This window comes from Tinamus guttatus, unplaced genomic scaffold (assembly GCF_059628265.1).
Source record: "Tinamus guttatus ecotype Peru unplaced genomic scaffold, ASM5962826v1 Tinamus_guttatus_pri_ptg000035l, whole genome shotgun sequence".
In the NCBI taxonomy this organism is placed as follows: Eukaryota; Metazoa; Chordata; class Aves; order Tinamiformes; family Tinamidae; genus Tinamus; species Tinamus guttatus.
Window position 1 is genome coordinate 6,858,942 of NW_028288569.1, and position 63,539 is coordinate 6,922,480.

Genomic DNA, 63,539 nt, shown 5'->3' on the forward strand with positions numbered 1-63,539 from the left:
CCTCCACACTGCCAATGGCAGCACCAATCACTCATCTCAGAGAAAACAGGAGGAAACCGCGCTGCACAAGAAACTTCTCCTACATCTGCCAGTCACCTGGGGTCTTAAGCACTGAAACATGGGATACTTTCATAGAAGCCCTTCTAACATGGCTGGAGATGGTCACAGGGATATGGTTATGTGTGTGTTTTTTTTTTTTTTTTAACCGTAATGAAGTTGTGGACTTTGCAAGTTAATCTGAGGAATCACCACACCAATTAAGTAGGGTACAAAAACAAGGCTGGCAGCTAATTCCAGTCACAGCAAAGGCAACATCTGCCAGCATCATCCCAGTCTTATTGAGTACTTAGCATTTTATACAGCAACGTATATCAAATACATACTTTTAAATGAGCTCTATAAAGAGCTGAATGGGGCGAGCGTGTCCTGCTGGCAATGGCAGGTGCCGGGTACATCCAGGAGTTGGTCCCAGCTGTGCTCTGCGCCCCAGCTCATTGCTCACTGGCATCACAAGACAAGCACAGGAGTCAGGCAGAATTACCCAGATCCTTCCCTTTTTTTTTTTCCCAGCACTGCCATATCTATTATTACTAGTTGTCTGTACAGTCCCACGCTCACAGGAACTGGCATATGAGACCAAACATATCCTCTCCTGAGACAGCCACCAGTGCTGGTGTAGTCTGGCCCTGCTGCCAAGGCTCCCTTTAAGCTTCGCAGTCCATAAATGGATCTAAATAGCCCTTCGCTCCTGTGTTATGTCACCACCAGGCAGTTCAGTCCTTACTCATTTTTCCACAGAACAGGTCCCCTTCCCGGATCAGCTCAAGCTCCTTGGCAAACATCCCATAAAGCACTCTCAGTCTCTGAAGAGGAAAACTGTCCAGCCCATTAGGTCTCTGCCTTCATTTCATTTTTCTGTGCTGGCTTCTGTGGGCCCATATATAAGCTGGCCCATGGCCCCTAGGAGAGCTTGTTTCATCAGTGTCATCTGAGTCTCTTTCCATTTCCCAGAGGGGCTGGTCTCCTGAAGGCAGGGGCAACTCTAGTTGTTCAAGAACAGCAGGCTTTCAGCAAGGGAAAACTCTTCTGAAGCTCTGTAACTCCACAAAATGGACTTTTGCTAAATGCTGTACTGACTCCAGCCTCTAGCAATCTGCTGGGTCACAACACTTGTAATGGGCACTTTTTGCTTTTTCCATATGGCAAACATCAATTTGCTAGGAAGCAAATTCCCATATCTCAGCATCTTCTGATGCAAAGATGTTTTCCCAGCCATTTGAAGGTACTGCATACTTCAGAGAAGGCCTGTTTGAAGACAAGACAGTGTTACGGTATATTCTGGTGTTACTTTCCAGCCCCAGAAAGGAAATATTATAAATTATAAAGGCTGGCATGGTTGAAATGATGTGGCTTTCACACGCTTCTGGGAGAACATCACAGTCATGTTGGGGAAATCCACGTTTCTCCATTTCCAGCAGCGACAGCAGGTTTCTCAGGTCTGAAGGGGTCAGCTACTTCTCTGAGCCTCCCAAGGACAGAAATGTGGCAGGAAAGGCTAAGAGATAAGCTAAAACCTGCACTGTGAGCTGGCACCAGCAGGACACAAGCCAGGGAGCAGGGCTGAGCCGGAGCCCAGTCCTGACCAGGCAGGTAGAGTCAGAGGAACAAGGCAGTTGGAAGCAGGGATCGCTCCAGGGTTTCAACAGTTATTGCACCACAGAGCATCAAACCAGCTCAAGCGCCATCCCAGAGTGGCAGGCAACGTCGCTGCAAACCTGCAGCAGGAGAGGGAAGAGCCTCCAGCAGCAGGGAAGCATGGCCTGCAGCCCGGCCACGAGCAAAGGGGCTGCTTCCCCCTGCACAGGCACCCAGCTCTTTACCTGCGTTGGTGAACCGCAGCGGCGCGTTTCCTAACACCCCGCGTTTTCCAAGGAAACCAGAACCACAGCTACACAAGGCGTTTTCTTTCCATATTCTGCTATGGAAAGAAAAAGGCAGAAATGTGAAAAACAACAACAAAAAAGCAAACAACATACACAAGTAAAAATAGCACACTTTATCTTCAGAGAGAGAAGTCTAAGTTTAAAAATCAGCATTTTTGATTCAGCTAATAAGCCAGCAGTTTCCTTCAGTGTAATCCAAAACATTTTTCAGGCAGTGTATGTCACCCAGAATAGCAGTCTCATCCTGCGAGTTAACTACACAGATGTGAATACATTTGTATGTGTACATGTATATAAACACTCGCCTTACTCAAGTTAGGCAGATAGCTAGGATTTATATAGTGGTGTAATAATATTTCTGGCTCTCAGTTTCTTTGCCATTCCAGCTGTAGTATAGAAACTATTTAACTGTGCATGCTTTCACTTGAACAACTGATGGAAACATCTACCATAGGAGACAGACAGCATCTAATCATAATTCATTCAAATGCATATGTTTTGGGTTTTTTTCCCCCTGCAGGATCCCATATGCTGTCCAGCTGCAAGAGCAGACAGTAGACATCAGTTTTGTAAGTGGATATGTAACAAGCCAACAGTCCACAAACTCCCAAGGCTAACCAAGAACTCTTCCGCATAGGCAGAAATTAGCTAAACTTGTACCAAGGAGAGGATTATTAAAAAGCACAGGTTTAATTCAACTCCCCGGAGTGAGCCAGGTGCTCACCACTGATTTGCTTTAAAGCAGGAGAGCGAGGTCAAACCGCCCCCTCTCCACATCCGTGCGACCGTCCAGCAGCGCCGATTTTAACAGGGTGGAAAGAACCTGTCAGGAGACACCATGTGAGTCACTGGAAACGCGAGTCCGCCCCGCGAGCCGCGGCCTGCGCGCACGCAACGCCGGCGGCCCGTGATTCACCCCATCGGCGCAGGATTGCGGCTCCCGCCCCGGTTACCCCAAGGCACAACCACCACACACGGTCGACGGCAGAGCCGACGTTACAACACCGTGGGACGGCCCGCCGCTTCGCTGCCGCCACGGCTATTGCTGCTGAGGCATCGCCCCGAAGCCTCGAGCGGAGCTACACACAGCAGCAGCGCCAAGGCTTTCTTGGAAGAGGAAGCGGGGTTGACTAAGCAGAAACCCTGCGCTGGGGCTCCGGGTGAGACCCAGAGGGAGATATTCCCGAATCCTTAGAAAGCTGTGCTACATAAGCTGCGTGGCCATTCCAAGTATGACAGATTTCTTGTCCGTGTAAGGAGGTGGAGGCAGGGAAATGCCTGGTCTAGCAACAGGAACTTCGACCACCTACTAGAGGAAGGGTGAACCACCTCTTCTACCCTTTATAACCCAAATGTTTGAAGGCTCAACTTATTGCTGAATCGCAGCAAGCGCTTCAGGAAACTCCTGAGATGTCACTCGCAAGGCTGAAGCGGTGCCGGCAGGGAGTTTGTGAGCCCTTCGGTGGGAAGAAGTCAGCTGCCCAATGTGTGGTTTTACAACCAAGAGTGACTGTGATGAGGAGTCACCTTTTCACCATGGGCTGCATCTTTGCAGGGTGACTCAGAGTTTACTAGAGGCCTCTGGTGACCGAGGTACCTCCTGGAAATGAGCCAGGCACACACCACATCCTCAGCCAAGGTGTTTATCCCATCCCTGTGCTGACTACCTGTAGTCAGGTGTTGAACTTCGGACAGCAGGAGAGGGGTCCAAGTCACCTTCTCCACTGTCCCCTTGGGAAAAAAGCTCTTCCAGGAAGAGACAAGGGAACTGGGATCCACCAGACTATTTCAGATAAAAAGTGAGAATTTCTCCACTTATTATTTTACTATTCCAACAGCACTTCCAGCCTCAGGAGAAGTCTCCTGGATCTGGGAGATCCCAGGCCCCAAACACCTGGCATCAGCTTGGTACCCACCACTGAGTTGCAAGACCAAGCTCCCCAGCAGCGCTTGCATCTAACCACCTGGTTGTCCCAGCAATAGGTACATCTCGAGTAAGCAGCCACACATTTTAAACTGCTTCTGGCTTGAAGCACCTCCTTCCACAGATTCCAGATCCTTCTTAACCTCACAATATGAAATACAAAAGCTACTGCTACAAGTGTGCCATTAAAATGTATTAACCCCCAATTTGCACTTTGCACAATGCTAGGAAATTATAACAGTAGATCACCACGATTTCTTAATGAGATGGTTGGTCAGGCCTCAAATGAGAGATGTGGGAGGTTTGGTAACATGCTCTCCCATTTTCTTCACCACGTGTGTGTGCAGCATTGCGTATTTATATTTAAATAAAAAATCCTAGTTAAAATAACTGCACCTTACAGTTTCTGAAAGGGGAAAAGGCTTGGATGTTGGACATTGCATTAGCCCAAGAACAGAGGAAAAAAGCAACACTCCAAAGGACATCACTCTTCCAAGGTCCCTGGTTCAAGTCAAGCTGAACTCTGGGTTGGCAGGTTCAACACTTTCCATGCCAGCAAAAAGCCTGATGAAACCAGTCAGTCTCCACTTCTATAATGGGGTGAGAAGAGGGAAGAAGAACACAAAGCTGCATGTGAAGTGAGATCTGCCTTCAGAAGCTGAGAAGTACTTGCTTTGTTTCATCTACCACCTCGCCCTTCTTCTCTCAGGTGCTTCTTTGGAGGCCATGCAGACCACGTTACATTGCACATATCCATGGCCACAATGGGGACACGCAAAAATGAACATAGCCTTTGCTCAACTAACACAGGCAAGGAAAAGTGAGAGGAAACATCCCTGCCTGTGTGGGAACAAGGCCTTGGGTTGGACATTTCAGGCAGCAGAGCTCCAGCATGGGGAAACCCCATGAACCACCATGTCTTGCACCTTCCCAAGGGCTTCTTGGGAGATTTGCAAGTCTAATCTACATCTCAGCTGATTTGAGCACAGCAGCTGGCAGAGCTGAAGGTGCTGTCACCTCCCAGCCCATGCTACATCTCTCCAAGCACCCACCCCAACTCAGAGCCACCTCTCATGCTCAGACACCTCCACGCCTGACCTGCCACCAAACTAGCACATTTTGAAGAAAGACGATACCTTAAGCACTCATGTGACAGGGAGCTCGCTCAAAAGTTCATATAACAAGTGTCATTTTGGAATACCATCCCTGGGTCAAGTCTCACCAGGTATGCACCAGCACCTTGACAGAGACAAAAAGATGTTTCTGTGTTGCTGTGACCAAAGGTTTAACTCTCCAGTTTCAAGCAGCTGCCAAAGGCCCTCTATCAGCAGAGACTTGCATCAGTATTTCTTCCCCCGCCACAAAATAAACTAGCTAGCAGCACCAACTCCAAGAATTTGGGCAGGCTACCAAGAGTACATAAGTCATTTTCTCCGGAAAACATGCATCCATGTCATTCACAGTGATGTTTCACGGTTTGCTCAATCCTCCAGATTGTCAGTGACAATTTTGCTTCTCAGTCACGCAGGAAGTTGTTGCACTTGAAATGAGAACCACAGTCACTGGCCTACCATTCATTTAATTAAAATAAGCCCATGTATTTCACATTGCACATACAGTTTAGTGTACATGTGCCAAACAGATATAGAGTGCTTTAGAGTATATATTGATGTCAGTTTTTTCTTCAGTCGACGTTTATCTTTTAGGTCAACACATTCCTATGTTTGCCATAACAGAAGCAAGAATCAACACACTTCTTTTTGTGATATTGTTAGTTAACTCTTTCGGGGATTGACCAACCGATATTTACAAGAAGAATGGAAAGCTGAATAAAACTATGCAATCACCTTGCATGGCTTTCCTCTTGGTCAAATCCCCCAAAATGCTATTGCACCACATACTGCAATTGTAATCTGGAAGCACTATACTGTTATTTGCCAGGGCTGGCACTGAGTATGCAATAACATTGCTGGTAATATTAAGCAGCAGTAATAGCCCACCTGAATAGCCGGGAGACAAATATTCAGTTATTAAAAATGATGGTACAGAATTACCTAATTAAGCCCAGTAGCTGGCTGTTTACAGTGGGCTTGTGCCAGCAGTTTTACAGCTTTTATTGCTATTGTTTGAGCGCATTGAAAAAGTAGCCAGTTTTCAGATAAGTGGCAAAAAAAAAGTTTTAATTAATGTGAGGTGTGTGGGCTCCATGGCCATCTCTGGCTTTGGCAGTGCTCCGATAGGCAGGAGAGCGAGTCCTCGTCTGCTTGGTTTAACGTGAGAAGTGAGTAACCCACTGACTCTCCTTACCCACACCGTGATGAAGACTGATGCTTCCCGTGACATGTGCCACCAGAGCAGGCCACCAGCAGCACCGTCGCCACGGCCCTCCTCTGCCGCTGCCACGCATGTCTATGCTTAAAATGGGCTGGAGATTCAGCTAGCTTCTAGAAGTCAGGCCTGGAGCTTAAAGTATGAAACACGCATTTTCCTCATCACAAGCGCCCTGCCCCAAAAATACACACACACACTCATAGTCTAGGCTTGTAGGTAGACTCTCTTCATAAATGTATACATCTATATGTGTCTATGTATTTATTTATTTTTTTTAGGCCACCAGTCTTCCCTACAAGCCCAGAATTGCTAAAAAAAAAAAAAAAAAAAAAAAAAAGACTTCTCATTGGCCTTACTCCAAAGAGCTGGCAAGACCAGCACGTGTTACGTTCCAGAAATAACAGGGAAACTCAAAGACGGCACACTGTAGGTAAAGAGGCAAAGGAGCAAACATAGTGAAGAGGAGAGAAGAGAAAAAAAATGGAAAAAGTTTTCCATTCCACTGGCAAAAGACCCTGTCTTGGTAGCGTGGTGACAGGAGCAATGCCCTGTGGAGAGCATAACCTGGTGTTCCTGGGCATCTCCCCGAGGCCTCTTGTCCTCATGCCCCCAGGCAGGGAGGTCTGGGGCTCAAAGCATTCAAGTGTCTGCCCAAGCCCAGGCAGAGCTCCAACAGGGATACTGGGACTTCTTTCCAGACAGCACCCATCCTGCGCCTCCCTAAACTTATCCCCATCCTAATTATAGCTCCTGGAAACAGCCTCCCAAAAGGAGGCAGAAGGTCAGTTTACTCCCTCAGAGCGTACAAAAACAGATAAAACCCAAGAAAAATTGGCAATTAGCGCATGAAAGGCAGACACGGTTCTCCTCAGTTTCCACTAACTGGAGGGCAGAAGGCAGACGATTAATAGCGTGGCTGCTGTGTTAAGTCATGGTGGGGGTTACAGCTCAAACCCACTTTAAAGGAAGTGGGCCAATCGCTCTACAGGGCGTGGGAATTGCTCGACTGCACCATCCCCTCCTGCTTCATACAATTGCATGAAGACTGATGTTGTGGAGAGGTTTTTAATGAAGGCCTTATATAGCTCTAGGTCAGGACATTTGCATTTGTGAAGATTACATTGAAAGTAAAAGAAACGAGAGAGTAGGAACAAACAGCAGTGTTTTCATCTCTTAAGGGAAAAAAAAAATCTCTCTGTGGGAATATAGTACAAGACACTGGGAAACAACAGCTTCTATTTCCAGCTCTGCTGTCAACTTACTGGAGTCTGACCTTAAGCAAATCACTTTTCTGTGGAACCTCACTTATCTGTCTTGGGTATGTGAGGCTCATTAGTACCCTTACTAATGAGCTTCACATAATCATATGCAAAGCATAGCATTTTAGTAGATTTTGGAAGACTAAGATTCATAAAAGCCTTTGAAATTCAAGATGGTATAGATATGTAAAGATTGCTCACTTGCACACACACACACACACATATGCAATCCAGGTGATGTAGATAAATTCTTTTGAAAAAGCTTCAGTTCCCAAGCACACACTGTATAGTGTAAAATCCAACTTTTGAAGTTTTATTGCTCCTTTGAGATAATATTGTTAACGCACACATACAAAAAAAACTAAGGAAACACAAACAACAGCAAGTTACTGGAATGGTTGGTCTCAATAGTGCAATAAAAGCCTAAACAAAGTTGAACTTTGGATTACGTGCTTAGCTGAGTTATTGGACAGGCTAACTTGTTTATTTCTTTGACCTGATTTATACACTAGCTGTGTACCTGCAGAGCTCCTTCTGCGAAGGTGCTACTTCTATGGCTTTCACTCTGTTGTGTCACAGCAGTGCAGACACAGTCACCTGCTACGAGTGCACAATTACAAGGCTATGCCTTTTATTAAACTAATTGGTAGAGTTGAAAAAAAAAATGGTTTTCATGCCTACAACCTGAGAGCAAAGAATGACTGTGTTCCCAGAAGCTTATCTTTTTTTTTTTTTTTTTTTAGACCAACTGTTATAGCTGGAAAAAACATTATTACCTGGTCCAGCCAACGCCCTTTGAACAACACAACCCTGGCTTATTCCCCCTCATCACTGAAAATGACAGTCAATTTCTAACACTAGTGTACATCCACAGAGTCCAGCAGCACTCCTTTAACCTGACTATAGATTATAACTAACTAAAGCAACCCACACTACTTCTAAAACGTGGAAGGAGCAGATAGGCATTTTTCAAAGTAAATTCAACTTCTTAAGTGGAAAAATGAAAACAAAAAGATCAAGTAACCTTTTTGAAAACATGCCCTAGAATGTCCTACAAACCCTTGCACACAGTGGCACTTGCTCCCTCTCCCTGCCAAAGTCCCCACTCGGGCACACTGCTGAGACACTCCTGCACAACCAGAAGAAGGAGTCCCAGGAATAAAATAACTTATCCCCACTTACAAAAGTCATTTTGACAATGGACATCAAGCTTGTGAGTTATCACTCTTCAGTGGCCTGTTCCCTTCTCCCTCACCACCACTCTAGGTAAAGACCAGCCCCTTTTGGGGCTAAGGCATGGGTCTGTGTTTTTTGAGCAAACGTGGGTATGACACATTTCACCCCTCCTCACAACTGCCAAATGGAAGCCACCAAAAAACAGCAGTTTCAGGCAAAACCCCTTCCTACAAGCACATCCCTGGCATTGCAGAGCAAGGAGCATCACTGCGGGGTGGGGGGTGGATTACAGATGCAGGGAGTTTGCACTCACTTGTCTGGGGCACTGTAAATATTTGCTTTGTTGACATTTGGGGGGCTAAAGAGGAACGATATTTTTGCACAACAGGTAAGGAAAAGGTTTCCTAGCTGAGTCCTTGCCAAGGTGAGGTCGCAGAAAGACCACCTTTTTACATCCAATGAAACCAAATCCTTACCTTCAATCAGTTTTGTACTATTTGTTCCTCCATTAAACATAATTGTGTTACTTTGCATTTATCCTAGGGTAAGGAAAAAGAAAATAGATTTGCAGATCAATTTAAGAAAAAAATAGGAAGGTCAGGAGGTGTTAATTACAGCCCTGTCTCATTAACCGGCTGCACTAGCTGTAACCCTTCAGAAACACCAGGAAAGACCTCCACACCTTTGCAAACTCAGTCCCAAGACTCAATATCCCTGTGCCTTGTGAGGAGCCATGTAGCTCTCCAGATCTCACCATGCTAGGAGCAGATCTCAAGCCACCTCCCAGATCCGGCCAGCCGCAGCGCTCCTCGAGGCAGCGTCGCTTTGCCCTGCGGTACCACCAGCCCAGCCGTGTGATTCAGGAGGAAGCAACCTCTCTTTCACGAGCACACTTCTCCCTGTCGCCTTCATCCCCACTGTGGCCACTTGTCCGCACTGTGGCAAGGTGTCTTGCCTCCTGCACTGGCAAGAGCCACCTGTGCAACCAGACCTCTAAATTGATGAGGGTCCACATTAAAAAAAAAACTCTTAAATTAAAAGAACAGGGGAAGAGTTACCGTGGCCATGCAACACTCAGCACAGCCAAGGAGGTGGTGATAGGCAGGATGAGGGTGAGACTGGGCAAACCCAGCATACCAGACCACGTCCCCAGAAGAGGCAGCATGGGGTCCATTTGTATCCTTTTCTTACCTCCTCCCTCCAAAAAGGTGCAGGAAACCCTACAGGGGTTAGCACCAACCTCTGCTTAGGCAGTGACAGGACTTTCTCTGGGGCAGAGGACCACGGCCTCCTTGGAGAAGCAGCCTCTCATACCCCACTAGCAGCTGGCACCTTGCCACCAGGTCCCTATTCCCAAAGTGACCCAGCCGGGCACCATTGACACCCACTCACACAAGTGCACCCAAGGGCCCCACGGCCACCCAGGAAACCCGTACGCGACTGACTCATGGAGGAGTCACCATGGCTCCTGCCAGGAGAAGCAGAGGAGCCGCCCGAGGCTGGCGCCCCAGGGTCAGGGTGCTGCCAGCGCCCAGCGCTGCCGCGGCCTTTCCCACGGAGGGGCGGCAGGGCCCTGGGGCACCCCTCACTGCTGTTTATATCCCCCTCCAGAGGCCTCGCTTGCTGTCTTCATGCTGCTATGTCAATGTCTAACGCATTAAGGAACGTCAAGAGCAAGAGCAAATAAAGGTGCCTCGTCCCCCAGCCTCCCGTGGGAGTGACAGCACCAGGAGAGATGGGGAACTCCCATTCCTCTCCCCCTTTCCGCAGGGCATAAAAACATCCTTTTCCTTCCATACTGGGATGCAGGGGGTAGGGCTGTCAGAAATCCCAGCACGTATTACAAGCGCACTTGGGCTGCCTCCTCTTCCCTCCAGAGCCAGGACAGGCGCTGGGGTGTTTCCTCGGGTGCAGGCCCAGCAGCCGCAGGGCCTGGCCTGGCACGGTGGAGCAGTGCGAGTCAAGCCCTGCCACTGTGAGCCTGCCCCAGCACAGGCCGCCACTGCCGTGCCAAGGAGCATCCCCTGTGCCAAGGGGCATGCCAAGGCAGACGCACTGGGGCCAAGCCAGGCACAGACATCATAGCTCGGCTCATCTGTCTTTTTGCTAGAGAGCCCGGTCTCCATGTTACCCTGCCACAGTCAACATGGCAGCCAGTCCTCATACCCACCACTGCAGGTCATAAGAGGTCCCCAGAAAAGGGCACCCTAAGTTGAAATATCACATTTTTTTTTTCTCCAAGCTATCCATGCAGTACACAGATGAATTGATCAATGACTTCCAAAACTGCTCTGTGAGGCCAAAGGCAGTCTCTGCCACCACTGTGCTTATGCCCTCCACAAGAGCCAACCACCAACTTGTCCCCTGCTGCACCAGTTATAGCTGAGGCCTTACCAAGGGGCAATGTACCAAGAGAGATTGTCAGTACGAGAGACTGGGTATAAGGACAGGTGAGAACTGCCACATTGCTCTGCACTGGCTTTCCCCCAAGGCATCTCCCTTTGGAAAGGCTCCTTTCCAGCTGCTTTCACAGACTTGGCAGATGAACCTTTATTTAGCAAGAGAATAGGCCTGACACATATTTCCCCACTGATTTCTGATAAGGGCATGACAGGAATCGCACCTGGGGAGGTAGTTTCTGGGCTTCTCTGCGAGGTCCCTGCCAGCCCCAGCCAAGGACCATGCCAGCTGGGCAGGGGCAATTATGCCAGGAGCCAAAGCAAACCCCTCGCTCCGTGCAGGCCACACGGGGACATCCCTTGGCAGAGGCCAGGCTCCTGTCCTTGGGCCTCAGTGAGGGCACAGCACAGTCCTGGCACGCTGCTGAGAGCCGGGCACTGCACTCGCCTTCAGGTCTGTTTCTCCCCTGAGGGAGTAATTTCCAAACTGGCGTTTGGAGAACTTGCTAAGATTTATTGTTGAATCAACTGCATGTTTTGCAAAAGGCTGTGTGAAGCATAGCAGGAGGCTTCCCATTGGCAACTTCTGGGGCACTACACAGAAATAAAGGGAAAATTCTGTTCTGCTCAAAGTGTAAAAACACTGTGATATCCCTATCACAGTGCACACGATTGATGCATTTCAAATGGAAAAGCCACCAGGCTACAGGCTGGAGATGCAAGACATGAGCATTCCAGAAAAAGGGTGACAGAAGACAAGCAGATAAGGAGATGCAGGGAATATGATGTTTAAATATATATATATATATATATATAAAACTGACTGTGGGAGACATCATTTCCCCACAGGAAGAAGTAGAGGTTTGTTTTAAGTGGGTTTGTTTTTCTTAACAAGTATTTTGTTTCGAAGGAATGGTGTCTCACCTGCAAAACCAGAGTTTGTTTTATCTCCACCCACTCCTCATTAATCAACCTCAAAGGGCACTTTTACAATGAAAAGACACAATATTAGTTAAACTAATGACTTTCCTAGACCAAATCCTTCCCTTAGTCTCTTGCAGCATTTAGGGCAAGAGGATAACTCTTGAGAACTGCCAGCACTGTTGAGGGGAACACAGTTCTCAAGTGAAGCTCACATTGCACATTTCCCTGTTCCCGGTAGAACTCCCATTCCCTCCTAAGGCAGCTGACAGAGTGGCCTTCGAGTTATGTATGGCAGTTACATATGGCCTAGGGCACGAGGAATTGACACAGTAAAGAAAACACATCCATGTGCATAGAGAAAGCAGGTGGAAATTTTCACAGACAAGCTTCAGGGAAGAAATGGAAGTTGCTGAACACCATGTGGAAGAATAGGACACAGAAGGCAAGGTATCTATGCTAGATGACAGTCTCAGGGGAAGGGTGGGCAGGGAGGATATATTGCAAGGTATGCATAGCCAACAGTACAGGGGCACCAAAACACATGTAGGCTGAAGTATTGCAAGAACACCAGGGTGCAGGACTGGGGGACAAAAGCAAGCACTCAATACCAGAGCCATGGGCTATATAACTGAAGCAACATTAAGAGGAGAGTCAGGCAGAATAGGTTAATTCTAGACAAATTGGCAAGGTTTGACTGTTTCTAGCTTTAAACATTTTTCTCTCCTGTTCTAGCCTCCCTGAATTTCAATTTGCCTTCCCCCAGCCAACATTTTGGTAGCAGCAAAGGCACAAAAGTATTGGTGGTGTTAGAAAGGACAGCTTAAGACAGCAGGATTGGCACAAATGGGCAAACAGGCAAGGAAAAAGACAGCTCCAAGGCCACAGCTGAGGAGGGCCTGACTTTGGGGACAGCAAGAGAGAATGTGAGTGAGAGGAAGGTAAAAACTGAACACTGTATCCATGCAAGAAGTCTGATCTAGTCTGACCCCATAGCAAATGCAGCTAAACAGAGGGAGGAAGACAAGGAACACACAGAGCTGAGGGCCAGGATGGAAGAATGGGTTTGCTTAGCACTCATGAGGACTTGGAAAGCAGCTGAGATGAAACACCGTAAGAGACACCAGTGAGGCACCCGAAAGCAACAAGAAGAAGGGTCTGAGCTGTGTGAATGTAGGCCTGGGAGCTCAAGGAAGACACTGAGCCAGTGATAGGTAAAAGTGAGTATTGGAGTCAGATGTAGTGGACTGAATACAACAGGCTAGAGGCCCTTGGGTGCTGCCCAAGACTAGAGTCACCAAAGAGCTGGCAGCACCAGGCCTGAGTGGAAGAGCAGGTCTGAAAACAAAGCTCAGCTGCAAAAGGGAGGAGAAAGTTGCAAAGCATTTCTCACCAAGCTAACTGGGACCCTGGCAAAAGGGAAGTCCAATGAAGCGCAAAGCAAGAGAAACATGGGAAATTGGACAGAGTTCATCAGAGCATGCAGAAAAGCAGCCAGAGAGAAGGCAGAGCAAAAGAACCCCACCAAGAGCCCCCAGCCCCAAAGAGGCAGGAGGGAACACAGGTTGTGGTAGAAGGAAACAGCAGGGAGCTGGTGGCACAGGACAAGGGAGGAGGGGTGCAGTGAGAGCTGAAATGCTCACAGGAGAGAATGGAGGCAAGATCCCAGAGCATGAGTGCAAGACTGGAGGAGACGCGGAAGAAGGAGCAGAGAGTTGCAAGAGCAGCCCAAGCCAGCCAAGAGGAAAATGAATAGATTTAAAGGCAAGCAGGAGTCTAGGCCACTATGGGAGTGATAATTAAGAGGATGTGGCACCAGATATGATGGCAGCAAGTAATTAAAGGTAAGTAAGCAGCAGTAATTTAAGGTTAGTAAGAGGCAGCAATTTATCAGGAGCCAACAAGAGTAAAGAGTCCAGGAGCTATAAATTCAACAATAGAGTAAAAATAAACAAGCAGAGCAAGAACCAGAGCCATCAACATGATAACAAGGGCAACAGCACAACAGCGTATAAACTCTGTACACAGACCAAGCGAGAAGCTGATAGAGGCCCGGCTGGAGCTGCCAGGCCTCCTCCCTATTCAAATCTCCCCAAATACCCATGTGCACCCCGAGGCCTTTGGGAGACATCAAGCAAGTGACCAGGAAAGATGCATCTTTTTGAAGTAGGGCTCCTAGGGCGCTTGTGTCAGCACCTGGCGCCTAGCCTAGCTCTTCAGACTGTCACAAGAGCTGTACCACATACCGTGGGAAGAGCTGAAAAGACACGCAGGGACCATTTCCAGGGGTCAGGAGTCACCAGGAGCTTCCAGGAGCGAGGCACCGCTGGGCCTGCACAGCACAGACAGCAAGCAAAAAGGACACAAGGCTTTAGTATCTTATAATCACTAATATAATATTTTAATATCCCTAGCAGTGTTAGCTAAGGAGTAATATCTAGACAGCTCCCTGGAGAGCAAAGGTCTACCCTAGGGACGTGGCACAGCAGGAGTCCAGACACTAGCTCAGGCAATGGGGATGGCAGGAGAGCCAGGCCTCTCTCCCTACAGCTCTTGCTGTATCTTGCTGGCAACTTCCTAGAAGGCAAAAGGGGAAGAAAAAAAAAAAAAAAGTTGTTAGAAGATTTCCTGCTGGTCCCAATCCAAATTAACAGGGTACAATTGGCAGTGTCCCTGTAGTAAGGATATACACTTGCTTGCAAAGGATAGGATATACGCTCCAGGCACTCGGCCATACCCAAGGACCAAAACCAAACAGAGATCTACGCACCCACATCGAGCTTGAAAATCTCAAACTTCAACTCAGATTGCTCCAAAGCGAGCCAGTGCCCAGTGGCTGGCTGGCAGGGATCAAGTGTCCTGAAGCCCTCCCTGGGATTGCAGCGGTGGCTGCTCTCGCTGGAAACCCCAGCAGCCTCCAAAGCCACCATGGCCCTGCCAGAATTTAGGGCTGAGGACACAAGATGTGGAAAGGAAGGGCTGCTGTGAAATGGAGCCAAGTGTTTTGGGACACTGATGCAGGGAGCGTGGGAAAGAGGCTAACGACATTCATGTTCACCAGGAGACAGATAAAACCACTTCAGTATTAAAATTTCATTCCGACAGCTGAAGAAGGAGAAACAGAAATTCTTTGTTTGCTCTGTCTATAATAAAGTACAAAGATATCACACAGTGCACTACTGGTTATGCCAGCAGTTTCCAGTTTCTAGCTAGGAATTGCTAACACCATATATACATCATTTTCCAAACGGTAGCTCATCCATGGCCTCCACCACAGTCCTCCAGGGCAGAAGGTGCACACAGCATAATCTTTCCTGCAGTCATCCTCTTTACTGCAGAGAGAAGAGTGCAAATTTACTAATTTACACAGATTTGTAAATTTACTGAGAAGCAATGGAGAGAGAAGCATGCAGATCATCAGGGTCTTTCCTCACCAACATCTGAAGATCAAGCCTCAGACTTATTAGGCATGGGAGAACTTACATTGGCGTTCATTCTCAGGACAGAAAAGCCTTAGAAACCTGATTTCTATTCCTCAGAAAGCTTTGCTTTTTACTAAACTTTTTATTAGCACATTGAATTTGCAAATTCAAGGGAATAGTATGGGAAAAGTTTCTATTTTTAACAAAAGAAAGTGAAAACTTCTAAAGTAATGAAGTGCTCTGGGATTAAAAGTTTAATCTTCTTGAAAGAGTTTTGCTGCCTTATATACTCCCACACAATACATTTTACATACTTAGATTTTGCATGCATATATACAGCTCTCTTCCAGAGTACAAAAATAAATTGATCCATGTTATAAACTTACTCTACATATGCATTTGTTTTCTTCACAGACATACGTGAGAAAGTTTGAGAAGACGAAAAACCATGCCAGCCTGCAGCCTGCAAATAAGGCCAGGAGCAAGGACAAAACTCGATGCGAGCTGCATGTTTTAGGTAGTAATTCATCATCTATCTGCTAACTTTTAAAGACAAGTTGTTTGTTTTTTTTGTCCTTTGTTTGTTTTTTGTTTTTAAATGAAGAGAACTCAGTTTATCTTGAGCACTAGAGCAGTTGACCCAAAGGACAGTTTCCTCCTGGCAATTCATTTGTGTCCTGAGCTGAACCTTGTCCCCCTTCTTCCCAACAAAAAGACTTTATGTAGCTATGTCTAAACATTCATGGCAATGTCTTAAGCACCTTTTAAGAGCCCATACCTGTAAAAAATGTTTATTTCTCAATTTGTATCATCTCTTCACACTGAGAAACCCATTAACAACCAAGCATGTATTATGACCAGCTCTTTAAAATGTTGTAATTGAATTGATTTCACTTTACGTAATAAAAAAGCCTTTTAGTTTTGCTTCTGATGTTCACTAAATGCAACTACTAAAAACTTGGTCCAGCTCAGAGCGCTCACATAATTTGCTTCACTGTATTTTTTCCTAGTCTGGGTCTGCTGTTTGACCTACCATTTTAGAAACGTCGTCTTAAGAAATAAAACACTTGGGGGTGAGGGGAGTAGAGAAGCAGAGGGAAGAGTTTCACTGCTCAATATCAATTTTTTGCCTGATAACTGATTTGAATGATCTGACAATCCTAGTAGTGAGCAAAGGAAAAAGCAGGGTGGTCTCTAATCAAAGCACACACAAAGCTCAGCAACATGGAGGACTTACAGAAGAATCATGAATGACCTACAGATCAGTTGCTGCTCCCTGATCAGTAGATTTGGAAGGGGCAGGCAGCTGGAGGAATAATTGCAAGCCCTCAGTGTCGCTTTTGGATGAGGTTCATGGAGCCTTATCTGTCTCATACAAAGTAGCCCTTTAAATATCTTCAGACAAGCTTCTTTATCTCTCTACCTTTGTTTTCTAATCTAGCTGTCAAAATTAATGATTGTTATTGCCTTTTGAAGTCAGCTGGAAACCTACTGATTAACAAGAATAACAGCATGCTACTTTTTTGATGATTTTGCTCAAATTGATCTGAAAACTACTTCCCCTAAAAATGGACCTGGACTACCTCTGGAACGAATTCTGACCAAGTCTCCAGCACAGTGCAAAGGTCAAGCTCACAGGTGGCATCTCCCAAGATCTTTCATTGCTGTGACCTCAGATTTTCTCGCAGAAGCCACAAATTTATGGGCAATGCTTATTGGGCTGCTTTTAGTAGACTGAAAGTCCTTGGGCAAAGACCTGTGGTCTCTCATAGGTTAGCAACATGTACCTGACCAGCTCTACAGGGTTTATTGTCTAGCCACAAACTGCACTGTTCATATAGCCCAGGTCCTCCTAGTAGTTTTAGGGCAAGTTTAAGGTTCTGAGGTTTACGCAGAGCAAACGTCCTCCTGTGTCACTCAGAGCCCTGGGAGCTACGGCAGAGCCGCTGCGCTCCCTCCAAAGGGTCCCAAGGGCCCTGTCGGCAGTGACTGGATGCAGTCCTGAAGAGCCAGGGACTGAGATGAAACGATGTAACTTCTCCATCAGGTCAAGCCAATGGAAAGAGCACAGCACGGCTGAAGCCAGCCTTGACTTGGAACTGAAGAACCAACCACAAGCAACCAATAAGCAGCATCTAGATCTTTCTCTATCATGATTAACACATGACTGAGACCATCTGAACAAGGCTACAAACTTTCATTAAATACATGTGAATGTATTTATGCATCTCTGCGCTGTACATTGTACGCATGGGAACACGTTTCACCACGACGCTTCCCGGGTCAACATCACAGCCCAAACAAGTTTAGAGAAGTAAATGGCAGCTTCCTGCAATTGTCTGTTCCCACTCTAAAAATCTAAATCACCACCTAAATCTAAAGCACAACCTTAGTCATCCTTCCCCCAGGCTCTTTGACTAGCAAAGGGGAGGGGAGAAATTTCACCAGAAACAAAGAGGAAAAACATGCGTGAAGTATAGATTAGTTTGTGCAGTCACATTCTCGAAACAGCCTAAATCCCATTTTGAGAACTCATGGGAAGATTTACCAAGTAAAGCAGAGCCATTAAATCAGCCTTCCAATCAGTCAAGGCAGTTGCAAACAAATACACACTAAGCAAACACCACACAAGACACATTATCTTTTTCTAGCTAGGCTGAGATGGGCACCTGGAGGATAAACCAACTCCCAAGCCTAACTATTTGAGAAGGGCCAACCTCTCATACAACCTCTCTGCACTAGTGTGGTTCCCAGTGTTATTGGAGCTGCCTTGAACACTTACTAAGAATGGGTTGATCTGAAATGAATTGCCCAAATTACAGAATCACAGAACGGATAAGGTTGGAAGGGACCTCTAGAGATCATCTAGTCCAACCCCCCTGCTCAACCAGGGACACCTAGAGCACGTGGCACAGGGTGGCATCCAGGCGGGTTTGAAGATCTCCAGAGAAGGAGACTGCACAACCTCTCTGGGCAGCCTGTTCCAGGGCTCTGTCACCCTCACAGGAAAGAAGTTCTTCCTCATATGGAGGAGGAACTTCCTGTGTTTCAGCTTACACCCATCACTCTCGTCCTGTCACCAGCCACCACGGAGAAGAACCTGGCCACATTTTCCCTACAATCACCCCTCAGGTACTTGAACATGTTAACCAAATCTCCTCTCAACCTTCTCCTCTCCAGACTAAACAGGCCCAGCTCGCTTAGTCTTTCCTCATATGACAAATGCTCCAGTCCCTTAATCATCTTTGTGGTCCTATGCTGGACCCTCATTTAGATGCTGCTCCATTAGCCAGTGGGGCACATCAAGAAATAAGCTGGACTTCTCACATGTCAGGAGGTTGCTAGTCATCAGCTAACCCTTGCTGCAGCAGCATGGGAGGCAGGAGGAATACCTGTCCCTGGCTCTCAGGGGTGGTGGTCTCCTCTAAAGCCACGTGAAGGCCCATCCCAGCACTGTCACCAGGCTTGCCAGTCCTTCCCTGCTCACCAAGGGTGGCAGGTAGTAGCAAGAGGGGCTGGGAATACAGGCCCCAGACATTTCAAGAGCCTCATAAGAAATCCCCAGTAAAAGTCAACTGTATCTCAGGCCAGCACCACCAAACATTGAAGAAAGGCAGAAGATAACGTTAGTGCTCAAATGGACCGAAAGATCAGATCTTTTTATCCCCTCAGATATTTAAATGCAGGAGCTAAGCCTGTTCTCTAATTTCCCATATTCACTGCACTTTAATCATCCTCAGGTCTTGCCTTACACAGGAGACTACATATATATATATATTTCTAAAATAAAGGCAACCAGATAAGCAAACTGTCAGGGCAAGAAGAACAAGCAGTTCATGTTGGATCTTTGAAGTTGCTGCTACCACACCCAACCTCTCCAAGAATGCACTTCCTGCATGTGTTTTCTTTTTCTGATAAAAATACAAAACGAGTAATAAATGTGGGAAATGTGCTCCTTTTTCCATCCCCAGAAGCAGAATGCATTTCTTGTAAATCATGAATTGCCACCTTCCACAACTCTAGCCAAAGGAGTAGTCCACAAAAATCAAAAAGCAACCCTTTCCTGAGGTTTGGCTTACTTAGACAAACAAATCAGAAACATCCTGGGAACAAAGCTGCTTGAGTCTTAATATGTCTCCTTGGACCAAAGTCAGCGTCTCTTCTGTCTCCCTTCCAAGCAGGCAGATAAATGATGCCCCTGTATCTGCGTCAATAAAAGCCACTCAGCTGTTTCCTAGCACCAGAGGTTTTTGAGATAAACACTACTAGCCTTCTAAATATTTAATGTTACTTGCCCTTCGGTAAGAAAGGATCATCTCTAATAGCTAGCTATGTCACATCACATACACCAGATATCTTCTCCATATCACAGGGGAGAAAAACAAGCCATTTATAAAGATTAGAAATAAAGATTTTTTTGTTCGTGCGCAAAGTCACCAACTAAGCTCTTGCAACAAGAAAATGTGGTCATAGGCAAATCAAATAGTTCCAAACACTCCAGCCTCCCCTCAGGAGTTTTCTACCTTGGCATGCCAGGTAGTAGGCCTTCAAGACACAGAGGGATATGCAGCACAAGGGTCACTGACAGAGCACAGCGCGTTAAAGGCCTCTCACTCCTTACCCTGGCACCTCTCATGTGCTCGAGTATTGACTGGGTGCATGCTTCAGCCCATGGCACTTTACCCTTTGTTAAGGGGCTCTGCCAAAAATAATACCCCAAGAGCACTGTCAGGCACTCAAATGAACATGATCTCATCAGCAATTCTTTATTCTGGGTAATCACCTTTTATAAAGAAAAGGGAAATGGAAACACTGCTATCAAACTCCTCAAAGACGTAAGGTAGCTGCACTCGCAGCCACAGTGGTATTCACGCTCCTTCCTCCTTCGACACAATCTGGGACTGCTTCATCATTACATAACCCAACTAAAAATCTGACTTGGTTTCCAGTCCCTTTCATTATTTCATATTCTTTCATTTGCTAAACTATTTACAGCCCGCTCTGCTACCTTGCCCCCTCAGCAGGAAAAGCTACTTTGGAGACTTCCAGGAACCAGCTTCTGCAAAGACCAGAGCAGACAAGAACATCTAGGGCTCCCCTCAAGTGCACAATTGACTGAAGCAGAGTTTTCCACATTTTCCTTCTCATGAAGAATGTGGCAGAGTCAAACCCAAGAACCATCAGAAATCAAACCACTATGGTTTGGATGAAGGGTACAACCCAGTTCAGTGTCTGTCACGGTGACTCCCAGGGAAAGCCTGTATGATTGTACATTACTGCCAAGTACCATTCCCTGCACCCTTCACAGGCAACTGCCTCACACAGTCAGACTCTTCAGTAACCCTTCACAGAAAGGTCTTTCTTCCCAGTCCCTCCTTGAATCAACACCCTACTGCTTCTACCACATTCTTTGGCTATTTCAGAGAATCACATCCTGCTGTCTGCTTTGCGCTTGATGTCCTAATACCTCTAGGTTTTAGACTGAAAGCAACAGTGAGCAGTTAATGCCTTCGCAGTTTCTTTGGCCAGTCACGACCTTGCAGGGCTGTCAGATCTGCCGTCAGTCACCACATGTCCAGGCTGAGGAGTCCTAACCTACTGCTGCAGGGAGGCTCTTCCCCACCTCCAGGCCTGTTCCAATCCCGAAGTTTTCACACCAGGGGGTACAGCAGCAAGGCCAGGGTGAGCAACACTTAAAACAGTAGCATAAACACATCCCTCCTCAGGTCCTTCTCTATGGAGTTTTATGATTTATTTTACTGTTGCTAAACATGAACCTGGTAAGACAGACACACCTCCCAGTCCTTGCTCCTGCAAGTTCATGATCGATTCTGAGCCCACCTTCGCAAGGCACTGGGCACACCGTCTTACCCATAGCATAACGTCGTGCAGACTTTCATCTGTGCCGAGTTGGCTGCTTGTACCCAAGCTGCAAGAATGGAGGTCAGAGACAAGGAAGTCATGGGGAAATTAGGTTGTTTAAAAAGTGCTTTTAAGTATACAGTGAAAACAGTCCAGAACAAGCGACTCTTCTGTGAAAGAAACCAACTGTTTGCATGAGAACCGGCTATTTAGACAAATAATTGGATAACACTTCCCCCTTTGGGGCACAGCTTTCAAGAACATAGGCAAACCAGCTGCCAAGTGCATGGCCTGAAAGGCACAAGAACCAGCTACATGAAAAAGCATCCGACAGGAATAAGCACCAACACTGGGGTGGAAAGACAACCTCATTCAACCTTTGTAAATAGACCTTCAGCGCTGGTAATAAATGGTTATTATAGGACAAAGTGCCAGGCTAAAGCAATTTCTCAAACCCGATTTCATCAATATTTATAACACAGTAGCCACAAAATTTTAATTAACATGTTTATTCAAACAAGTTACAAGAGACCTTCCAAGAAATACATCATAACTAGGCCTCAGCGTATCAGATTTTTCCACTTAGCTTGTCTACAAGACATACTTCAAAACAGTACAGACTAATTAAATGATTACAGAAGAGAACTGCATGGGATGCAAAAGCAGTTTAAGAGCAAGAGATACCCTAGAGAACATTACTGGATTACAGCTCACCATGGGTTGTTCTGAAAGCGTCAAGAACTTTCCTGACAGAAGGCAAGTATACGACATCACTAGTAAACATTTCGCATTAACAGCCATAGTTATAAAGAAATTGAAAAAATGTTAATTTCAAATATTACTCGGCTATCCACTCTACCTATAAGGTAAAATCATAAATGGACTAACTCTGCTTAGAAGGTGAAGAAACACTAAGTCTCTAGAATTAACTAGAGCCCAATTCAGCAAACTACATATGCATGTGTTTAAGTCCTACTGACACTCATGGGGCTTACACATATTTCAGTATTACAGTGAACAAGAGATTTCAGCATGCATCTAAGGTTAAGTACATGCTAAATACTTGCACTGAATTGGGAGCATATTCTTCAAAGCATGACAGTTATATACAGTATAAGTCATCTCTTCTTCAGTCTTCTGCCCCATCAAAAGAAAAGCCTGTACTGGGTACAATAAATATGATATTGTCCCCCAAAGCAAGGCTTTTGGATATATTAAGTCAGACACCAACCAGTGTCAGAAAAAAAAAAAAAAAAAAAAAAAAAAACCACACCTTGATTATACCTTTGGTCTTCAGTCTTTCAAAAATCAGAATTCATACCATTCACACCAGTATAAAATTCCATATACAATTGAAAAGTTCAAGATCAAGACACTTGTTACTTTTTCAGTTCATTCTCCAAGCTCTCCATAAATTCTATACAGCTGGACAATAATGCCAGTGACTATACAATCCTGCACAAGATACTGGAAAAAAGCTACAAGGTATATAAATAAATCTTCAGCTTCAAAAATATTTTATTTCACCTACACTTAATATTTAAGTGCAAATAAAAAGAGCTCTGCAATGTCATCATCTAACAGCTCTCTGAAAAGCCTTCCTGTAGCATTGTTTTTGTCCAGAAGTCATTCATTTTGCTGTTTAATTAAATGAGTTCTACCACAGCAATGAAATCCATGTATCCAGGCAAAAGTTCCACATACTTGGGAATGAAACATTCCCATCTGCTCAGAGCAATTAGTTTTTTTTTTCTTTATATAAACCCACTATATGATAGTGAACAGAATACTTTTGTTTCATAGAAACAACTAACATTTGCCCACACCAGGCAAATGGTCTATTTACAGATACATTAGGACTGCCTAACTGACAGTGAGTGTAAGAGGCTGAACTCCAAGAAACATGGAGCTTAAAACGGCGACACTCTCTGCTGAATCGCCTTCCCTTTTAGGATACGTCTCATCTAGAGAAAAGAAAGACACAAGAGGTTAAGTACTCATCATCCTGAAGTGCAGCATATCTCAAGAGAGATGAAACACCACAAAACCCAAGTCTGCATAGCCCATTTAAGCAAAGGCCTGGTTCCAAGTTCAGATGCACCAGAACTCATTTATTTTTTTTCCATTATTAGAATCAGTTAAAGGAAACAGAATTACTCGGTTGCTTAGCTTATCAGCTTCTTCCAGCTCTTCAAGAGCCATCCCTGTAATATATTTATACAGGAAACAGCATTTTTTCACCTGAGATTCAGACCTAAAATACTGCTAGCTATCAGAAGGGCAAGAACATGATCATAGGCCATACTGAGACAACCTAGACAGGGAAGGTCAGCTCCTATATGCTGCAAGGTTACATACCAGTTTAACAAAAAAAAAAGCTTCTGAGGCAGAATAAAGAGCTATGATTCCTGTAATTTCAGGTCTTTGTTTTTAATGTGAGGATTAGGCAAGATGCAAGAAAAACCTGAAAAATGGCATCTTTCCCAATCTTCTAACAGCTACAACTCAAAGCCTAAAAGAACTTTGAGGGACATAAGACTTGTTTATTACTGGAGGGAGGGAGTGTAGGGTTTGTTTTACTGTTGGGGACCAGGAGGGTTGTTTGTTGTTGCTTGCAATTGTTTTTTTTTACCTGTTCTCCTACAAGGCCATCAGGAACCAGATGAACTGGCTGCTCATTCTCCAAGTTTCTGGCACTTGGATCAGCTCCCTTCCGCATTAGGAGGCGAACAGCATCCAACTGGCTCACGCGATAGTGCAGGCTGGCAGCCACATGCAGCGCTGTGTTGCCATTGTAAGCCTACAGGAGACAGATCCCACGAAGGAAAGGGAGGAACGTGAGTCTCAGGGCACTCACACTGCCACACATAAACAAGCCTGGATTATTTCTACAGCCCACAGCATCACCATACCTTCGCATTAACGAAAGAGAGACAGTTGGGCAGCTCCAGAAAGAGACGGATGAGCTCCAGGTTTGCTTCTTCTGCTGCCAGATGTAGAGCTGTGCGACCACTTTTTCGATCCTACAGAAAAATGAAGCTTAGCATTTTCTGCAGGTGCTTTACCTTCCCAGCGTGAAGGCACAGACCAATAAAACAGAAGGCAAAGTAACCATAAGGAGCTCTTGTGTGCAAAACATCTACTGAACATATTTGCACTGTAGTTCACCTACAGTTAATCTGACTATTCATCCTATTATTTAGAATAAGTAAACAATGGGCGGTCTCAGGAGTAAGGAATAGAACCAAAGTGTAAAATAATACACCAAGTAAGTGTGGTCCCGCACAGGTCTAATTGAACTGGGAAGCAATATTTGATTAAAATTCACAGTTTGAGCAAGCTATCATCATTACTACTGCTAATATCTCCAAGTGCTTCCAGTGGCTTCCTTAAGACATAATCAACTGCTACCTACATACCACTACTATTAATCAAGAAATTCATCTGTCATATCCTTCCCCCATACTTCATTTGCACTGGCAATATTTCATTGTTCTGAATAAATGCAGCATTCTCATTTCACTCAGGTAAATTGAGCTATCAGGCATTTAAAGCTTTTAAATAAATCTGCTTCCTTTGCAATATAAAGGCTGAGACATGGGACAGGAGAAAGGGACATGGTCAGCTCTTTACACAAAGCTGTGCCTTGACTTACTTTTGCTTCAACCGAGGCTCCCATTTGTATTAGAGTCTTGATGGTTTCTACCAAGCTTTTGTTTTTCAGCAGAAGTTCCTGAACCTCTGGCGAGTGAGGCGGTTGACAGTTTTGCAGTTCATGCAGCACAGCATTATGTGCTAGCACAGCACAATGCAATGCTGTCAAACCTAAACATCAGAAGCCATCATTAATGAACTGTGCAGAACTAATTGCCTGGGTACTTGTTTTTAAAAGACCACTGTAAGAGTTTCCTCCCTCTGCCAAAACCAAGGATGACGCCACAGTTCTAAGTAATAAGGTCTGCTCTCAAACAGTTCACCAGAGTCACTAGAGAAGTTTAGTAATGTTCTGTGAGATCCCAGCTAGTAAATAATGAAATACCAAAGTATGTTAAAGTTTGATTCTAAAATGCACTTTAGAAAGAGCCTTTACATGAGAAAAGTTAAACTCAAACAATTTTATTGCCAGACATTCTATATCCGCTGATAGATCTTTGGTGCTTAGAAATTTTAAACAGTGGTCCATTATAACTTACACTCTCTATTACAAACATATAAATTACTAACAGACAGGAAGAAAAAGGTCCTGACAGGCAGAGACCAACCTTTTTTTTTAATCTGATAAGTATGCCACTTGTAATTTAATTTCAACTGTAATTGCAAATTGGCAAGACATACTCCATTTTATTGCTTCTCACTCAAGATAACTTTCTGAGCAGCCATAAAACATTATAAGATCCAATAACTCTGTAAATTATAAATCTGGCTACTCACCATCATAGTTTGTTGCCTCAAGGTCCACATACTGATTGCTTCCCATAGCTCCCTTTTGGATGGCCTGCAAGAGAGGGAGCAGATGGGCATTTAGATCTAGGCCAACCATGTATGGTTTCCTCAAGTCTGTATCAAGTCTTGCTGCAATTAAGTTACAATAAGTAACACTATTAAGAGACTTACTGTTTTAGTATACTGCAGGATTTCACCAAATTAATCCAAAATGTTAGCAAGAATCTTAAACTCAACACCACTTTAAGCCATTACTGTGGGGCCTTAGACCATTTTTAAGGCCACACAGAGAGAAAGACACAGGGAGGAGTTGAGTTTTCCAAGTTTTCCAAGACAACTAATAAAAGTTTAAGCATCATGGGTAAGGAACAGCTACATGATTCCTCTGATCCTCACCTGAAGGACCTGGGCATGCCCCTTCTCAGCACAGACATGCAAGGGCGTCCTACCCCAACAGTCTGTGGTGTTGATTTGAGCCCCCAAGCTAACCAAGTCCTGCACAATGAGATGCTGATTGGCAGCCACAGCCACCTGGAAGGCACTCTGCAACATAAAAAACAAGCCATGAGTCATCTGATCTCTAACAGGAAGCAGCAACTAAAACAAATATAAATCCTAGGTGCATGGCACTATTTAAGCAGTAATTAGTGATACCAGGAAGCCAGGACAAACAAAGTTGAGCACAGTTTTACCAGCTCAAAGTGATCGCCCCCAAAATTGTTAATAGCTCAAGGATAACACTAGAATGTGGGCTAAATCTCGGGGTTAATATTAAGAAAGCATTTAGCTGCACGTTCCTCAAGGTGCCCAGAGCAGGTGCCCCAAGCTCACCTGGCCATTGTGCTCTTTAACATCCAGCATGTGCAGGGCAGCCATCTTCCTCGCGAGGACATAGGAGAGCGCCCGGCGACCCTGGGCAACAGCAATGTGAAGGAAGCTGCAGGGAGGGAGGGAAGCAGTTATTACACAGCCGTAGGAGCAGGGGCTCCAGTCAGAGACGCACGGGTGCGTTATGCAAGGGCTGTTACACTGCCAGCTTCAGACAACTCATTCTGGTGACTAAGATGGGAAAACAGGCACATTCCTCCCAAGGCAATTTAAGGCATCTAAATTAGAATCTTTTTTCTCTCCGTTTACTAGATAGAAATCTAACAGCAAGTGTCTGAAATTAGATGGTACAAATACCTTATCTACTAAATGTGCTGCAACTCTGTGCATCACAGCTTGTCAGCAGGACCGTGCATTTCATTTGATTACAGAAGCTTGTGCACTCAAACCAAGCAATGTTAATGAACAGCTTCCAACACAACCCAATGCTCCACCATAAGTTGCACAGGAATACCCAGAGCTTCTACTTCAGAAATGCTGAGACAACCAGTACTCACGTGTCTCCATCCGCATCTTTTGCGAGGAACTGATCTTGAGAGATACCGGCTAGTTTGTTCTCTTCCTGTTCCACTTGCCATTGAAAGAAGGACTTGCCTAGTTGGGCTGTGCTTCTGCCAGAGTTTTGGTGTGTCAAGGAGACATTCAGAGCAGCCAGGGAGATGCTGCGTTCAAGACCACCACAGATATTGCTGGGAACCAAGCTGAAGCTGGGAGCATGTGTGCTGACATCAGCCTGCAGGTGAGCACTGCTCAGGGACTGCAGGGCCGTGGATATGTTCTCCGAGCCTTCGGAATCATTCAGGAGAGAGGAGAAGCTTTGTGAGGCACAGTACTGCAGCTCGTGGCTCTCAAAGGTGTTCTGCTGGTAGCTAGGGGACTGCTCACTGGCAGAAAAGGGCCTGTACTCCAGGGAGGGATCCGAAGGGAAGTTCTGTGACAAATCCTGGCTCTGCGACGCAGGAAACTGGTAATGCTGCGGCGGATCAAGCAGGTGCTGGGAGGGCTGTTCTTGGAACGGTTGGTACTTCTGGGATGGGGAGAAGGCCTGTGTGCCTGGGCTGTCCTGGTATTGCTCCCTGGGTGAGGGATTAGGGCCAGAGACAGGGTGCAGCCAGCTAACCTGCACCGTGTTCAGAGAAATGGGGCTCGACTCATTTTTGATGTTTATGATATTCTGAAGCAGATCAGAATTGCTGTCAAGCTTTGGCTCGTTTTTATGAGTCTCCTCCATGCTGTCCATAGAAGTTGGTGTCTGAGGTGGTGTCTGACAGAAAAATGAAAAACAACCCCCCCAAGAACTTAGATATTGTTCAGGTGGCAATTTCTGGTTACATAAAGCAAGCAAAAATAAAGCTACAGTAAAAATCAGTAGGTTTACCAGGAGGTGTGGATGAACAGTAGCTTGGCGTTTGTAAGAAGATCCATCAGAAGGGTGCTCAGAAGCCTTTCTTTTGCCACTGTGGCCAAGTATGCTTTTGAGCTCTGCTGAAAAAAGTGAATTTAGTATCAATTTTGAGGTTACTCTTAAAATCTACTTTTAAAGTAGATTATTGTGGGGGCATTTAAGAAAGGTTTTGTACCTGTGTACTGTTCGTAGTTCACTAATCCTCCTTGTGCCTATTGAGAAAAATAGGAATTATTCCATTATTACAGTGTTAATTCAGGAATAAGAAAACAAAAGCTGAGGTTTACTTCTATAAACCTAGAATATACCTTAGAATAATTCTAAATACATGTTTTTTTAAAACCGTAATTAAAAGCAATTGCATTAAAGTTGGAAAATAGGAAGAGTTGTCTAGAACTTGAATGAAAACCACCATTTTCTTAAGGCTTTGAGCCATTTCTTACAACACTACAGAACTAAAATTATCTAGAGAAAAGGCCCTGCTCCTTAGATCAAATCCTTAGACTTTACTAAGCAAGGCTGTAATTTTCTCCTTCATCAATATGTTTTCTTCAGTACTTTTCTGTATGGAACAGCCCCCACCCCCAGCAACAGTTGTCTAAGAAATCCACTCACTCAAAGATTATTCTAAAGAATCTCCCTCTTGGATCTTCCCAGCTTTTCCTCATATTTTCCCTTCATATTTTCTGCTCTGCCACCACACTGCATGCCTTGCACAGCATGGAGGAGTGCAACAGCATAACAAGCTCTTAAGCAGTTCTTTGAAAAAGCTCCCTACTCTCGTAATGAATGACCTCACACCTGTCAACAGGGAGTTTTCAATGTTTCACAATATCAACACATCTATCTGAACTCCCTTTGGAAAAATAAAGCTGAGCAAGAACATTGCAAACTGTCTCCCCCTCCCACAGCAAACTCTTACTAATTTCTTTCTGGCTCCTTTTCCATTACGCATTGGAGAGGAAAAAAACTGACTCCATCCACATCAGATAAAACAGTAAAAACGAATTTACTGTTATCACATGCCTTCTTTTGCCAACTTGAGGAATCATTAAACTCAATTATGTCAGTGCTGAAAAATGTTCATTACCTTGCATTCATCAGTAGCAGAGCCTGAGGACATCTGTTTGCTGCTTCTGAAGTGCAGCAGCAGCTCTTTCACCGAGTTCTTCACACGGACCCCCTGGAAAGGTCCTCTGTGTTGCTTTCCTCCCCCCATGTGTTGATCAACTGCTGTGACATGAAACAAAAGTTGACGCTTAAGCCATCAATACAAATTCCATGAGAAGAAATCATAAAAAGCTTGCAGAAAATAACCTAGAACTTGGCTTTCAACTAAGAGGAGAGAATCCCCTTGAAACAAGATGATCATCCAAAGAAATCCCTCGCCCATTTCCGAAGTGTGCAACTTCCTCCAATTTAGTCAGCCTGGAATCTCCCCTGCCTGGCTCTTGTTGGTAAAGGGCTGGAAATATGAAACCAGCTCAGCATTCACATTAATGCTTAAAGAACACCGCTTTGGTGAGCTGCTTTTGCCTAACATGGAAATAATTGTTAATTACTCTTGGTTTTGATGCTCATGCTGGATAGTCCTGTCCTGTCAGACCCTGCTTGTCTCAAAGCTCAAGCACAACACTCCCCCAAGTGACCTCTGCTGTTTCATAACTTCTCTGAGATCGGATCCGTTTTGAGGCTTTAAAAAACAGAAGTGAAAGACCGGAAGCCATGACTTCATGCACACAACTTGAGCCAAGTAAGATGACTCAAGAAGGAAAGTACAAGGTTTAGCAGATAAATATTAGATGCACAACCACACACGACATGGGTGCTATGAATATATAGATACATACACACACTCATACCTGAAAAGAAGAGGAAAGTGGAATAAACCTCAGAAAAATTTCAAAACGTGACAGGTCAGAGATCAAGTCCCAAATTACAGAGCCTTCTGATATTAAGAAAAAAAAAAAAAAGAGAGAGAGAGAGAAAGAAAGAAAAAGAGAAATGAAGTAAACCACCTCTCTGGGGGTTTTCTTGCACCTCACCACAGCCAATGCCTCATCACAGGGTATATGCTGCAAAGAGGCTTTGATGCCAAAATAGAGATCCCTCTCTTCATAGAAAGCCTCTTTGGGACTTTAAGAAATTAGTTGTTTTTGGCAAACAAAAACCTCACAGTAAAGCCCCGGAGCCTGGGAGACGGAGAAGCCCCTCCGCATAGGGGAAGGCAGAGGTGGGACATGTCGGAAGCCAAACCAACGGTCGCCCCAACGGTCGCCGCCCGCCACGCGGGCTGGGGTCACGCCGTACCTTGGATCGCGGGGCGGGCGGCGCCCCGGGGGTCCCTGCGGCCGCCGCCGCGGCTGCTCACCGAGAGGTCCGAGTCGGAGCCCGGCGAGCCCGGTGCCGAGTGCGCGGGCGAGCAGCTGCCCTCGCTCGAGTGCGGCGAGGCGCCGTAGAAGTAGGCGAGGTTGATGGGGCTGCTCAGGGCGCCGCCGTCGCCGCCGTCGGGCGCCGCGTCCCGGCTGCTGTCCACGATCATGGCGCCGCGGGGCGGCGGGCGGCGGTGCGGGCGGCGGGAAGCGGCGGGCGGCGCGGGCAGAGGCGCGGGCACGGCCAGGGCGGACCGGGCGGCACTCGGCAGCGGCGGCGGCAGCAACGAGTCAAGGCGGCGGCGGCCGCCGCGGCCCCTTATAGCGGCTCCGCCCCGGCGGCGGCGGGCGGGGCCGGGCGGGACGCGGGGCGGTGCTTCCCGGAACGGCGGCCTTGGGGGCGGGCTGCGGCCGTTGGGCTGCGGCGGCCGTTGGGAGCGGGGAGTGGCGGGCTGCGCTAACCTGCGCGCTTCTCTACACGTTAAAGCACTCTTATGTGCACTTGTGTGCGCTTATATATACGCCTATGTGCGTATGTACACCCTGTGCCTCTTCCCTGGGTTGAGGGGCGCCCCTGCAGCCCTTGGGGGTGGCCGATTGGGCGCCATGGCGCTTCATGTTCCTCGGCCCCCCTCGCTGCGTGTCGGGGGCTCTCTGGATGTTGGGTGCCCGCCGGCTCCAGCAAGACATCCAGCCACCCCGCAGCAGCCCTGCGGGGAAGAAGGGCGCGGGGTGAAACCCTGCGGCAGCGTTTGAAGCGAGCACAAACCCACATCTCCGTGGCGGAGGTGGGAAGAGGGGACTTCGCTCGCCTGGCCACCTGCGAGTCACGGCAGCACCCACGTCCTGGCCCACGAGTGCATCCCGAGGAGGCTGCTCTCATCTGAGGCAGCGCTGGGGTTTTCCTGGTGCGAAGCTGATCGCGTGGCAGCCAGGGGCGCAGGTGTGAAGGTGGCTCTGCACTCAGGTTGCTGCCCGTGCTCATGACCCTCCTCAGAGGCTGCCGAGTAAATAATCATGCTGAGCCAAAACGAAAAGCAGGTGAAGCTCTGGGCCTGCGATTGCCAGGAGCAGTGTTACAGATTTACTCGCATTATTCACATAGGGAGATCCCTCAGATTTCTGCTTTCTTGAAAAAAATGCTTCAGATTTCTTGGTATCCCCTGAGCTCTCCATCTTCTGAAACACAAGCATTAAAAGCATGGGTTGGTCCACGTAAGGGTGTGATTACGGTGCCTTCAGTGCTCTGGTTACCCCAAAAATATGTAGTTAAACACTACAGTATTTCTAAAGCATATTATGTAAATTGGAGCTCTATAATTTAGGTTATTATACGTGTTTTAATGGTGTTAAAAAACAAGTGACAGGTGCAACATAAAATTATTTTAATCAGTCGTGAGCACACAGGAGGGAATTACTTTATATTTTTTAAGTATTTTTTTCTCCTAACAGGTGAAGGAAGAGTTTTGTTTGGAATCACACACTCATGTAATTTTCTTTTCCAAAGACTGTTTGTTGTTTTAAGCTTTAGGGTGAATTTATGCAAGCACGGTAAAATTTGCCATGCAATCTATAAAACGAAAGCAGGCACTAAGTAGTGCCAGAAACGGCACATGGTTTAATAAAGGTAAAAATTCATGTGCACCCTAATCAGGAGCTGCCTCCTGCGTGAGCACTCTCACTGGTTTCAGGTAAGCTCACTACACAAGGAAGAGTCTGGGCCATCGGGCCTTATGTTTTAAACATGCAAAAAGGTGATTCTCCTTGCTCTCAAATCCTAAGATCTCAATTAAGATATCTCAGCCTTAGGTAGCTATTTTAATCATTTCTTTGTTAAAAGGCATTTGATGATCAGAGATGCTTTGGTTCTGGAATTGCGTCGTTGCCAGGTAATCAGGAAAGCAAACAGGTTTCAGTGTAATGGCAGCTTAATCTGTTTTTTTAGGGTCTCCTACCACTACCGAAAATGGATCTTGTCTTTTGACAAGCAAAGAATAATGTGAATCACAGAGGCATATAATCCAAAGAATTAGGTTTGGCATTGTAGTGGTCTGTAATGATCTTTAAAATTTCACGTTTAAAAGTGGATTTCAAGCCAACTGTGAATTTCGCTTATAAAACACATACAGGGGGAGGTGGGCAGTGTCCCAGTCATTGCCATTCAGTAATGATCTTGGAATTTACTTTATGAAAGATTAGTCTCCACAGGTGAAAGAAAACTACTCTATAAAACATTATTTTAATGAGGCTTTTATTTTAGTTTAAAGAAAAATGCTTGGTTTTTCTATTCTATTCAGACTATTCCTATGATCTCTATTCCTACTCTACTGCAGGGTGAATTGCTGACTTGCTCTCACTTTACCAAGCAGAGCCTACTTGAAGCAACACTGATATCTTGATTTGTAATTCTTTCAACGGTTGCAGCTTATTTATCGGGTCTTCAGACATAAAACTATTGCCAGTCAAAGCAGATTAGGACAGGTCCAATTCCAGCGCGCTCTGTAACAAAAGGCTCTTTCAGAAATACACACACCCGTCTGTTGCACAAGACGAGTTGGCTCCTGGCACCTCTGCACTCTCCAAGTGCTTCCATGCAAGTTACAGGCAAATTGTTACTACATTTGCACCTTTAAATTATTAATGTGGCGGGCCTTGAACATAGTGGGGAGGGTCCAAATACTGCGTTACACACACCTGCGGCGACCATAGACCTCGCAGATGGATTGAGCATCAAGAAGTTCCTCCTGGGCAGAGTAGCAAGGAAAAGTGGCCGTCAGCTGCTTTCCTCATGGGAAACCTGATGGAAGCAGCAGCGGCAATGAGCAGCCAAAGGAAATGGATGGGTGAGGAAGGAGCTGCAGGGACACGGCGACCAGGCGGCTCCAGCCTCGCGTGGCTGTGCCGTAATGCTCCATAGACCGTCGGCGTGCAGAGCCACAGACGGCGAGCTCACAGCAGCAGGATGCCGCAGGTCCCCGCTGCTGGCATCGCGGCTCCTCCTTGCACCACCGCCACGTACAGCAGTGTATCAATAATGCCAACTAGCGGCCGGCGTTAGCAAGGTTTTCCCACATACCTTTCTTAAACACATCCACGAGCAGCAAGATGTGCTTCTCCTGGCACCTCAGAGAGGTTGTGGAGTCTCCAACCCCGGAGATCTTCCAACCCCGTGTGGCTGCCACCCTGTGCCACGTGCTATGGATGTCCCTGCTTGAGCAGGGCCGTTGGACTAGGTGGTTTCTAGAGGTCCCTTCCAACCTCAACCATTCCGGGATTCTGTAATTCAGGATTTCTAGAAGCACGGTTTGTATTTAGTTGCTCTGTTTGAAACCTGAGTACACTTTGCTCCAGGACTGCTTCCCAAACAGTGCAAAACTGTGCTGGAGTTGTCTCCCTCCTCTGCACTATTACCCCCAAATGGGTATCCTACCTGGTCTCCCCCTCGAGCCTCTCTCTTGGGTCTCTCCCAAGCCCCACTTCAGCTGAAGTGGCAGAGCCTCAAACTACTAGTAACAAGGCTTTGGTTTTGCCGTGCATTCCTCCTTGTATAACCTTTCTGGTATTTCTTAAACTGGAAATGAAAATATAGCTCACAAGGCAGTTGCCTCACGCAGGTGAATATTTGCCGCACGGGTGTCACACGTTCCTTGCTCCCAAGCAGGTGTAATTAGCCTCCCTCTGCAGACTTTGTGTCGAGGCCGCTGCCACACCTGGGCCTGTTGGGAGCATTTCCGCACCGCGCGCAGATTCCACAGAGTCCAGCCTAACAGTGGATTCGCTTTTAAAATAGCATGGGGCGTGAAAGGGTGGAACTGTTTCACTTTTAGAGGCTGTTTAGGACCAATAGGTGGATTTGCTTTAGCCATTAAGGAGAGCATAGTCAGCGCACTGGAAGTGGTCAGTGACATATTGTTGCTCTCAAACACAGTGCAGAGGAGCCTTCCCTCTTTGCTATACTTGTATTGCTGCATTTTTTTCCTAGTTGTTGGTCTCCAAGACCGTCATTCTAGGATTTACCTAAACTTCAAAAGCCAGCATGTGTAATTCTTCATATTAAAGGAAAACTCAGACTATTTGTTTCCATATATCTTTTAGGGCTTGCTCCTTTGATCTGAAAAGATCCATCAGTTCTACCTTTTTTTCCTGTTCTCAGGATGTTTGATACTGAAAAAAATAGAAAAAGAAAAAGGGAGAAGAAAGAGAGAAAGAGAGAGAGAAAGAGAGAGAGAAGGAGAGAGGAAAAGAAAAAGGGAAAGAAAGAGAGAGAGAAAGAGAGAGAAAGAGGGAGAGAGAGAGAGAGAAAGAGAGAGAGAAAGAGAGAGAGAGAAAGAGAGAGAGACAGAGAGAGAAAGAAAGAAAGAAAAAAAGAAAGAAAGAGAGAAAGAGAGAGAAAGAGGGAGAGAGAGAGAGAGAAAGAGAGAGAGAAAGAGAGAGAGAGAAAGAGAGAGAGACAGAGAGAGAGAGAAAGAAAGAAAGAAAAAAAGAAAGAAAGAAAGAAAGAGAAAGAAAGAAAGAAAGAAAGAAAGAAAGAAAGAAAGAAAGAAAGAGAAAGAAAGAAAGAAAGAAGAAAGAAAGAAGAAGAAAGAAAGAAAGAAAGAAAGAAAGAAAGAAAGAAAGAAAGAAAGAAAGAAAGAAAGAAAGAAAGAAAGAAAGAAAGAAAGAAAGAAAGAAAAGAAAGAAAGAAAGAAAGAAAGAGAAAGAAAGAAAGAAAGAAAGAAAGAAAGAAAGAAAGAAAGAAAGAAAGAAAGAAAGAAAGAAAGAAAGAAAGAAAGAAAGAAAGAAAGAAAGAAAGAAAGAAAGAGAAAGAAAGAAAGAAAGAAAGAAAGAAAGAAAGAAAGAAAGAAAGAAAGAAAGAAAGAAAGAAAGAAAGAAAGAAAGAGAAAGAAAGAAAGAAAGAGAAAGAGAGAAAGAGAGAAAGAGAGAAAGAGAGAAAGAAAGAAAGAAAGAAAGAAAGAAAGAAAGAAAGAGAGAGAAGGAGAGAAAGAGAGAGAAAGAACAAAAGAACAAAAGAACGAAAGAAAGAAAGAAAACAAAGATAAAAAGAAAAGAAAGAAAGAAAGAAAGAAAGAAAGAAAGAAAGAAAGAAAGAAAGAAAGAAAGAGAAAGAAAGAAAGAAAGAAAGAAAGAGAAAGAGAGAAAGAGAGAAAGAGAGAAAGAGAGAAAGAAAGAAAGAAAGAAAGAGAAGGAGAGAAAGAGAGAGAAAGAACAAAAGAACAAAAGAACGAAAGAAAGAAAGAAAACAAAGATAAAAAGAAAAGAAGAAGAAAGAAAGAAAGAAAGAAAGAAAGAAAGAAAGAAAGAAAGAAAGAAAGAAAGAAAGAAAGAAAGAAAGAAAGAAAGAAAGAAAGAAAGAAAGAAAGAAAGAAAGAAAGAAAGAGAAGGAAGCTGTTTACTCCTCAGTAGATTCTTTCACACTGTGGCTATAAAGCAACTAAAAGCAATACAGAGAAACAGAAACACCAAACCCAGCAAGTGTCACAAAGCTGCCGATGTCGCTCTCGGCTCTTGGCGAGCAGTTTCCCTGCACACCTTACATTTGTGGACATTCCTCCCAGCACACTCCATGCCCTGGTTAGTCACGGTTTCTCATAAGCTTCTCTATCTCATTAGCTCATAAGCACCTTCCGCTCGCAGCGCGTAAGCACTCACCGCTGAGGAAATGCACGCGCCGCCGAGGTCACGGCACAGAAACAAGGAGCTCTTTCCCCATACCGAAGGGCAACGTCAGGTGTCAGCTGAGCACCTAGACAAGGTAAATACTGCATGTTCTCGCCTAGAAATATTTTGCTTACTATTTTTGCGGTATTCTGGTTTAGAAAGTCGGTTAGGATTCCCGATAGCAATGCTCTACTAGCAAACTTTAACTTGTGACATTTTTGCAGGTCCCCAGTGCTGTTGAGGAGTCTCATTGAAGGTCTAAGGGTTTAAGCCTGAGCTTTACTCAGGTCTCTTGCTGAAGGACTTTTTCCTCTGGCTCAGGCGACCCAGTTGGGCCACAGTCTGTAATTCTGAGCACATGGTAATTTTTCTCATGTGCTGTTAGTGTCAGTAACCTGTGCTGTAACTGTGTAAGTTGGGCTCAAGCAGACCTGGATTTCAGCCTTCACAAACAAGAACCATTTCAACCACTGGTAAAACAAACCCTAGCAGTGAATGCAGGGTCTGCAAGACAGCATCACTGTTCAGCTGTTTAGTACAGGAAGAAGAAAAAAATGCTTTATCTCACCAAGAACTGAATCAAGAAAAATGCAATTTTTCAAACTGCAGCTTGCCCCGGACCCTGTTTTTCCAGTCTCGCAGCACGTATGTACAGTACTGGGCAGGCTGTCTAAGGCTGAGGTTGCCATACATTCACACTTCTCAGGCACAACTCTTCTTCCACTCAGAAAGGTTATGCAGGTGGGTTTTGACACTTCCCTCCGTTCTTGGCCATGGCAAAGCAGCCACCTCTACTGCGCAGTGCTTCAGAGCGGGCTGGCACCCGCCCGGCTGCCCTAGACGTGGCGCAGCGTGAGCGCAGCGCGGCCGTGCGCTACCCGCGCGCGGGCTCGGCCCCTGCACGGAGCCTCCGCGCGGATCGGCACGGGACCACGCGGCTCGTGAGCGCAGCTGCCCGACCCGGTGTGCCCGTGCGCGTGCTGGAAACCCCGGGGAGGCACAAGGCAGCCGCAGCAAAAGGAGGACACTCGTACCACGTACACCTGATGCGGAGCTTAGTGAAGTGAATGCCCTGGCTGTTCACGTCTTGCGTCTTGACCTTATTTCACTATGATTTTCATTTTATACGTTCTAAATGCCTTTAGTTCAGTCCTCTGTTCAGCAGAGAAATCACAGTTTTCAAATCACACAGCGATCTGACCTCAGGAAAGTCCTGAAACTCAGCTGAAGAGTTGTCCTCTATTAGTCAGACCAGAATTCAAGCAACAGGAAGTTTTCTCCTTCAAAAAGCACCTAAATAAGGGTCACCAAATAAAATTCTACCGTGATAAGGAAAATATTTGGTGCTTCCAAGCAGTGGTGTAAAAAGTTTCCTGGCGCTTGGCATGAACTGCACATAGTAGGGAAGGTTTTGCCTCCAGTTCAATGTGTGCAATCATCTTCCAAGTGGGACTACGTCACTACATCTGTGGGTCAGAATTTGCTGCCACAAATGTCTCAACAATAAAAATCAGCATAAAGGATGTTTAGATGACGTTTGTTTTTGCTTCTACAACCTCAGCAAGCAATTGCTACATGTTGAAAAAGGAATCTGTGGCAATGGATAGTAATGACAAATTACAGCAATATGTAAATCACCTATCAGTTAGCATAAAGTATGAAGAAGCATGGAAATAAACCCTTTGAGTTAGTTGCACGTCATGCAAAACTCGGCTCCCACACACTTGTCTTTCTCCTTCCGTTCCCAGCTGGGGAAACACACCAGCTACGGCGAAGCACATCACGTCTTACAGACTTACTTTTCACAGGTGCTAGGCCCTGGATTTTTAATTTCTTTTTAATTTCCTGGCAATCACACAAAAAGAGATCAGGACTAAAGGCAGCTCCAGTTCCTTCCTTACCCATTTGGTCAGAGCAGGAGCATGGAAAGCAGGCGCAGGGGGAGCAGAGCCGGGCTGTGCTGCCCATCTCACATGGGAAGCCTCAGCAGGCGAGGAAAAGAAGCCTTTTCCTCGGTATGTGTAGCTTTTTAGTGTAGTTTAAGTTTGTTAAACTTAACTTTCATTCCTCCAAAATTAAACTGCAAGAAAGTAGGCATAGATGCCTATTTTTAAATGTTTTGTCACACACAGAATGCACCAGGACCTTATACCCCGAGCTACAGAAGCTGCGTGTGACTGATGCGTCGCTATCCCAAAATTGCTGATGAGCTGCCAGGAAAGAAACCATAATCTGGATTACACCGAACACCTGCTCCCACTAATCACATTTCCTCTGCTTAGTGCGGCCAGAGCTCAGTATCCCATGCATCCCGAGTCCTGGGGGATACTACATCCTCCCCTGGAAAAAAAAAAGATTACTCAAGGGAGGATTGCCTGCAACAGCAAGGCGATGTAGGGGTCAAAACTCCAGCAATTTCTAGCTGGAGGAAAGTACCACTCCACTTTGCTCCCAAATCACTTGGGATCTTTCAAAAATCCTCCTGTTCAATGTGGGGCTTTTTTTTCCCCTGTTTGATTGTTGCCTGTTTTTCCTTCCCAAAAGTCAACCACTGCCCCATACCCAACCCCAAGACGTATCTCACTGGGTGATTACAGCACAAGCCACTTCCAAGGCTACTAGAGGCAAATAGCAACAACAACAAACCTAACAAACTAATGTTGTTCCAATCCTTCGCCCTTTTCATACGATAGAGCAAGTAAAACGATCGGGTACCTTCATGTCGGAGGAGTGAAGGGAGATCCAGCGCGAGGGAGCGCAGCCGCCGCTCCGCACCCCGCCGGCACCGGCCGTCCCCTATGGCCACATGTGTGCGACTGAGCGAGAGGTTCCTCTGGGGCTGAGCGGCACGAAACAGAGAAGTAGCAGCAGGGAAAGTTTTTTTTTTTTTCCTCCCTCCCAAACATCCTGCTTACTCTGGCTTTCTGGTTAAAAAAAAAAAAAAAAAAAAAAGAGCAAGAGATAAAACAGGAAAAAAAAATCCCTAATCAGAAACCCCCCCGAGTTTAACACGCCCCCACGCCGCACACCCACAGGGCTCTTTCTCTCGGGGCGGTCCATGCGGGAGCCCGCGGCACGGACTGAGGGGGAGGACGGCGCTGTCGGAGGGGCTCCCCGGGCTTTTCGGGTGCTGAGGAATTTCCGAGGCCAGGCGAGCCCTCTCGGGGACATTCCCCTGCCGCCGAGGCTGGCAGGAAACCCCGCGCTGGCGTAAGGCAGCTCGAGCTCACTGCGCTCTTAGCGCTAGCGTTTTGTGGGAAGAAGGTTGAGAAGGAGCTTGGGGACCCCCGGGATGGGCAGAAAGGGGCAGCGTAGCCCAGTGGGACTTTTTTGCCTGATGCCCAAGATGTCTTTCTTCCTCAACCAGCCCGTTCTTCTGGTACGGTAGCTGTATCCGACTGGGAAGCCGTGAGCAGCCCTTGTCCTCAGCACGAGGACGCGGCGGTCACACAGGACACAAGAGGGATTCACCTTGCTCGGAGAAGGCAGCAAGTGAGGAGGGACCCCCTCAAACACCCTCCCACGTCTCCAGCGCCTCCCTCCCCAAGCACACACGCTACACGTGGCTTTGGTGGCTGCCACTGAAGGGGCACAAGCAGGGAGCCGCTGGCAACCCACCAGCCCTGTCCCCGCTGGCCACCCGCGCCTGGCCTTGCTCCCTCCCACGGCAGCTCCCGAGCCAAACATGACACGGACGGGGACCCCAGCAGCCACCCAGCGCCTGCAGGAGGCACCGAGGGCTCCCCAAGGGGGCACGGTTGGGCCTGGCCTCAGGGATGGCCGCGGTGGAGCTGCGGAGCTGCCTCCTGCCGGCACCTTCCTTTCCTTCTCCCCATCATCTGGTAACTCCCTCCCCAGTCAGGATAGCTCAAACGCACGGTCTCCTCCACTCTGGTTTCCGTGGAGGAAACTCGGTGCCAGCCACAGCCGTCACCCTGCCAGGGGCCGCTCGCTGTGCAAGCGGTGGCCGTGCCCCTGGCAAAAGGCTCAGCGGACCGGAGAAGCCCAGACTGGATGAGAAGCTGAAGCACTGAAGGGCAAAGCCAGGTCTACGTCGTGTGTGTCACGCAGGCAAGCGATGGGGAGCACAGTATGTGGAGGGTGCAAAGCTACTGACCCCCAGAGCCTTACTCCATCTCCCACCGTCAATATGAAATTGGTAGCAGGACAAGCTCAGCTATTGGATGCATTTTACGACAAGGTAAAGCAATTGCAAAAGTTGCTTCTTTCTGGAACTACTGATTTTTTTTTCCATTGTATTTTTGAGCCAGCATCTTCTTTCTTTAAAGTAACTTTTTTGTTTCTCTTTTTACAAAAACAAGGGCAAGAATGAGGTATGGCAGAAGAAAACATAATAGTAACACAAACGCAAAGGACACAAATTACAAAGGTGGTGCAGAAAGAGAAGGAAAGATTAGAAGGAAAGAAACAGGTGGGCCCAAAAGAGCTGCCTTGCCGGTGGCAAGGGACGATTCCCTGTGAGGAGCTGAGTCAGACAGAGAGACAGGGCAGGTGGCTCTGGAGAGCATGACTCACCCACCCTGGGAACGACAGGGCGACAGGGAGGGGAAGGAGCTGAATGTAGCATGGCAGGGGGAAAAGGGAAAAAGAGGAAGGTGAAAAAAGAGGAAAGGTGGAAAAGGTGGGAAAAGGAAAAAAGAAAAAAGGCAAAAGGGGAAAAGGGAAAAAAGGAAAAAAAGAAAAGAAAAAAGGAACAGAAAAAAGGAAAATGGAAAAAGAAAAAAGAAAATGGAAGAAAGAAAAAAGAAAATGGAAGAAAGAAAAAATGGAAAAGGGGGAAATGGCTAAAAAAGAAAAATGAAGGAAAAAGGAGGAAAATGAAGGAAAGGGCAGAAGGGGGAAAAGATGGAAGGAAAAAAGAAAAGGAAAAAGGAAAAAAGAAGGAAAAAAACAAAATAAAGGTAAAAAGGAATAAAATGAAAAAGTACAAAAAAATAAAGGTGAATTCTGTAGAGCTCTTCTCCTCTTTAGTCTGGGCTCTTTGGACCTGCCTCTCACTGAGCTGCAAAGTGCGCATCCTATTTTGAAGCCATGTTTTGAGAGCTCGTGCTGGTTGTGTAACTGCTCCTGGTGGTTGCAAACAGCCCGCGGTGGGAGTTCACACAGATGGAAAGGAGAGGCTGGGGCCGCGCTGAAGCCAAGCAGCGGGTTCATACAGAAGTGCAGAGGCCCCAGCCCAAGGGCAGCAGGCAAAAAGCACTTGTGTATTTTCCAGGCTGGAAGAGAGAGGCTAAGAAGCAGAGGGGCAAGACAAAATTCTCAGTGGGCGGCTGGGGCAGGATATACTGCCTCCCGTGCTGTGGATTTGCTGTCGGATCACAGGGCCTGCTGTATTTTTCCCATTCCAAAGGGAAATGACTTGAGGTGGGTTTTTCTATCCCGGTAAACTCTAGCCCTCGGGAGCCCTTGTGAGTTCAGAATGAAAAACAAGCAGGTAGAACACGTCCAGCAAAGTAACCACCCCCAGCAGGACAGTCCCGAGCCTACTGCAGGTAAACCATCCGTTTTACCAACTAAAGTTCATTCTACAAAGAGCTCCCAGCAAGAGACGCTCACCCAGTGCTGCTCGTGCCCTTCATTTCTAGAACACTCCAGAGGCATTGGGGAGCCTGTTGCACCTCGTGGCTGTGTTATTCCTTGCGGAGTCACTGTCTTCCAGTGCCTCAAACCCCTCTTCTCCCGGCCACGTTTGCTAGCTTTTCCTGGAGGTTTACTGGGTGCGGGGTGAGAGGAGCCAGCCTCTACCTTCCCCTGGGTCTGATTATGTGCTTGCTGTGCACCTGGGGCCCATGCCAAATAACTCAAATCCTGCTAATTCTTTAGCGTGTCCAAGAATTTCCCCTCTGTTCTGCCCCAGGCAGAGACACTCCTGTACAATCGAGGGCAAGAAAACCACAAGACCAATCTACTTATTTCACCCCCCAAGATACAGAACATCCCCACAAGAGGTTAGGGACACCAGCAGGGGAAGAGGACAGAGTAACTGAACAGGATTTTAGGCAGTCATGGCTCAGGTAGCAGCTACATTAACATCCCAGTTCAGATCAGTGCAACGAGCACTCAAACTAATATTTCAGGAAAGACTCAAAGATCCAGATGGAAGAAGATTAAAAAAAAATGTTGCCTTTGAGTTTAAATACATGGGTCCTGTAGCAGCCAACAGAGCGGCCCAAGGGTTTCCAGGGGGCGGCTGGGTCCCTAACTCCGTGGGATCACAGGCGGCTGAGGGAGGTGCGAGGGTTTCTGACGAGTCAGGCCCGACAGGGGAGGAGGGCGGCAGGAAACGCAGCGCAGGTCTCACGCCGGAGCGCTGCCCTCCAAACACGCAGCGTCAGGGAAAGGAAAAGGAAAGAAATCTCAACAGAGCGATCGTAATCGCCGAGACACTCTGTGAAGCTTCCGCGCCACAGACGGCACAAGATGCAATCATTAGGTAAGACGAAGGGAAATACGACACACTTCTAAGCAACCGTAAAAATAGGAAGGGAAGTGTGTGGGGTTAGATAAACAAGATACACAGACTGCATCAGAGGAAACCGTTCTAATGAGAGCGCGCAAACTTGCCCACTTCATTAGGAACTTTTTATTCTTTGAGCATTTTGGCAATTTTTCTTCTTTTTTGATCACACATCAGAAAATACATGAGGGCCCTCTCTGTATTGTAAGCACTTCCATAACATATCTATATATACTAGAAAAAAATCAAAAACTTGGAAAATAAATTATAGAGTATTTCACTGCTACTAACAGATGTCAGAGTCTTCCAAACAGTTTAAATATTCATAAGAGTGCAAAACAAAGCATGAAGTGACTTGGATTTAGCAAATAAGGGCTTTATAAATTAAATATGCATTTATGATTTAACTTTTTTGCTATTGAACTATGATGAGTGAAAAGACATTTTAAGAAACCCTTCTGCGACTAAACAAAGCCCCAATACCCTCATCCTTTCCAGGAGACAAGTTTGAATCTTCAGTTTTGTCACACATGCAAATGAAAGTGTCCCCTGTAACACATAAGGCCGCACACAAACCCTTCTAGTTGGTTCAAGTTTCCATTTTTAAAACACTTCCCTGTAAACAATTAAAATACATTGAATCTCATAAAGCAAAGGTGCAATAGTGCAGAAGGGATGGAATTAGAAACACTTGAAAAAATGAAAAAAAAATGGCAACTTCCAATTTTTAGCCTCTTTTTCCCCCAACAACTAAACACACATTTTCACTGATAAACCTGCCCAACACAATAACAAATTTCTCAAAGTGATCATGAGCACTGTGCAGTGTCATCAGTAAAAGAGATTACACTTCATGTCAGTCATTTATAAATTGCTCTGAAATCTTCTGATGAACATCAGAAAAATACTTAAATCCCAGCGAAAAGACTTGGTAAGTGAGCTGGGTATTGAATAATAATAATAATAAATAAGAAAAGGCAAGGAGGATCTTGCTCCTGAAAGTTTAAGGATCAAGAGACTCAGGATGGGAATGCAAGCATCGCATAGAATTTCTTCTCTTCAACTGAAGAAAACAGAAAGAAATAGAAAAGAAGGCATCGAAAGTCTTGTGACAGAGAAGATTTTTCACATATGCAGGAAGACACCTGAGAACCCAGAAGTTCCCTTCCAGTCCTGTTTCATAATAATAAACTTGAAAAAGTAATGAAGTGCTTAACCTACATCCTCATTAAAATCCATTTAGAAGCTTAAAAGTTTACAGACAGCAAATGATTTTAAAATATATTATTGCTTGTGATTCCATTTCTGTGCACAGTAGATATACAACTCAGGCAACCTGTAACAAGAGGAGATGAACGGAAACCAAAACATGTTTGTAGTTGCACTGAATGCCGTAAGAGCAGAGCATCTCCAGTATTCCTCTTGTTTTAACTTTAACAACTCTTCAGATACTTCCCTTCTCCTTCCTATTTCTGGGTCAAAAAGAAATTAAAATGATTAAAATCATTCCAAATTAACTAGCAATTTCCTCCAAGTTCTTGACCTAAAAGCTAATCTGTTATTAAAAAGAATTAACCTAGTTAATCTAAAAGAGAGATTCTACCACAAAGTGATTAGACATCGTTGTGAAGAGCAATCCTATTTTTACCTCCCTCAATCATCAAAATATCTGGAGATTTCCTCCTATCTATTTACTCTTGATTATTAATAGCTATAAGAAGTCGCTGTTGAGGAACAGCAGTGAGCACTGCAGCTTTCAGCCCACAGCACATGCACGCTTGATACAGCTTTATGAGGAAAACCAAAGGGCTAGTCCACAAATTAAGTGGTTTCCTTCAAAGTCTAAGCTCGAGGTGCCTCCTGTTTATTAACGTATTTGCACAGATTTGTTATTCAGGATGAAAGCTTTACACTCTGCCTATTACAAAGAGCACACTTGGAAAACATGAAAGGTCATTTTGCATTGAGGTGGTTTCTGGTACCTCCTCAGCCCTAAATTGGTGCGGTCTCTTCTTAGCAGAGCATAAATTCCCATCAACACATTAAAGAAAGAAAAAATTACCTAAATATACTATATGGATGGCCACTTTGCCAGGCAGCTGTTAACGGTGATCTGGAAAGACAAGATGAATGTGTGCATCTCCTCTTGTCATTTTTAAACTTCTTAAACTTAGTGAGTTATAAGCAGGTGCTACACACTTTCAGAGGCTAAAACATTGACATCTTAAAACAGTTCTCAGCTGTCCTTTAAAATGAACAAACAGCGTAAGACCCTGTAGCTGGCAGCATTAGGTGTCTTGAGGTTCCACCAATAAGAGCACCATCTTCCTGAACATAGCACAAAATCTGGCAGAGGAAACCTTTCTAAGATGATGAAATTTCAATGACTACACTGCGTGCAGCCTACCAGTTTATCTTAGTAATAATTCTCATCTTCTTAGTTTGCTCTCAGGAATCGCCTTTTGCACCCTCTTTAGGCATGATGAGCTTCTTGAGAAGCACTCCATCACTGGCTTGACACATTTTTTAGTAAAGCCACTGATCAAGATGACCTTTGGCTTGAGCAGGCTCAGAAATAACACAGCACCAAATGCTTCTACTTTGTTTTTTGGCAGGCTGATTTCAATCAAATAGCTAAACCAAAGTGCAATGAGTTAAAACTAGACAGAATTTCAATCAAATTAGCAGCAGAAAGCACCACTCCAGGAGGCTCCAAAGCCTCCAACTTGAACTCTAGGAAAACATCAAACATTTACCAAGCATCCGTATGGAGGATGACACTGGACATGTTCAATTTCTCAGTGAGTTTTTGAACCCCTTATATTGGCAGCAGTGATGAATAAGTGATAAAAGAAGGGCCAAACATCGTGGAAGGGATGCAGAAAGCTGTGGCAGGACCCAGGTGCTAGGTCCTGTTACTCATTCCTGGAACCCCAGCAAGGGCATTCAAGTCAGCAGGACCAGAAGCAGCAGCCCAGCTTTGCCAGAGTGGGCCAGAGCAGACTCAGCTGACAGATAAAGTAAACATTTTCATTAGGAAGTACCTCAAGCTCGGAGCAGGCACATCTGCCGTTTTTATTTCAACCTCCAGAAACTTCCCGAGATGGTGTCTTTGCTGAAATAGCTGCATACGCATTTCTCCATTACAGACAGAGCAAGAAGCAGACAGCGTATCAAAGCTCTGATGAGGCACAGTGATGCAGGAACCCAAACTAAAGTGCTGACAATTTGTGTTATTTAGCAGCTATCTGAGAGCACCCAGGGTGCCCAATTAGTGTGTTCTATGAAATTCCAACAGCCACTCTTGATAGCTTCATAAGTGTTATAGGTATATTAGCTGTGCTTCCTTCATTGATATTAGTAGCTTTAGGACACCCATTTCAGCTTTCTTGTTGGGCTTCGATGCAGGAGCAGACACAGGACACTGTGCTTCTCTGGCTGACGTACGCCAGGAGGGCATGTCCCTCCAGTCCTGGAATGGGAGAGGAGGACTGCCCCCCAAAACCCTCTTTCCTGGGATTCACGCACCTCTGGGCAGCAAGAATCAGCATTGCATGGATTAAGCAGGCAGCGCTGGCAGCCAATGACACCAATAAGCTGCATGCTCTCCTACCAAATCTTGTTCATTTAATCTAAGGAGCTGTCTAATAATTCGAGACACAAATGATAAGGTTGAAAGGAACCAAGCTGGCAGGAAGATGTGGCCTGAACTGCCAACTCCACTGTCCTTGAGAGCTCCCAGCACAAAGGGCAGCTAGACACTGCGCCCAACGGCAGTGACCAGGGTCCCTCCACACCACCCAGCACTGCTCGGTTGCAAGAAGCAACCTGACCTCAGCTAGAGTAGGACATGACAGCAAGACACCTAATTGTGCTAAGTCTGCAGCGGGCATACGTAAGATAGAAACGCATCTATCTGATTCTTAACAATGATTTCATTTGGGTGCAAGTTATGGGGCAAGTGGTGAGCCAGAGACATCTCCCAGGCATCTACAAAGTGCACAGCAATTCCTGAGAACATTTTCCTCATGACAGAGTCAAGCTGGTAGGAATACCAGTCACTGTTGAAGAGGCTCACTTCCGGCCCGAGCTCCTGAACATTGGCCGTCCTGATGACGATTACGGTCCTGGGGCTGCGATCCAGCAGCTGAATAATCGATCTGCGGATGTTCCTCAGCCGTCGGATATAGACTTCCACAGGGAACGTGCTGAAGTGGGACCATATGGTTATGGCTATCACAGTGTTCCTGCCGCCCACGATGCCGTTGAGCTCGTTGGCGATGTAGCGCAGCTCGCTGCTGAAGACTGTTGTGAAGCGGATGGGCGGCCCGTGGCAGCGGAACCGCAGCAGGATGTTGCGCTTCAGGTCCACGGCCATGAACGGGCCCACGTTCCTCGGGCTCCCCAGGTTAAATTCCACTAGATCTGAAAACCCAAGAACATGCGTTAGTTTTCTCCCTTGAGCCACCTTGTACACCATGCTCTGGCCACAGGGCAATGGTAAAAACAGACAAGGGAACCTCACACAACCCTCAGCACCCTAGAATGAAGGGCAAGGTGAGTGTCGTACATGCACTAGCTATGTATTTCAGAGAGGAGCAGATGGGTGTTGAAGTCTGCAAGGCTGCACACTTCAGCTTCACCAGGAGGCCAATGCCTTTTTCTAGCTCCCCAGGCTGTTTTTGTTTTCTCCTGAAAACAAAAGGAACTTTCAGAATAAAAACCCTAAGAATAAGTGCCCTCTGAATCCAGTGTTAATGGGAAGCCTTTTGGTCAACTCTGGGACTCCATTAAGTTTAAAGAATACTTAATCTGTAAGGCAGATCTTATCAACATGTACAAATACCTGAGGGGAAAATGTAAAGAGGATGGAGCCAAATTCTTCTCAGTGGCGGTCAGCAACAAGACAAGGGGTAATGGGTACAAATTAGAACACAGGAATTTTCATCTCCATGTGAGGAAGAACTTCTTTAGTGTTGGGGTGACAGAGCACTGGAACAGGCTGCCCAGAGAGGTTGTGGAGTCTCCTTCTCTGGAGATCTTCCAAACCCGCCTAGATGCTACTCTGTGCCATGTGCTCTGAGTGTCCCTGCTCTAGATGATCTCTAGAGGTCCCTTCCAACCTCAACCTTTCTGTGATTCTGTGATTAACGATTCTCAAAGTCTGCACTTACACAAAACTATTGCTTGCTGGAGGGGAGAAGGAATGACAGAGCAATGTCTAATTGGCTACTAAAGCTCTGTTATTTAAGGAAAAGCTAAAAATAAGGGAAATGAAAAAAAGAGCCCCAAAACTAGCCCACAGTAAGTCCACTACTATCCTGCTCCAAAGCCACTGTGGCTTGGGGCTCCTTTCCCAGGTGCCCTGTGCCACCTGGTGGCCACATGCTGCCGACTCGTGGCACTAACAGCAAGGTCCTTTGCGGAGGAACATTTTAGAGCAACAATCTGCAGGAACGCTGCAGCTCTCCTTCCAGCGCTCAAAAATACAAACGGCTGCCTTTCCGCCAGCCCCCATGACCATGCTTGCCTTTCCTCTTCCTTTATTTTGCCATTAGCATTCAAAAGACTAACTCTGTGTCTGATGAGAGAATATAGCTTCGCAAAGGCCTTTCAAGGACAAAATGAAATAAAAAATAATAATAACCTGGAACAAATGCTGTCAGATATTCAAACCACTGCCTTATTGTAGAGTCTCCAAACAAGTGGATTATTTTTCCTTGTAAGCACTTGGTGACATCCTCTGACTCATTGAAATGATGGATCCTGTGTGTTCTGGGCCTCCACTGGTCTTGATAATAATATCCAGAAGGGGATATATTGGGATCTTCAGCTCTGTCCATAGCACTTGAATCTAGAAGAGGAAAATTCTTTTAAGTTAACGTACAACAACAGAAAGAGCCTGCATAACCTTCATGGGCACATAGACAGTGATGCCTGAACATATTCCTTAACTTAGAACAAATCAGTCTGATATACCATACAAATTAAAAAGCTAAAAGCATCACATTTCTGTACAGCCTGAGTACCCTTTTTTCCTACTGCTGCAGCAAAACTCACAATTACTGACAGAGCTGGTTGAGCACTTAAAGTTTAACTGCTATCTCTGCCAACAATAACCACAACAAAAAAGTAAAAATAAACACCTGCTATTTTTCAACACTTTAGACAGAAGAGCTCAGTCTTGGGTGCAGAAGGTGCAGGGGGACACAGGCTGGAAGAGCTGCAGAGAACATAAACCTTCCAGTAGGCAGAGGACCCCAGAACCCCCAAGTCTGACTGTTCCTCCACTGACAACAAGGACTTGAAGTGTGTCCAAAGGAGGCAACAAAGCCTCCTTACAAGGAAGGAGGGAGCTGGGTTAATTAGTCTGGAGGAGGCTCAAGGGAGACCTTAGCGCTCTCTACAACTACCTGAGAGGAGGTTGTAGTGAGGCAGGGGTCGATCTCTTCTCCAGAATAACTACAGATAAGACAGATGGCCTCACATTGTGCCAGGGGAGGTTCAGGTTAGATATTAGGAAGAATTTCTGCACGGAAAGTCATGAAGCACTGGAACAGGCTGCCCAGGGAGGTGGTGGAGTCCCCGTCCCTGGCAGTGCTCAAGAATTGGGTAGATGAGGCCCTTAGGGACATGGTTTAGCAGGCAGGGTGGGGATGGACAATTGGATTTGATGATCTCAAAGAAGGTCTTTTCCAACCATAATGATTCTGTGATTCTAGCTGCAGTCCTCTCTCTGCCAAAGTGCACGTCTTCCCTCTAGCGGCCGAAGAACAAGAAGAAAATCCCACCTCTGGAATAACACACACTGATACTCCTCCTCCTCCACCCACACGTGCAGAAAAAATGAAGTTGAACTGTAAGGAGCCCCAACCTAGGAAGTACCAGAGCTAAAGCTACCATGTAGCATTTCATACCTGCCCCTTGCGTGTATGAGTTGTGGCAGCCTCCGATTCCATAGATCTGGGGCTTCCTCTCTGCTACAGACCCCTGAGGCCCTTGCCCTTTCACTGTCTGGGATGGCCCATTTGAACATAACAACTCTCAGTGGAACAAGGAGCTGCTCCCTGCATGAATCCAGTTGCACAACACAGCCACCTCCATCCAGTTAAGCTTTTAGCCACCTTAGAATGGCAACTATCTGTTAAGAACAGTCCCTGGCATTCCCAACTGGCAGCTTTTTGGAAAGGAATGGCTTTACACAATTTCTCTTGTATCCCACACCAGTAGGACACTTAGCCTTTATTGCATTTCACAGAACATGGTGATACTAATGCTGTGTTTGCATTGCTCAAATAATTCAGTCAGGAGGTTCACAGAAAAAGCCTTTAGAAAATTAGCAATTTTATTTTCAGATAATTATTTCAATAGCATGATGCAAATAAGGTGCCAACAAAGGAAAAGGAATAGTGAAGATCAGCTATCCAATCTGAATGAAACAGGCAAAGGAAAAACCCCAGCACGTGATTAAAGACTAACTCATAATGCGAATTCAGAGCTTCAATTCTTTCGGGTGTTTTTTAGGTTTTGATGCAAAGAGTGTGGTTTACTTACCTCTGTTCAACTGATTCTTGGATTAGATGTATACATATATAAAATTAGAATTGCTTGTTGCTGCCTCAGTAAACCTAACCTGAACATCTCAGTTCCCTTTTCAGTATCTTAGAAAGTTGCTACTTTCAGATTTTAGGAAAAGGTCCAATCTGAATAATTGTGATCCAAAAATGAAGGTAGAAGCTTATATTTCAGGAAAGGCATTGGTTAAAAAGCAGGCTACGGTATAGCAGGAGGGAGGAAGAAAAGATAATTTTGACTCTGTTTTAAAAATAAACCTCATTACATTTCCTCTGAAACAGAAATGTATTTGCAACAAATCAAATGTCAAAGCAATTAATTTAACTATGCATCAGACCTAAGAAATCCAAATATTCATGATCACTACTCCATGGTATTAAGTTTATTTTAGGTAGGCTGCTCTGTTGAAAGGAATTTCCCTGAGGAATATTGTGTGTCGCTTATCAACACTTTTAATCCAACATCGACCCTCAGGATATGCAGGCAGGCATCACCCTTGCCACCAAAACAGAGGGGTAATACCCTTCTGTTACATCTGAAATTAAATCTCAAATTTGCATTAGTTTCCAAGAGGAAATAAAGAAAAACTAAGCAATTGTACAACAACAACAAATCTAATCTAAAGGGTCTGGAGAAAGAAGAGGGGCAAATGTTGCTGACCTAGTAACGGCACTCTACTTTTCAGTGTCTATGACAGCAGAATTAAAAGTATGAGATGCTGCAGGCTTTTTTATTATTATTATTTATTATTATGACTTTACTGCTCAAGTCAAGAACTACACCTTTAACATTTCCTCCACCTTATATGAAAATACTGAAAAGCTCTCAGTTAGGTAGGAATTCTCTGTGTATCACATTTTTTGCAAGTTTTTTTTAGGGTATGAAACTATTAAGTTCTGGTTCACAGCCATAGGTAACAAGTTATGAAATAATAATACTATTCTGCAAAATTCTTAGCAAGAGGAAATGATGAAACAAAACATCAAAGCTGGTTTTGAAAGTATTATAATATGTTTTAGATCTCTGAGCAAATGCTAGGGAAAAAAAAATCCTCCTCTGGCAAGAAAATAACAAACTCGGGATTTTTATTTATTTGCCAAAAAGCCTGTTCAGCTACATAATTTTAGACACACTCTGCTAATAATCCCAAGCTTATTTGCATTACAGTAACACTGAAAAGACTCCATTTTATCAATAAGAATTTAAACATTTACTTGGATTCTATATGAAAACAAGCAAACTAATTATCAACTCATGCCTACTGGCCTTCTTAATAGCTCTAAATATGAATTACAAACAAGAAACTTAAAAAGTTTACTTTACCTGTAAATGCCTTGGGCTTCACAGTCACTGCATCAGGTCCACTGGGGAATATGGGCATTTTGATATTCACGTCACTTGAAAAAAAATGGAAATAATAATAATAATAGTATGGCTGTAAAATTTCAAAGTAGCATTAACCTCATTTTTTCTTAACTGACTTCAAACAAGCACACAGGAATCACTGTAAGTTTTATTTTTTTTAAACTTACCCTACTTCCTGTAACAAGCTACACACACATTTTTGTAAGGCAAACCTAGATAAAGGTAAGGTGTCCATCAAGCCATCAGAAGCCCGCTACATGCTCTGGGGACTTACCACAAAGCTGGGAGATTCCCAGCTTGCGGTACGCGTGCCGCTGCCAGGGGGCAAACCACTTGAAAAGGGAGCGCTGCAGCGGCAGTTCCCAGCCCTGCCTGTCTCTGGAGGGGAAATACAATTTTTTGAAGCAGTCACAGCTTTCAGCCTCCATAACGCCAAGGCTTGCTCTGCAGCACAGCACCCCCACGAGCTGCAGTTCTAGCTCCGGGTTGCACTACCGTTGCTGTGAGCTGCCTCTGCAGGCACCTGGAGCACAAGCCAATCTCTGAGATCCCCAGCAGGGAGGCCACCCAGTAGCGAGCAATTTACTGCATGCAGAAACAAGTTCAGCCCCCTAGCACTAAGTGGCTTTACAATTGCTTGAGAACATCAGTGAAGCCTAATGATTTTGTGTTGGATACATGTCAGGTCTGTGAGGCTGTAACATACAGAGGTTTAATACTTAAATGAGGAAAAGTCATGAACACTTTATGGAAAAACATAAGAACTGATTTTAAAAAGGTATTTCTGCAAAAAAACACCAAAAGTTTTAAAAACCCAAAACCAAACCAAACCAAAAGAAACAAACAAAAAAACCACACCTCCAAGTATAGTTGTTGCTGTTATAAGCACAGATACAGAAACAAACAACAACAAAAAAGGAAACAGCCCTGAAACCACCACCACGTTTAGACAGCACGCTCTTATGAAAGTTAGCAGGTGCATCCGGGGCTGAACGCAAAGCCTAGAGACAAAACTACACTGCACTTTCTTTAATTTGGAACTAGTGTGTTCTTGCACAGCTGTATGGAGGGGAAGGGAATAGTTGGCAACTCACATCAAACAACCAGATAGAAGTAGATTACACCTCCTCTATGGCTAATAATTTATCCCATTTCACCAATAACCTTGTTTGTTTCTTTTAAAAAGGATAGGTTACTTGACTGAGTGCATATAAATTGAATAACAGACATACCTTTGGAAAAAGAGGCTTTCCTCTTGTGTCAGAAGACCTTTCTGATATCCACCCTTGGCATGACTGATTCGACTGGCACAGGAGAGTTTCCGCGGCTTGTAGCAGAACCAGGGCTCACCCGTGTAGAGATCTGTGAAGTTACAGACTGGGAGATCTCCAGGCAAACACACATTGCACTCGGTGGTTTCCGAAAACCTCCCAGACTTGAAGGAGCTTTTAAAATAGACTCTGTCTGGCCTTTCTTCTCGCAAACGCAGGAGCACTTGGATTGCTTCACTCGGGTGGACAAGCGAGACAGATATTTTGACCTCCCCTGGCCAAAGTAAAGTAAAAAAGACCTTGTAAAAGCCATTATAGTAATCTACAACCCTCCCCACTGCTCCAGCTTTCAGCAGAGGAGAGTGAATCCGAGCCTGTAGGTAGTCTCCACCATATTGCTTGGGTTTTCCTCGGAAGTCCTTCATCCGGACCAGCACCTCTAACTGATCACCCACCTTGAAGAGTGCACCAGGTTTCACAATCACAAAGTCACTGTGTGCAGGATCTGTGCTTTGTACAAAAGGGATTTCATCATCAGGAGGTTTTGGCCAAAGCAGAGCCGCAAGCAAGGACTCCTCTTCTGCTTGCTCTCTCTTGGACAAACGCTGCCGCTCATAACCGCAGTAAAGCTTCCTGGCAATTCCAGTGGCCCGTGACAGAGTTTGCCTGTCATTGTTTGCTGTTATCCAGCTGGACCCTGAAACAGTGGCATCATCTAGGTGCTGGGGAAAAAACAAAAGAAATACTTGAAACTAAGCCATTATACAAAGCACTATAAGTAACAAGAAATGATCTTAAGAACTGTGTTTTGCTTTACACAGATTGGAAGCTGACCAAATGCAGCAACTGTACTAGAACATACAGAATCATTACCTTGGGTTTTTTTTAGGAAAATAGGTGAGTAATTGGTGGTTACCCAAAAGCCATTTTGTCCTGCTGTGGCATAGAGGTTTTTAGATAAAACAGGCCCAGTGTTTTCTGTGGTAACATTTTTGACACCAATGTATTTTGTAAATATCAGTAATGTGAAAAGAGCAACAAGGTCCTACCATTAAACAGTAGACGGTGATTAACCTTTAACTTCCTTACTCTGATAATGGTTTATTCTTAAAGCATGATAAGGTTAAATATCTCCCCAACAGAGTTCCTTTGACACATTAGACTGCAGATGAATCTGATGCAGCCTCCATCCATCCTTCTAGAAGAGCCTGCTAGCACCATACTGCTTCCTGGAACAATATCTGGAGCATGGACTTCCTTGTCAAGTACAGATTAAGAGAAAGGGATTTAAAAAAATAAATAAACAAAAAAGGAGGTGAAAAAATCATCTGCATAAATCCACTTCTAGAGCTAAATGAAAATCAGGCAAGCAGCATCTCCCGGAAGCATCAAAGATGTAAGAAGTTAAATACTACACTAAGCTAAGAGAATGATACTTTTGCTATAACTTCAGAGAACAGTATTTAAAAACATTTTTACACAGAAACAGATGCATCCTCTTCATGAGCACAAAATACTGTGGGTTTGCATTAGGAAAAAACATAACTTTGCATAGTTGCTAAGACTCTGGTGTTACCTATGAGATATCTAATCAGCCTATCCAACCTTAGACCTCAAGTATGCACAAAATCATGAGATAAAGAGCTCTCATTCTGTTATGTAACAGAAGTTATCTATACTCACATTTCATATAGAAGCAAGCAACACCATCTCTTTTCAAGCACAGATTATGTTATAAAACATATCATTCATAGGATATCAGAGAATATCCATCAGATTTAAGGAACTCCTAAAAACACAGTATTTGGAGTTTTTTGCTTTCTCCGTAATACACTGTTCAGTAAAGTACTAAAATTCCCATTAAATTCCCATTAAAAATTCCCAGTAAATCTCCATTTATTCTTTTAAGCTTTACTTAGTCCATATTTATTGTCACATAGCGTACATGTACATATCAAGTAGTTTTCCCCTTCCTGCTACATTTTATTTGAATTTGCCAGTGTATTAAAGTCATTTGAGCAACAGAGATTGAAAATTATTTCTAGGGAAAAAGATGTATCTAACAAAGCATTCATAAATTAGAGGCTTTTCAAGCTTGTTACGCAAGAAGTCAGTTTTGATCAGCTTAAGAGGATTCTGTATATCCATCCGACACCTCAATGTTATGATTATCCTCTTACTTTGATATACATGCTAACTATAAAACGTAAACTGTAACTTGTTACATTTAACTACGAAGTGTAAATTGATAGGTATTCACAGTTTTCTTTGAAGTCTACTGAGGTAATTCGCAAGTGTTTCCATTTTCCATCACAGCAGGGAAAAATGCAGATCTGTGACTGTCCATTATTTCCATTAATCCAGTAAACTTCACGCTGAGAACGAAACACAGGTAGGTTTCAACCCCAAATCCTGCCGCCATGTGTTCCCAAATTAAGCCCTGTGTCTATTTTTGCATACAAAGCTTTCAACATGATCTTTAGGACCTCTTTCTAGCACATGCATATACATAGCACAGATAATACTTGTTTATCAGATGGGCACTGCATAGAAAATTTTTAAAACAATTAACTGTGTATTTGAATACAACAGACTTGATTATGCATGAATCAGCAAAGAAAATAACTATTTTCCTATGGGAACAGGAGGGAGAAACTGTGCATTTGTATAATTCTTAGGTTAAGAGTTCTCTCTCGAGACAAGATCTCTCAGGGCTTTGCTGGTTCTTCAACAGTTGGTACTTCAAAGGTCAGTAAAACGTGCTTTCCAAACAAACAGGAGACACAGCTATTTAAGACAACAGTCCTATCACTATTTAAGCCTTCTCTAAATTTCCTTTGGGTTTTTTCTTTTCTCAAAGACTTACATGATGTTGCTTCACAGGCTAGCTAGTCTTTGTGAAGTCTCTTCAAGGTCAAACTTCTTATAGTGCAGCATACGATAAATGTTCCTTTAGTTTTTAATACAAGTTCTGTACTGGCTAACACTCCCCTACTTCACTATTTCCAGGTATGTCCCATTCAAGATGTCTTGATTTCGAGTGTGACTCCTAATATTTATTTGCTGTATTCAGCAGCAAAGCAGAAAGGAAATGTGATCACAAAGTAGTTTAATGGATGTTTGCTGAGCAAAGTAGGCTGAACAGAATGGAATACAGGTCAGTAACCTTGTTTGTTTTGTTGTTGTTTGGTTTTTTTAGCTGTTTGATTTACATACATCATTCTTCCTTTATCTTTGCAAAAGACTTTCCCTCTCCCTAAAAACTATCATTTCAAAGTGCTTCTAAATCACAGGATGCTCACATCCACCTGAAGTGGCTCTGCGGCTCCAAAGACACATGCAAACTCCCTTACACTAAAATCATGACATTATTCCTTAGCAACAACCTGATATTTTTCAGAAAGTAAAAGAAAGCTGGGCTGTTCTATTAAATCAGTCAAATTCAAGGCATACCTGTACAGCAAGGTCATGCACACAAGATTATTTTGGTTTGGCCTGGTAAATTAAATCAAAAAACAAACAAACAAAACCCATCAAAGTCAGTTAAGGGTATGTTTGAAAACACCTCTACATTAAAGTGATAAGCAAAAACGCGTAAGTGTGCTAGTCAGACACAGTGGAGAGAAAAAGGGAAAACAATGCATCAGTCCACAATGTCACATAACAGGAGACCAAGGCAACCAAACTCCCTAGGCTGGAGAAGGCCGAGAGGGAATCTAATTGCAGTCTGTTGTGACAGAGAAATTGGAACAAGACTTCTCCCAGAAGGGTGCAGCAAAAGGACAAGAGGCAATGGCCACAAGTCTCACCAAGGGAATTGCCAGCAGCACAGAAGAAAAATATTGTTTCCTAAGAGAACAGTGCAGCCAGTTGCTCATACAGATTGTGGAAACTCCTCCCATCCTCAGAAACTGTCAAACCTCAACTGCGCAAGACCCTGAGCAACCCAAGCCAACTTTGAAGCTTGCTCTTTGTGGAGGGTTTGGACTAGAGGCCACCAGACACCCCTTCCAGCCTGAATTTTTCTGTGATTCCAAGCTGTAGATAAACACTGTTAACCACAGTCCTCTCCTTATGCTCAGACAGAAATAACATCGCTCAAGCCCGCTTGCAGAAGAAACAGGCTTCACTTACCTCTAACTGAAGAAAGTTATGGACCAGCACCACGATAGCCAGTATTGCCAGAAGCAGGCAGAAAATTTGCAGTCTGAATGAGTCCCGCCACATTGTCCACTCATGTCTTTCGGTCCCATGTTAGACATGACCATGATTTCCATTCCCCACAGACACAGAGGTCATTGTGTCTCTGCACCACACAACTGAGTTCGGCTGACTTCCACTTCATGCCTGCAAATGTATTTCCAAAGATTACATGAAGTCCCCAAAATACATTCGAAAAACGAATTTAACACTGAAAGCGTCCACTGAACTTTGCAATGCAGCAAAAATGACACAATAGACTTAAGTCAAAACAGACTTTTATGGCATTAAGTACTTATCACTACTATCAGTTATGTCACTTAACTCTTGGGTAGATCATGGCAAAAGTTTATCATAAAGCCAGTCACATCCATATTTAAAATTTCTAAAATTCTAAAATTTAATATTTTTAAAAGGCAGGAGCAGCATACAAGATCTCTTTGCAACGAGAATGAAAAACCATCCCATTTATACTTTAGTTAGGTCATACTATGGCTACCCAGTCATCACAAACCCAAGAGGTTTAACAAGAACTAATAGTGTTGGGTATCTCCGTTTAAGTGATTGGAGGTTCCAAGAGGTTGCTAGTAAAGACTAAGGTTTAAAGCAAGTCTGGATAGAATTGAGATAAAAGATACTTTCCCCAGCTTTCGGCTTGGGAGACGAAAGGAAATGTCTGTAACATCTACCACTTAACCAGGAGACGTCTACCAGAGTCAAATGGACTGAATGAATGATTGAATGAAAATTTCAGGAATCTTCTCTTATATTACACTATATCCTTTCTGATTTTCTGTCATTTCAAATGACTTACTGCTACACAGTTCCAATGGCAAGAAAATATTCTGGGAAAGATACAAGGTTTCCTAATAAAATAGAATAGTCACATTTTATAAAACTTAACTTTCATGAAATAAAGGGTTTGCGTGATGTTTCTTAACAGTGAGGGTGACAGAGCCCTGGAACAGGCTGCCCAGAGAGGTTGTGCAGTCTCCGTCTCTGGAGATCTTCCAAACCCGCCTGGATGCCACCCTGTGCCACGTGCTCTAGGTGTCCCTGCTGGAGCAGGGGGGTTGGACTAGATGGTCTCTAGAGGTCCCTTCCAGCCTCAGCCATTCTGTGACTCTATGATTCTATGTTGTTTGATAGATGATCTGCTACAGAACCTGGACTTGAAAACTGTTGAAAAACCGTTCTTGCTGCTGTTGCACTCTTATCGTCCCTCCTTTTTAAAGCACTATTTTGAGGCTGGCATTTTCACAAGCAATAGGGCTACCATTCTTGCAAGAGAAGAAGGTCTAAACTTGGAAACAGATAACAGATGGAGAGAGGCTCTCTTCAGTCCCTTCAGACTTTCTATGCTCAATGCAGTATTATGTTGGGAATTGGCTACGAGAGCGTGGACATGAGTATGGATCCACTGACTTTGGTTCAGGTCTGCAACTGAGCAAGCAGGGGCTTCTGGGAGATTGGGCCTCAGGAGAGAAGTGCTGAAGACGTGCTGGTAAGGCAAGGACACTCTGTCCTTGGCTAGTTTCGTAAACAACTTTGAGGGGATAAGGCAGGAAGAATGAAGAAGCTGCTTGCTTATCGACCGTAATCTGGGCTGGCCAGACTGAAGTTATCTTTCTAATAAACAATCAAATACCATTAGCAACCAATCACCGACTGATACATTGGCATGCTCAAGCTGTAACTGTATAAATGTGCGCTGTCTCGGGCAATAAAGTGAATACTGCTTATCACTCATATTGAGATGTCTTAACTCAGCGTATTCCTCCACCACCCAAAAAGTGGCGCCCGAACAGGGACTCCTGATGGGGTACCCTCGACCCGACTCGGGGTGGTGGACGCGGAGAAGTCTCGGGAGCAGCGACCGAGGGGCAAAGACTGCTACGCAGTCTCGGAGCCTGAACCGATTGAAGTTCGCCGTCTGCGGGGGCCGCCGAAGATAGAGCTGCAACCTGGCGCTGAGGAAAGGGAGAAGGCATCAGGATAAGGTATTTACAGAGTTTTAGAAAAGAAAAAGAATGGATCTCGAAGTGGCCCTAAAGTTATTGCAGCAAAGCGGGGAGTAGATAAAGATGTTATCAAAAAAATAGCAGGGTTGGTTTCGTTGGGACATTCGCAAGAATGGTTCCGAGACCCTGATTTACTGTCTGAGGTGGATGAGTGGAGGAATTTAGGAGATTGGTTATGGGACAAAGTAATAGATGATGATAAGGGAGCAAAAAAAAAAAAAAGAAAGAAAGAAAAAAAAAAATTAATGAAACCTTGGCGTGAGGTCATCAATACTATGAAACGATATCACAAGGATAAAGATCTGGCTGCTATGGCGGCACGGCGGCTAGAAGGGGGGTTGCAGAAGCCAACAACCGGCCAACCGCCAGTAAATGATTTACTATTTGGGAATGATCGGGCAGCGCTGCCTTCCTGGAAGCTGGTGACGGTTCGCCAGCGACCTCAGATTGACGAACCAAAGTCCCGGCTGCGATGTGAACCTTCAGCGCCGCCCGCTGAGTTGATAACACAGCCATCCTCCGAGGAGGCTCGGTTATCAGCTACCGCAGATATGCAAAAGGAGCAAGATAAGATAAAGGGGAGAGAGGAGTCTTTTAACTCCTTCATAGACAGAGTCACGGCCGCTATTGATGGGGCAAATGTACCTAGTTGGATGAAAGCTGCCTTGCTAAGGCAGTGTGTTTTAGAAAACACAAACTCTGCTACTAGGGCGATTATTATGTTAGAGCGGATGTCTCGGGTCCCTGTAGGGGCACAGGCTATGCTAGTAGAGGCTGTTCGAGATATCGGTAGGGATTTAGTGCAGGCTCAGCAACAGGCATTTGCAGCTCTGGCTCCCCTGCGGCCGGCTGAATGACCTCGGCAGCCTCCCCGGCAATCGTCGGCTAGAGGGAATAAATGCTTATTCGTGGACGATGCCCTACGACCCGTTCGATCCGCCCGGGCCGATGCGATAATCTATCACTACATGGATGATATCCTGATTGCACAAGAGCTTCCCTTTACAATGTCGCAGCTGACGTTTTTGGACAAAACATTAAAGGAACGGGGTCTGGTGATCGCCCAGGAGAAAATACAACAGAAACCACCCTGGCAGTACCTAGGGTGGCAAATCACAGACTCTCAGGTTCGCCCACAAAAGTTGGAGATTCATACAGCAATTCGGACCTTAAATGACGCCCAAAAATTGCTTGGCGATCTGCAATGGCTACGCCCTATAGTGGGCATTGACAATGATGCTCTGAATCGTCTCCGGCCCCTCCTGCAAGGTGTGGACCCGGCACGCCCTGTGTTTCTTACACCAGAGCAAGAAACTACGATATGGGATATTGCCGCACAGATAACTCAGCGGTGGGTAGCACGTCGCGATCCGACTTTGCCTGTTGATCTTACCATTTTGAATACCCCCACGCAGCTCATTGGTGCACTGACACAGTGCAAAAAGAAAAAGGGGGAGAAGACCCATATTCTCGAATGGTTGTATACATCATTGCAACCACACACAACTATTCAGCAGAAAGTAGAGAATTTAGTGGAACTGATTATGAAAGGGAGAACACGAGTGGTGCAGATCACGGGAATGGAACCAGGTGTAATTAGAATTCCAATAAAAAGAGATCTGCTTGAATGGTACCTGCAGCATTCTGGAGAATTACAAACGAGTCTATTATCAACAGCTGCTGATATCAAAGTAGTCTCTATAAAGTCACCGGAACTACAATGGGTGAGCCTAAATGAGTGGATTATGCCACATAAAAGAAGTGAAGTACCATTAGCGGACGCAGTCACCGCCTTCACGGATGCAGGGAAGAAATCACGACAAGCAGCTATCACCTGGATGGAAGGAGTGGAATGGCATCACCACCTGCTAGAAGCAGACGCAGGAGACTCACTACAAACGCTGGAACTGGCTGCGGTGGTTTGGGCGGTGCTTAGATGGCAAAATGAGCAGCTCAATCTGGTCACGGACTCTTTATATGTCGCTGGAATTGTTACGTGCATAGAGGGGGCGAGGGTCCGGGATGTTAAAAATCCGCGGTTGAATGAGCTCTTACGCAGGTTGCAAACCGCTTTGCAACAACGGTTGTGTCCATATGCTGTGATACACATCAGGAGTCACATGTGGACTCAGGGTCTGGGCGAGGGTAATCACAGGGCTGATCAATTGGTGGCCACGGCCGTACCTCTCAATGACTTCGTTAAGGCTAGGGAAGCCCATCACATGTTCCACCAGAATGCTAAGGGCCTTAAAAGTCAATCCAATGTAACAATGGAAGAAGCTAGGGGAATTGTGCGCGCCTGCCCCGAATGTAGCCATCATGGACCGGGGCTGGGGATTGGGGTAAATCCGCGTGGTCAAGGCCCTTGTGGGCTCTGGCAAATGGATGTTACCCATGTTCCAGAGTTTGGCCGCTTGAAGTACCTTCATGTCACTATTGACACATTCAGCCACTTCATATGGGCAACTCCCCAGGCGGGAGAAAAGGTAGTCCATGTAATCTGTCACCTGACGGCCTGCTTTGCTGTAATGGGTGTTACTGGATGGCTCCGCAATATTTTGCGGAGCTTGCTAATGTTTTTAGTAGTAGCTGTAGTTGTATTGTTATGTTTAAGCTGTATCTTATCCTGTGTAAAACGCATGATAAATAAGAGCATGGGGGATGTCCCGCTCGCGCAAAAAGAAAAAGGGGGAATTGTTGGGAATTGGCTACGAGAGCGTGGACATGAGTATGGTTCTACTGACTTTGGTTCAAGCCTGCAACTGAGCAAGCAGGGGCTTCTGGGAGATTAGGCCTCAGGAGAGAAGTGCTGAGGACGTGCTGGTAAGGCAAGGACACTCCGTCCTTGGCTAGTTTCGTAAACAACTTTGAGGGGATAAGGCAGGAAGAATGAAGAAGCTGCTTGCTTATCGACCGTAATCTGGGCTGGCCAGACTGAAATTATCTTTCTAATAAACAATCAAATACCATTAGCAACCAATCACCGACTGACACGTTGGCATGCTCAAGCTGTAACTGTATAAATGTGCGCTGTCTCGGGCAATAAAGTGAATACTGCTTATCACTCATATTGAGATGTCTTAACTCAGCGTATTCCTCTGCCACCCAAAAGTATTACTCATACAAACATCAACCCAACACATCCACAGAATCAAATGAGGATTGATCATATAGCCCGATAAGGCTATATGAGGAATACTGTGTAAATTTAAACTAGACATGATATGTTAAATATCAATAGTAAAATTGACTAATAAAAGTCAGGCATTAGACATACATAGCATCTAAAAATGAAAAATATTAGCAATATAACAAGAACAGTCTGAAAATAGACTGCATATGAAATTGCTTTACAAGGATTACATGGATTATAACTTCAACTGCTTTGCAGAGAATTTCAGATGTATTTCCGAGTAATTAATGTGCATTGCAAGAGCAAGACACCCACTAAACTAAGTGTTAAAATGACAGAATGCCACAAAAACGTGACTCTGTTGGAGCCTCTCTGTGTTAACTAAAAACAGCAAATCAGCGAAAGATGCCAGTTAGACTGCGACACCGGTGCCCCCGCGGATGCCTGCGCTACACTCCGGCTACGCAGCCGCCCGCGCTCCCCGGTTTCCCGAGGGCCTCCCGCACGGCGCGGGTGACCGGCCCGCCTCTCGCCTCCCGCTGCCGAGGCCGCGGCCGGCGGGGCGCCCCTGCGGCGGGCGCGCCTCGCGCCGCTTCCCGCGCGCCGCGAAACCTGCCCGGGCCGGCGGCTGCGGAACCAAAAGCGCAAGCGAGGGACGGGCAGAAAAGCGCGCAGCAAGCGCAGCTGCAGGCGATTGATTCCCAGGTACGAACGCACTTATGTCCCTCTCACCCGCCCCGACCCGGCGCCTACCTCCGCCGGCGGTCACGCAGCCACCGGGGCCGCAGGCTCTCGCATCCCGCGGGGCAGTGGCTGCGGCAGCAGAAAGCGCCTTCAGCCGATGCTGAGATAAAAACCGAGGGACGCCCAAAACGGGCCGGCGACGCCCGCCATCCCTGGCCCGCACGTCCCAGCCCGCCGGGCCTCCCCGCAGCGGCCCTGGCCCTGCCGCCCCCTCCCCAGCGCGGCCCCGACGCCAGCCCGGGCCTCGCGGCCGGAGCCGCCGGTTCCCGCCGCCTTCTCACCGCGGCCGCGGCCCCATCCGCTCGCCGGGGCCAGGCAGAGGCGGGCGCGACCCCGGCGCCCAGGCTCCCCGCGCCGCCCGCCTCTGCCCCGCCCACCGCGGCCGTTGCGCCCCGCCCCGGCCCCGCCCCAACGGCTGCCCCGCCCCAACGGCCGCGCCGCGCGCAGCGCCGCTGAGGCGACGTGGTGAGGGATGCGGCTACAGACACAAACAAATAAATAAACAACAATAATAAATATTATTATTAAATAAATAAATTATATTAATTATATTAATTAATTATATTGAATATATTAAATAACAGTAAATAAATAAATAAGATCATGAAACCAAACACACGTTTCTGGATAGCCAGAGGCTGCGAGGCGAGGAGGAGGCTTGAGCGCAAGAGCGGCTGCAGCCACAGCTCACCCACCTCTGACAGCAGCTAGGGAAAAGATTTAGAAAAGCCAAATTCTCCTACAGCCTC

General features: G+C 45.5%; 3 protein-coding genes across 6 annotated transcripts; 1 reads left to right on the plus strand and 2 right to left on the minus strand.

The window, feature by feature from the left end:
• Positions 1-22,870: 22,870 nt before the first annotated feature.
• NFKBIZ (NFKB inhibitor zeta) lies at positions 22,871-30,599 on the minus strand. 3 transcript variants are annotated; one of them, XM_088533579.1, is made up of 12 exons: positions 30,284-30,599; positions 29,064-29,203; positions 28,149-28,185; positions 27,947-28,050; positions 27,066-27,832; positions 26,512-26,617; positions 26,077-26,223; positions 25,669-25,732; positions 24,893-25,062; positions 24,150-24,260; positions 23,870-24,037; positions 22,871-23,201 (listed from the first exon to the last, which is right to left on the minus strand). In XM_088533579.1, exons 1-12 carry the CDS (start codon positions 30,513-30,515, stop codon positions 23,148-23,150), a joined length of 2,100 nt encoding a protein of 699 aa, XP_088389705.1. In that variant the 5' UTR covers positions 30,516-30,599; the 3' UTR covers positions 22,871-23,147. The 3 variants fall into 3 exon arrangements, with proteins under 3 accessions (XP_088389705.1, XP_088389698.1, XP_088389692.1); XM_088533572.1 differs by having other exon boundaries at positions 27,947-28,053; XM_088533566.1 differs by having other exon boundaries at positions 27,947-28,053; positions 29,064-29,206.
• Positions 30,600-33,251: 2,652 nt separating this feature from the next.
• On the plus strand, positions 33,252-59,175 carry LOC148595997 (uncharacterized). Its single transcript, XM_088534205.1, has 3 exons — positions 33,252-33,360; positions 34,499-35,732; positions 59,121-59,175. Exons 1-3 carry the CDS (start codon positions 33,252-33,254, stop codon positions 59,173-59,175), a joined length of 1,398 nt encoding a protein of 465 aa, XP_088390331.1.
• On the minus strand, positions 46,354-57,795 carry NXPE3 (neurexophilin and PC-esterase domain family member 3). Of its 2 annotated transcripts, XM_088533754.1 has the most exons (6): positions 57,707-57,795; positions 56,827-57,039; positions 52,654-53,414; positions 51,380-51,453; positions 48,129-48,335; positions 46,354-46,906 (listed from the first exon to the last, which is right to left on the minus strand). In XM_088533754.1, the coding sequence occupies exons 2-6, from the start codon at positions 56,917-56,919 to the stop codon at positions 46,356-46,358; spliced, it is 1,686 nt and encodes a 561-aa protein (XP_088389880.1). In that variant the 5' UTR covers positions 56,920-57,039; positions 57,707-57,795; the 3' UTR covers positions 46,354-46,355. The 2 variants fall into 2 exon arrangements, with proteins under 2 accessions (XP_088389880.1, XP_010215455.2); XM_010217153.2 differs by lacking the exon at positions 57,707-57,795 and having other exon boundaries at positions 56,827-57,083.
• Positions 59,176-63,539: the final 4,364 nt, after the last annotated feature.

What these genes read in the sequence shown, in the direction of transcription:
- NXPE3 (XM_088533754.1), bottom strand. Translation starts at nt 56,919, where the DNA reads ATGTGGCGGGACTCATTCAGACTGCAAATTTTCTGCCTGCTTCTGGCA. An exon ending in GAAAGCCTCTTTTTCCAAAG is followed by an intron (nt 51,454 to 52,653) that starts GTATGTCTGTTA and finishes TTTTTTTTCAAG; the next exon opens with TGACGTGAATATCAAAATGC. An exon ending in GAAGCCCAAGGCATTTACAG is followed by an intron (nt 48,336 to 51,379) that starts GTAAAGTAAACT and finishes TTCCTCTTCTAG; the next exon opens with ATTCAAGTGCTATGGACAGA.
- NFKBIZ (XM_088533566.1), bottom strand. Translation starts at nt 30,515, where the DNA reads ATGATCGTGGACAGCAGCCGGGACGCGGCGCCCGACGGCGGCGACGGC. An exon ending in GAACTACGAACAGTACACAG is followed by an intron (nt 28,054 to 28,148) that starts GTACAAAACCTT and finishes CACTTTTTTCAG; the next exon opens with CAGAGCTCAAAAGCATACTT. An exon ending in ATGGCCTTGTAGGAGAACAG is followed by an intron (nt 23,202 to 23,869) that starts GTAAAAAAAAAC and finishes TCTTTTCTCTAG; the next exon opens with ATGAGACGTATCCTAAAAGG.
- LOC148595997 (XM_088534205.1), top strand. Translation starts at nt 33,252, where the DNA reads ATGCTCCATAGACCGTCGGCGTGCAGAGCCACAGACGGCGAGCTCACA. An exon ending in CCTCCTTGCACCACCGCCAC is followed by an intron (nt 33,361 to 34,498) that starts GTACAGCAGTGT and finishes TCCTGTTCTCAG; the next exon opens with GATGTTTGATACTGAAAAAA. An exon ending in GAAAGAAAGAGAAGGAAGCT is followed by an intron (nt 35,733 to 59,120) that starts GTTTACTCCTCA and finishes ATGATAAGGGAG; the next exon opens with CAAAAAAAAAAAAAAGAAAG.